Source organism: Vollenhovia emeryi, unplaced genomic scaffold (genome assembly GCF_000949405.1).
Source record: "Vollenhovia emeryi isolate VEMERY1.0 unplaced genomic scaffold, V.emery_V1.0 DF939184.1, whole genome shotgun sequence".
NCBI classification, from domain to species: Eukaryota; Metazoa; Arthropoda; class Insecta; order Hymenoptera; family Formicidae; genus Vollenhovia; species Vollenhovia emeryi.
In genome coordinates this window covers 208,643-279,577 of record NW_011967182.1, presented here as the reverse complement: position 1 = coordinate 279,577, position 70,935 = coordinate 208,643, and the positions used below count along the sequence as shown (strand labels likewise).

The 70,935-nt window shown below is 43.1% G+C and overlaps 5 protein-coding genes across 8 annotated transcripts; all 5 read right to left on the bottom strand.

Moving 5' to 3' along the window:
* Positions 1-27,233: 27,233 nt before the first annotated feature.
* LOC105562717 (sodium-coupled monocarboxylate transporter 1-like) lies at positions 27,234-34,986 on the bottom strand. The gene is made up of 9 exons (XM_012013765.1): positions 34,767-34,986; positions 34,019-34,249; positions 33,534-33,879; positions 31,725-31,879; positions 30,766-30,906; positions 30,355-30,463; positions 29,462-29,683; positions 28,704-29,218; positions 27,234-28,261 (listed from the first exon to the last, which is right to left on the bottom strand). Exons 2-9 carry the CDS (start codon positions 34,237-34,239, stop codon positions 28,168-28,170), a joined length of 1,803 nt encoding a protein of 600 aa, XP_011869155.1. The 5' UTR covers positions 34,240-34,249; positions 34,767-34,986; the 3' UTR covers positions 27,234-28,167.
* A 1,038-nt stretch (positions 34,987-36,024) lies between these two features.
* On the bottom strand, positions 36,025-39,228 carry LOC105562716 (integrin-alpha FG-GAP repeat-containing protein 2-like). The gene is made up of 8 exons (XM_012013764.1): positions 39,123-39,228; positions 38,770-38,988; positions 38,619-38,706; positions 38,118-38,343; positions 37,747-38,030; positions 36,729-37,483; positions 36,419-36,653; positions 36,025-36,328 (listed from the first exon to the last, which is right to left on the bottom strand). Exons 2-8 carry the CDS (start codon positions 38,826-38,828, stop codon positions 36,149-36,151), a joined length of 1,827 nt encoding a protein of 608 aa, XP_011869154.1. The 5' UTR covers positions 38,829-38,988; positions 39,123-39,228; the 3' UTR covers positions 36,025-36,148.
* Positions 38,898-39,347, bottom strand: LOC105562758 (mitochondrial inner membrane protease subunit 2). The gene is made up of 2 exons (XM_012013820.1): positions 39,112-39,347; positions 38,898-38,988 (listed from the first exon to the last, which is right to left on the bottom strand). The coding sequence occupies exons 1-2, from the start codon at positions 39,345-39,347 to the stop codon at positions 38,898-38,900; spliced, it is 327 nt and encodes a 108-aa protein (XP_011869210.1).
* Positions 39,348-40,549: 1,202 nt separating this feature from the next.
* LOC105562715 (eukaryotic translation initiation factor 5B-like) lies at positions 40,550-49,827 on the bottom strand. Of its 3 annotated transcripts, none has more exons than XM_012013761.1 (8): positions 49,482-49,814; positions 48,544-48,897; positions 47,701-47,963; positions 47,437-47,626; positions 46,980-47,119; positions 45,727-45,881; positions 45,451-45,637; positions 40,550-43,094 (listed from the first exon to the last, which is right to left on the bottom strand). In XM_012013761.1, the coding sequence occupies exons 1-8, from the start codon at positions 49,627-49,629 to the stop codon at positions 42,609-42,611; spliced, it is 1,923 nt and encodes a 640-aa protein (XP_011869151.1). In that variant the 5' UTR covers positions 49,630-49,814; the 3' UTR covers positions 40,550-42,608. The 3 variants fall into 3 exon arrangements, with proteins under 3 accessions (XP_011869151.1, XP_011869152.1, XP_011869153.1); XM_012013762.1 differs by lacking the exon at positions 46,980-47,119 and adding an exon at positions 46,580-46,632 and having other exon boundaries at positions 49,482-49,813; XM_012013763.1 differs by lacking the exon at positions 48,544-48,897 and having other exon boundaries at positions 49,482-49,827.
* Positions 49,828-50,518: 691 nt separating this feature from the next.
* Positions 50,519-51,502, bottom strand: LOC105562714 (28S ribosomal protein S36, mitochondrial). Of its 2 annotated transcripts, XM_012013759.1 has the most exons (5): positions 51,432-51,496; positions 51,289-51,324; positions 51,117-51,174; positions 50,850-51,022; positions 50,519-50,655 (listed from the first exon to the last, which is right to left on the bottom strand). In XM_012013759.1, the coding sequence occupies exons 2-5, from the start codon at positions 51,310-51,312 to the stop codon at positions 50,638-50,640; spliced, it is 273 nt and encodes a 90-aa protein (XP_011869149.1). In that variant the 5' UTR covers positions 51,313-51,324; positions 51,432-51,496; the 3' UTR covers positions 50,519-50,637. The 2 variants fall into 2 exon arrangements, with proteins under 2 accessions (XP_011869149.1, XP_011869148.1); XM_012013758.1 differs by having other exon boundaries at positions 51,289-51,502.
* Between the last annotated feature and the right edge of the window lie 19,433 nt (positions 51,503-70,935).

Genomic DNA, 70,935 nt, shown 5'->3' with positions numbered 1-70,935 from the left:
CTAAGATCGGTCTCCGCACGAACCGCTAATAGAATGCCGAGATTTTATCTGCGAATTGGGGTGGGAGAGTGAGATTCCCTTGACGCGCGATAATAATTTCGAAAAGCTTATGCAATTCGTTTTCTACTTTTCGAACGTCGATATTTGTATGGAATTGAAACTGGAACCGATACGCAATTTGGCAAACGCGATAGGAAAGTTTTTTTATTTCATCGGGATTCATTATGTTATTACAGGATATGCAGCTGAATATTTTAATTACACGGCTGAGCTTTTCCACACTTTTTCCGCCCTCTTAAAAATTTTACAGTATAAACTTTAAAAAACTTGGGTACCGAGACGTTATCCTTTAGATGGCAAAACGTTAACTTGCGTTATTTTCTTCGGACTGTATGGACACGATCGCGTTGTCCGCGTCATTATTGTTATGTTTTGTAGAATACGTAATATTTTATCGTCGAAGCAAGTGCGCGAAGGATTAAATAGATACGCGAGAAAAGTGCCCACACGTCCGGTTCTCACGAGGGAATCGTCGAACTGGACAATGAATCTGAGAACGTAGGATTTATAGTCCTGCTAGAACGAATGAATGGAGCCCTGAATGGATGCCCACCCTCTACTACGTCACGACTTTCGCCCCTCAAAACGGCCCGAATTAATTTATATTTCCTGCTCGAGGTGCCGGAGTGCCCTTCACGATCAGGTGATTCAACTGAGTCGCGCTAAGGGATTTCGTTAAAAGGCGTTATCGAGATGCGGGAGAATCTAAGTCACTTATCTCGGATCACTCGGTGGATTCGCTCGTAGTTCCAAATTTCATTCATAGCGTGACTCGCGACTAGCCCTAACAATAAGCGAGGTCCAGTTTAGACAGATCTGTGTATCGATTTAGAAAGATAGAGATTAATGTCTTCCCGGGTGATCTAATATACTAAAAATAAAACTGTTTCGAGTAACACGGCAAACGCAAATGCAGACTGTCTATTCAAGGTGTAATTCCATATATCTGCTAATGATATAAATATAAGACATTTCTCTCTTCAACGGTGTCTCCATATATTGTTAGAAATATAGGTGAAAAATATGCACGCTACAAAATTAATAAATTAAATAAGTTGTAGTTAATTAGTATCACTTTGTTTAAAATAGATTATTTATTAATTTTTTATATACATATAATTAAAAATTAGTAAAGCGATGCTAAATAATTTTAAGATAATCTAAAGACATACGTAAAAGGAAAAATATTGCGGCGATAATTTTCAGGGAAGTCATTTAACAGTATCTAAGTATATTGTTCGTATATTGTATATGTTCACATTTACTGTTAGTCCGTTTACTGTTGAAGTTTTCCTTATATTCTTCGGAACCTCTCATTAGATGCATCTTTCTTTCAAGAAAGCCGACATAAGCGGTATTTCTACGGGATTTGGCAGGTAACAATCCCTTGAATAAGCAATGATGTGGGTCGATGTCAAAGGCGTGGGACATTTTTGCAAAATTCTATGAAAAAACACCAGCCATTATGGGCTCCGAGCGAATTAAAATATTTATATTTTCCGATCAGATGTTTAAAAAAAATGAAGCGTTTTTCGTTTAAAAGTCGTACTTGAGAACGAAAATTCAACAACGCGAATGAAAGCGTCCGCTCGTGATGGCGACCGTTCGACGTCTGTCACATATTGGTGATAGTGTACCAGAAATTGTTACAGTAAACACGTGCATGTGCAATGATAGTCATTATCTAGCTCTTATTCAGATATTCAATTATCAACGGGCCTTGCTAAATCAGCCAGAACGATTCCTCGCGCCGACTTCTGAATCCAAGATCGCTCGAGCGGCCGGGGTTCGTTGCCGCTCAGATTTACGATGGAATAATTGAGCAGGCGTCTTACACGCGTCTTACGATGGCGAGCTCGAAATCAAACCGGTTTCCATCTGGACAACCGCGACGCCGTCATCGTCGTCGTCGTCGTCGTCGTCGTCGTCGTCGTCGCCGTCGTTGTCGTCGTTGTCAGCAACGGCGACGAATCGGCTCGCGATTTGCGATCGGCCATGAAGTGGTCGTCGATTTGCATGAATTTTAAAATATTTCCTTGTCACGTCGAAAACTGGTCGGAGTTAATGAAGAACGTTTAGTGATAAATAATGTGCAAAAACATTTGCAGCGATGTAAAATATAAATCTGCATCCGCTTTGCAATATCTTGTAGTATTAATAGTAGATACTTTGAATATAAATGCTTTCTTTATTAGTTAATGTTCAATAACAGACTGTATTAATAGACGTAGAAAGACTGCATCTGTATGAACGTTCAATAGAAGATTCGCTGTAATCTTAATCCCTGCAAACCTGTCGAACAAACTGTTGGAAATTAATTTTTAATAAGTTTCTCTTTGTTCAGAATTCTCGGAAACAAAGGAAGATATAATTTTGGGAACAATGTTTTAACGTTCGTTACGTGCGATTGGAAAATCAATCTTTTTTTTAAGTTTACCCTTTTGTGGGAACGTCTTCAACTGTTATGTTATATCAACGTGATATTTTTTAAAATTCTTTGAAATCCATGTGCTTAATCTTGAGTAAACATTGAATCCAATACTGGACGCTTAAACTCTTTCAAGCGCTGAATTTTTGAAATTTCCCTTCAATTTTCGTAAAGGCATAGAAACAGACATTAATTTTCTCATTATTAACAGTTTTCCACATTCATAATAATAGGATACCCGGCGTCTAGGGGAAGAAAAGGATATTTTCTTGGCTGGGCGGAGTCTGGAATCCAGCTGAGATTAGTGACATCTTTGTGGTTTCGTTTTGGAAAAACGATGTAAACTCCTCAAAGGCGATCCGATCTCTGGTACACTTACGACCCTTGACGACCGACGCCTGCGGTGCGAGGCAGCTACTTAACATGTCTCGTCCAAGTCCTCACGCCCTTTTGAAGGGCACGCTGTTCTAGCTCTCGTTTCCTGAATGAACCTTTTTGTGCCTTGCATCACTTAACGGTTCGCCGAGCGCTTTCATAGGTTCGTAGATACTTTCGGCGAAAATGTGGCGGTAGTAAAAAGGACGACTGGCAAAATAGGGCGTGTTGTAGGCAAGAGGTCGGAAGAGAGGGTGAATTTCGAACATCTTGTCGAGAATAAGGTCTTCAAGATACCCAAAATTTTGCGCTTGAACTCTGCTTTGTTACAAACCGAACCAAGGTTCAAAAGAAAAAAGATTTCATAGTGAACATAATTCGACAACAGGGATTTAAAAATTTTTAGCAGACGCACTTTATAACAATCGGTAACAATTGTAAACGAAAATATCGAAGACTCAACGTAAATTTTTAATTTGCGAGTTACTTCTTATCGTTAGATCCTTTCTAATTTAATATTCGCAGTTTTCTTCTCCCGAAACCCACTAGTTTTACGCACATGTGCACGGAACAAAACGACTTCGCGGTAGCGGTTAAATCTCAGTAGCTGAATCAAACTTAGCGATGGCACTAATGCAGTAGTTGATACAGCTAAGTTCTGGGTATTATAGGTGAAAAACGTTATTTGTAGTATAAAAATTTATTAGCTACAATTGAAGGATATATTAGCACAAGCATAAAAAAATGGCAGTTTCGCAATAACGCTAATCTGTTTAGTCTATATAGATAATATAGAATAATTTAATAGTAAAATTGTCAAAAAAGGAGTTAACGCAGACTCATAAAATGTATTAACCAAGAGCATCTCCAGAATCGCGGTTGAGGAACATACAATAACTTATAAAATTAAACGTCGTTGAAAGGTGTCTGTGTAAATGTTGAAATATCACGTTTTGCTTAGTAAGTACAGTGGTCCGAGTTAAATTCAGAATACATTGGCATGTAAAACGACTCTGTTATATACGGTAACACTGCAAGTCGGCCCGGGCACACGCCGCAATTTTTCACCGCGCCTCTTTCGTGCCGCAGCCAGCCAACCCTCTTCAAAATCGTCACCACGGGTGCGATCTTTGAACATTTCACGCCCGGGCGAGCCGAAAACCGACGAGCGTAATAAAGCCACCCCTTCGGTAAACCATCACTACGCGGCATATCCGCCCATCCATTCATCCGTCCGTCCGACAGCCATGGGTGGCGGCTTCGCGCGGTAATGGTCGGAGCGCGTCGCGCCTCGTTTCCTCTCGTCTCCTCTCCTCGCCCGCAGAGATCGCGTCGCGAGAACGAGAGGGGACGGGGGAAGGTGAGGACTTCTCGATTCTCCCTGGACACGCCTTGGCAAATTACTTTACAATGCTTCCGCACGCTACTTCCCCGAGCCCTTTCGTCTTCCCGGCCTCCTTCTTCGTTTCTTCGAATTCCGCTTTCACTTCTCTCCCCGAGGCCGCTTCGCGCGCGCGCTAATGCCTCTCGTATTTTCTCTCGTCCGAGCTACCCTCGCTTCACCCCCGCGTGCCTGCGCGTCGGAGGATGCTTTTAGGAGGCATTAGACGGGGCGCTCACGGTTCGTCGCCCGTAGTCGCTCCGCATTAAGGATCCACGTTCGGTGTGCTCGACACGATCCCCCTTCTCGCTCGATCCTCTCGCGCGAGTACCGACTGGCTGGCTGCTGCGTGGGCGATGGGTAAGCGATTCGCATGCTGATATAATTCGATGATTCGAGTCACGCGAGTAGACACTCGTTGACGGAGGAAACGTGCGACGTTGGGAGGAGACGCGTCCTAACCGGGCGCGTTATAATCCGCCCAGTTTATCTTCCACGTGCAAATGGTTAACATTATTTTATTAGAAAACCATGCACGAATGTCTCTCTTTTCCTCTCTGTCTTGCGCAACGACAATGTAATATCAAACAGATGTTGAAATGTCGTATTCTAAGTGGAAATGTTGCATTTGACTCACTAATATGAGGTTTCCAACAATTCTCTTATGCTTCAGTAACGATTTACAAGCGATCGTGTTCGCCAAGACAAACGGTCCTAGAGGCAACGTAAATGCAAGCTGTTATTGTCAAGTGAAGATTAGAATAGACTAGTCTTGCGTTTCGTCGTATACAGGTCGAAGGGAGGTCAAGGTTGTCGGCACCATCGCGGCGCGAGGAAGAGACTATCCACGTATCATAGGGGACGGCACATCGGTGGCACAATCCTTAATTAAGGGATGAGGCACCCGGTGGCTCGGGTCACAAACTACGCTCGTAAATTCTTCGGCAAACGCATGCAAAAGGTAAAAGTCCGAAGGAGCGCGGGGAAGAAGAGCAATCGAAATAGAAAGGAAGACGATGAAGATGGGGGGAGGACGAAGGTGCCGCTGCCGGCGATGACTCCGACAAACGTACAGTCTTCGTAGGAAATCGCGTCCGTTCCGCGGATCTCCCGAGGATCTCCGTCGTCCAGCCGTTAACGGATGTGTTTGCCAAACATTCGCGTTATCCTGTATTTAGAGGTGTACCGGTGTCCCTTGCGAGATCATACGGCGAGTCCGCCTGATGCGACATTCGACCCGAGCTCGATGAAACTTGGCAGTTTAAACGGAACGACTAACACGAGTCTTTCACTCGGTTCTAATTCCTGAGATACCGGAGTTTAATAACAGAAAGATGGATTAAATCGACGTCGCGTACTTTTAACTTTACAGCCCTTGGTGAATTACTTGTTGTGGGAGGAAAGTGAGAGACAACACAGAGTAAACACAGGCCCAGAAAGTAACTGTTGGAATTAACCTTGCCCAGTATACTCTGAACAGCGTGTCCGACTAGTCCTCTGATCCGTGCTGTTTCTCGGCTTACATAGTAATGCGATTACATAATCGTTCCCAGGCTGATTGGCTCCGGCATGCCGAAAATAAACACGCATATTCGAAACTGACGTATCGCCAACAGATCTTTAAGTGATAGCTATTTGCACCTAATTAATCCTGTATATTTATTGCGTCGCATTTATAATGAGTTATAGACTGCGTGCCAAACAGCGTCTCGCCGGAATACTCTATGAATTTTATTCATTTCACGTCTCCGGCGTCTCGTAGATCCATTACGTGTCGCAACGCAGAAAACTGATGCGGCTCCGGAATAATTCAAAACGAACTCGGCCTCCCCCGTGCGTTTATCGCGATCATACTTATCTTTACGCCATAAGGAAGGGATTACGTCGTCGAGAGTGAGAAATCTCAAGTTTACGTAAAACCTCTCGTGGTCGGAAATCAAGAGGTTCCACACCGTCGGTCCGATTGCCTCCGATTGCCTCCGATCGCGCGATACGACGCCCACGATCCCATCCCGAGCGAGGGAACGACGATATCTTGTATCGTAACCGAGGATTTTCCGATCGAGGCTGCGCGGGAAACTCTTTTCGACGCAAGCGTAAAGTGCCTCGCGGCCACGGCGACATCCTCGGGAGCCTTCCTTATGATACTGGCTGTACCCCGTACACGGCACCCCGCGTCTATATATAGATGTGGGACAAACGCGCACACCTATAAAGGATATCCAACGCGGAGCGTGGAACGAGCCTTAAGCATATCATGGTAGGAACGGAATATGGGATGGCACACCGGAGATGACACATGGTCCGGCCGCCGGCTTGCGCGTCCTGCGCCGGAGGACCCCGCGACGGAGATACCCGGGACAACGGCGGCGGGAACAGGACGGAGCACGGTCCGACGTGCCGAAGGAGAAAGAAGAAACGAGGAGGAGGAGAAGAAGAAGAAGGAGGAGGAGGAGGGAACAAGAGGAGGGAAAAGAGGGAGGTCGGTTAGCTCTCTGCCGCAAGCCGCCGCCGGCGCGAGAGCACAGTAGCGGCAAATACCCATAAATATAAAATATGTCCCTCCTTTTCACCCTTTTGCACGCACACCGACGCGCCCCTGCTGCCCCCTGCCCCCTCCCCTCCCGGCCCCCAGCTCCCTGTTCTCTCCCCCCGTAATATATCGATAACCGTACACACGCATCTCTTCGCCGATGAGGCGAGCTCCGAGACCCTTTCCCGCTCGCTCTCTTTCTCTCGCTCGTCCTATCGAAGGGAATCGCGTTCGTTTTCTCTCTCTCTCTCTCTTCTCTCCCGTACGCGCGGCCGTACCTTTTTTCCAGCGGCTTTTACTCGGACTCTCTCGCACTCTCGCTGCTATCCGGCCTCAACACCTTTGTGTACGACATTCCTTGCTCCTTCTTTCTTCTCACTCTCGCCTCCGTACCCTCGCCTCTCCCTCGTTTCTCCATTTTCTCACCATACTTCTTCCTTTTTCATTCTCTCTCTTTCACTGATTCCGCCGACTCCTTCTGATTCTCGTTATCTTCGTAGAAAAGAGGACGTATCTTTTCCCTTTTTCGCTGGCCGTTATTATTTGCGGTTCACGATCTATACCTGAGAAAGGTGCAAGAGAAAGAGGGAGAAATAAGAGGGAGTATAGCATAGCACCCCTCATCCCAGTCTCTCTCTCTCTCCCCCTCCCCCTTTCTCTCTTTTTCTCTCTCTCTCTCGGAAGTCTCTGTGCTTTTGCGAACGCTCACCGATTGTGGGAAGCTGCGTATGCCTCCGTATGTGCATGCGACGTCGCCTTCGACGTTGATTAATCGGGTAATTAATTGATGGGGAGCTCCTGAGAAGCCGCTGCTTCTCCCGAGAAGACGCAGATAAAAAGGAGAACTCTCCGAAACTGGTTCTCCACTCTATCGAGTGTCGCGCGTGCGACAAACTTAATGAGACGATCCATTATTTCGCATTTACGGCAAGTCCGCAGTTTTTCAAAACGCGACGCTACGATACAAACGTCTACGAAACGGTGATTTTTGCATTTCAGTTTCTCACCGATGTCGTACTGTCGGTGTATAGAAAAATACACGCGTGCACAATTGTTCTTTGATTGCGATCGCGTGCGCATAGACTGTTCAGATATAACGGCAGAATGTTTTCGAAACTAGTGACACGTCGATAACATGTCGCATTAATGAGATCGAGGCTCGGATAGACCTAAAACATTTGCTAAGGAGAGTACACTGATTGGACGTAGGAGTAATCCAACAAGTAATTTAAACTAGTTTAGAAAGGAATAGAAATGAAGGATATTTTCTTTAAAATCCACTTCTCTCGTTCGTCCTATCGGAGAGACTCGCCTCTCGTTCTCTCTCCCGTACCTTTTTCCAGCTACTTTTACTATGCACGGACGATAAGTATAATTGACGCGACGTCCGTTGTTTCGTTGTGCTGGCACAAAAGAAAGAGTAGGGTAAACTCCGCGGTAGACTTGAGAAACATGGTGTTTTTCACTCTCTCAGCATTACATCGAATCGCAGTAGATGAGCGCACGTAGGACGCGACATAGGATCCTGCGCTCGCAAGAAAATCTAATTGCACGAGGACTAATCTCGCGGGCCAATATTTCATTCGTCAGGCGAGGAGTCGGACGTGTCGATTGTCTATCGGGCGAGGAATTTCTAGAGAATTTTCCCGATACTTGAAAAATTTCCTATCTGACAGCTAATCGGCCTACCCGACAATCTCGCCGTGACAAATAAAGTATTAACTTCACAACTGTGCTGCACAGACGTATCGCGCTGTACGGACAGCTGTTTCTAATTAAAAGGAATTAACATGGAACACCCGACTTTCGGAAACTACGGAGTATAGTGCGCTTTTTGTTTTAGTAGACCGTGTTCTCTAACCGCATTTAATCCTCACACCTCTAGCACGTGCGCCACGAAACACACCTTCTTTTTAATCTTACAAACATATTTGTTGAATAAGCAATTGTCTGTACAGTGATGGACAAAACGGCAGCAACACTTCTTTTCAACGAGTTTAGGAATTATTTAGATTCAGGTTTGTGTTCCAAAATATTCTCTATGAAGAAAACTTGATTTGAGAAATAGAATCGGAGATGCTCTAAATGATTTCGGAATGGCCATCGAGTAAAATAATCCTCGGAGAAGATTTTGGAGAAAAACAAGTGTCGCAACCATCCTGTCCATCACTGTACGTGCAAACTCTCCCGTCCTTGCAGCTGTAAAGGGAGAGTGTATAGATATGTTGAAAACAGACGCACGGGAGTTCCGAAGACGTGGATCTTTGAGAGCCGAATAAAATGCGGTCGCGTCGAAAACATGGTCAAAGGCGCAGCGCGATCTCGGTGGAAGACGATTTTTCATTTTGCTCAAAGTGAGTGCCGAGTTGGTTTAAATCTCAATCTTCTTTTATCGACCTTTTATTTAATGGAGAAAGATTAAAGTATTAGAGAGAAACGAACGGTCGCCGCGCAGCGCGCGATCGGCCTGCATGCGCTCGGCGTTAATAAACGAAAAAGAAAGCGAGGAGGGAAATCGCCGCCACCGTCGGGAACCCGTCCGCGGAGAGAGATCTCGCGCCGCGGCTCTTACGTCCGACTCTCGCGATTACACGACTCGCGCGGGGCCAGGCGTTCGCGAGGATGCATTAGCAGGTGCGACGTCCACGCGGATGTTCAATAACCGGCGGCCGGATCGATCCGCGTCAGAGGAATCTCGCGAGGAGGCAGGGGGCAATTTAGTAGGGCGCAATGACACGCGTCCGGTTTTGTTGTTGTCACCGCCGACCGCGGCGGTGTACATACACGAGCGGGCGTCCGCGTCCGCGGGATCGCGCGGGCGAGGACGAGGGTAGAAGCGGGGGGGAGGGGGCGAGGAGCGGAGAGGAGCGAGTCGTCGCTGCGAGAGGAGAAATCCCGTGAGCGAAGCCGAAGGACGAGAAGCGCGGAGAAGCGGAACGACGACGAAACCCGTTCTCATTATTATATTCATATTCAGGCACGATGGAGCGGACCCTCCCCCTCGTTTCGCGTCCTCTGCGCGCTCCTCTCGCTTCCTCCCGGCCTTCTCCCGGGAGAGAGATTCTCTCTCTATCTCTCCCTCGCGCACAGCCGCGCGTAGAGAGACGGTATAGATATAGCGGTATAAAAATCTCTATAAAAAGTTGAAAAGTGCCGCCGCCGGAGTTGAGGGGCGACAATGGATGAAATATGCCGCTCCGTTCGACCCTACTGGAAGCCTTAAGGTGCCGGACACCTCCTTACACCTGCGCGCGCGCAAGAGAGAGAGAGAAAGAGACCTCGGCGTGTTATAGCGCCTTATTATAAACCGAGCCGGCGGCCTCAGCATCTCAGCTACGGATGGGACGCCTATCCACGAAATCGATGCGGCCTTCCACCTTGAATTATTCTCGCTGCCGCGCGAGACTGCGAGGCGGTCGCGGCGATTCCGTGAAATTCGGAGTTCTCCCGCGTCCTCTCCACCTTCCTCGAACAGCTCCCCTGTCTACCCTGTCTTTTTCTTTTCCCCGCGCGTGCGGGGGAATGAATAGACACTTCTTCGCGTTCCTGGTATGATATAGGGTAAATAGGTAGACGAGGACATTCCTGCGGTTGGGGGTCTTTGAGCGATAACGTCACGACTCCGCTGCGATTAGGCCACTGCATCGAATTATGCCGATTATGTAGATGGGTAAACACGTAATTATTGTTGCAGCAGAAATGCCTAGTTTTTTTATTTCTTTGCAACGGTATAATTTTTTCGAGCTGCGAATATCGCGCCTCGTCCTTTCACTATTTTGACACGTGTATCGTCGATTCGTCCCAAACACGCGAATAAATCGTCCGTGAATCCATTCTTGAGGTCACGACGATCTTTCGAGTTTTATCGCCGCGAAGTTGTCCGAGGGAGATTTATCTCATGAGAAAACGGTGCATTGATTAGACGTAATAGCGTCTACTTATTAAGGCGCGATCTAGGCTCACGGATTGATTTAGAACCCAAAATTTACATTTAAATGCGTTTGCATTTTACAGCCCGTAATTACGCGACGCGTCGCCAGTGACACCTTGGGACAAGTTTATCGACACCCAGCGTAAAATGTGCAACGGTAAGACACACGGCTACCGGAGTACAGTAACGACCATGGTGCGCCGTCCAAGTAATATTGTGATTCACGCGAATCACGGCGAGCGTGAACCGCAGGTCCGCCAGATCAAAGCAGCTTAATAAAGCTCCGCCGCTTGCGATATTTCACAAAACGTACAACGGCTGTCGCGCCATGGCAGTCGTTAATAATGATTTGTGCTCATCGTGTCCCCCAATCCGCAGAAACGTTGGCAGTCCCACTTTCGATTTGTCCAGGAATAGAATGGCCATTCCTTTTCTCCTTTCCGTTTCTGTTTTCGATATCTACCGCTCCTTCTATTCAGGCATCTACGGAAACACGAGGTATCAGTCCCGTCGTCGCTACTCGGATTAGTGCAAATAACTCTCAATCGTGTCCGATGCCTTTTTTTCTGCTGGATTCGCCAAGTGCACTTTAACCGCCGCGTTCTGCTAATTTTTCAATTCGATAGTTGCTCGGGTTCGGATTGTATAATTACACAATCTCTCTGTATCTCGTTATTGGAACACACTGGTTCTTGAATATCTTGACGTCATATTTCAATGAGCAAACAACTGTGCGGGGAAATAACTGGAAACTTTGACGTAGTTAACTTAACAGGGATTAGTATGCCAACTTAAGAGATCGCAATCGTGATTATGCATTTATAGTGAATATTGTTTCCCCTGTCACAAATGGCAAGCAGCTGTTATTTTCTATTTCGTGAGACGAAAATTGAAGCGCAAGCTTTGGTGTTGGAGAGAAACTGAAAAGAATGTGTGTGTGTAAATTTCAATTGAGATATTCGTTATCTGACAACTAGGCCCAGGCCACAATCTTGACAGGTCCCAGTTGGACAGCTTGCCTGAACTGTCAACACTGTTCCGGACCTGGAGAATAATTAATAACGTCTGAGGAATAGAAAAAGGGAAAAGTCACGTCGTAAAATCTGGAAAACCGAGAGTTGTTGACGGACCATTTATCGAAGAGTCTCCGGGTGAAATAATGGGCATTTTAAAGGGCAATAAGGTGAGTTATTGTTCGACCTGAGGGACCTCTGTTGTGATTGCAGAAAGGGAGTGCTAATGAATACGTAGTCCGGACTTGTACCATAAGTAGAGAATGTAGCCTAAGCCACACGCCAGATGTCAAAACCAAAAGTAATCGTTGTTTCGTCTTGCCTGCTGCGACGGTGCCTCTTCGTTTGCAAGCTATTTCCACGGTTTTAGACTAGTCGGCAGGTCAGATGCTCGCTTTTCGAAACAGGTTTAGTCGTATATTTCAACCGAAGGAGCCGAAACGAGCGTGGAAAATTCTGCACGATTTCATTTTTCTGCTAAACGATGATGTCACGCTTCTTAATCAGCATTCATCGACACGTGGATACACTTCTAGTTGTACATTCGCAAAGTTTGCATTATTAACGTCTTCATGCTTACACGGGATAATCACTGATCCAGGTAGTCAAAACTTTATTAAAGTTAATATTATATCAACTCGTATTAACTTATGATCGTGAAAATTAGGTTGCGGCGCAAAGACATTAAAATATTTTCAATAATAACGCTAAAAATTTTCGCTTTAATGCGATACGTGACAACAAGCCCGAGCCGCACTGATGATTGCGATGAATGATATATTTTATAAATCGGCACGCTTTTATCGCGAGGTGAATTATTACGATCGCAGGAAGTGAGCGTATATTCCATAAGCGCGCCACGGGCGTGCTTCACGGGTAGGTGCACGAGGTTCCGCTGGAAATGTCGAATAGGTAAACGAGTGCTGAATAAGTAACGCAGGTCTCGCGAGAAGCTTGTTCTTTTTTCTAAGCGAGGGTGTTGTAAAACTTTTTTTTTCACGAGCGGTTACGTCACACGGGAACGACAGGCGACGAACGCGAGTGATCTCGGCGTTTTCTGAACGTGTACGACGGGGGATGCGTCGTCGCTTGTAAATCACGGCACGTAGACGTGCGCCAATCGGCACGGGACTTAATTTACGAGCCGCATTACGAGCCAACGAAGCGCTGAAATGGCGCTTCGCCATTCATTGTCCGCCGCGCGAAGCTCGAGCTTAAATTGCGTAAGATTTATACCTAGCAACCCCCTCCCCGTCCCGTCCGCTGGCGTTAATCGTTGCGTCCCGTCGGGGCCGTCGTCGAATTTTCGAAAAAATTTGACAGGTCCCGCTTCATATTCCGAGGCAGACGGACGCCCCCGGAGTCGCTAACTGATAGTTAAACACGCGAGTGCGCGCTTTGTTCAATGAACATTCGTTACGGCCGATTATGAACGGCTCGACGTGCCTCGGAAAGCTTATGACAGATGTTACAAGTCGGCAGACAGTTCCCGTGAGCTTTATTATGCTCATTTAAATCATAATTATATTTAAATTGCCCGATTAAATATTTAAGGAACACGATGAAGTAATTTTCCTTTACATCTTGTGATTTTTAACCGTTGGCGATTAACACCGAAGTTTATGAGAGAGACGCAGTTCTCGTACCATCTTCGACAGTACACTTGGATATATTAATATTCTTTGCACTCACATTATTAAAAACCATCTGTCCTCTAGCTACATTCGTAGCAGCGCTCTCTATTTTTATCCTTGGAAAATTTAAATATATTGTTTCCTGCATTCCCAAGAAAATTATGTTATCGTAGTTTTTGAGCACTTAAGACCAAAGTGTTGAGAAGACCTATTGAGAAAATAATCTCTGTCTATCTATGCCATAAAAATGTGTGTTTTCCGAGACGTGCATTAACGTATGAACCCAACGATATCGTGGGATTCCTCGGAATTTCGTCCCGAAGAAGATGCTCCGAGACTGCTCGCGCCAACGCTGACTCACTCGGGAGAACGCGTTGTCGAGGCCAGCCCTCGGATGGTCAGATCAGGCCTGACCCCGTGTCCTGACCGTTACCGTTTCTGAGTGACGTCTTCATGTCTAGCTCTGCGGGGCATTCCTCGTTCTCATTGTACGTTGGTCCGTCAACTCGTTCGGCTCGGGCCCCGGAGCACGAGACGTACACGGCCGCCGCAACCCCCCGTCGTCGACCACTTCTCGCCGTGAAAACTGCGCGGCACCTACGGAGATGACTCGTGAAAAAAAGGGCACCACGGGGCCGACGATGAAGCTGGAACCTTGCGGATACGTGCGACGCGAGAATCGAGTGAAAGTGAAGCGCGGGCGACGATGCGCCCGTTGCCGCGACGCGTTGAGAGATGTAACAATCGAAATCGATTAGGTTCCAATTATCTCGATGCTCGAATCGAGGCCCGAGTCAAATGCAGGATTACCGTGAATAATTATATTATTAGCCGAATTTATGTTCCTTTAGTATCCTCGAACGAAAACTTGGAAAGAGCATTCGCGTTTCGGGCACAAGTGTGAAGGCGCCATTTCTACAGTGGTACGACTCCACTTTCTGTGTAATTGGAGTTGATTGCACTTTCAGAATCACATAAGAGTGTTCTTTTTATTTTGAAACTGGTACACCTCCACAACTTCCTCCCGCGGCCATCGCAATCTTAAATTGTCTTTCTTTGTTTAACTTTAAGGACCGATATCTTGTAATTAATGAAAATTAGTTGACGGAGAGAATTTTCTTTGAAAATTGATTCTGAAAATTGTGTTATTGTGGGACAACGGCATTTCCAAGAATTTTAGGAGAGTTTCTTAAAACTTTAAGAGAAAATTCTCTCCGTGTAGGGACCGAGGAACCCACGTTCCAAATCCCACGTGAATCAATCGAGTTTATAAAATTCACAACTGTCTTTTTTTTTGCACAATCAAATAGAACCCAGCATTTCTTGTAAATTCACAGATGTTCTATAAATTTTAATGCCGTATCGATTAAAATATCGCGTTGGTGGGGCCCCTTTTATTTTGGTAAATTCATATTACTTTTTTCATTAAAAAAATATCACTTAATGCATTATTGATCAAGTGCATTGATATGCTAGGTTAAATATGCACATTTAAAAACATATTTAAAAATATGTGATGTTGTCAAGTCTTAAAGAGCTGTCAAATTTCCTCGAAACATTATATTTTAACTTTACTTATAAGTATTCGCTTGCAGAGGTCGGTGACCTGACATATTCAATAGCGCATTTTAATCCTTATAAAATTTCGACTGATCTCTTCCGCAAGATCGTATCTCGATTTTACGCAATTTTCTAGTCCAGAATGAGTATTTAAGCACAAAAACCAGAAATTGCGTAAAATCGAGATACAACCTCGCGAAAGAGATCAGTCGATTTATGTTCATCTCGTTTCTTCTTAAGATCTACTTTTTCTCTAAAATAATATTAATCCTCAAAGTGCTTCTGCGAGTGAAACGGCCCATAACCCCTATCCCAGTGAACACCAAGTAGTAGTTACATAACATCAATATTATAATTGTCTACTTAAAAATATAAATGTAATATAACATCCCATATTATGTAACTATTACTTGGTATTTACTGAGATGTTAAAAAGTACTTTAATATTATTTCGCGTACTGATAGATAAAACTTACAACCACAACTTACTTAACTTTCAATTTTTTTAATACTTTTGGTCGGTTTATGCAGGAACTACATTAAGTAACAATTCAACATTCCTGCGTGTGCACCTTTGATCCTCACGTCTATTTTTAAGAAATGAAGCTACCTGGTTAAAACAGAAACGACACGATGCTTTATAGATCGCGCTATAAACGGAGAAACAGGTTGAGCAATTGGACATCTCACAGATCGTCTATGGCTGCGATTAGCCTAACAGTTGGAGCAGTGATTACAACCCATTAGACATCATCTAATATATCAAAGCCTATTAGCTTCTAATTGATATTTATCGTTTCGTTTAATTTCGATAAAAGTATAACATTTCATTAGCAAAACGTCATAAATCTCGACATTAGAATATCTAGTGCGACCGATAAACTTTCTATCGTAGAAAATTTTTAGTCTCGAGTACATCAGCAATTAAGATTACGTATAACCTTGCTCAATAAAAGAAAGAAAATAAATAAGTCAAAACGCACGTGTCGAGTAAAAACAAATGAAAGGGCCAACGGCCAAAACTTGAAAACGAGCTGAGCAGGCGTTAATAAGCAAAAATCTTTTAATTAATTCGGAGCATTGCGACCGAGTTTATTGAAAATTCTTTTAGCAAGCATCGCTTCTCGCCGAAAGGACGATAATTTGACTCGCAAAGACCGATTGTGAGAATAAGCCAGCGAGTGCCGAGGAAATCCGAGCCGCCGCTCTTTCGCCTAGGCGCTTCTCTCGCCGAACGAAGAACGCGAATGTACCTCGCTAACGAGCGGCGATTTCGGTGCCGGAAACCCCGGCGCGATAGGTAACTAAACTCGTATTACCGATTCCAGCGCGGCTAGGACGGCCGGTCGGCCGGTCAGCCAAAGAAATCGGTACAAAGATTGATGCTCGCGCGGCGCGTTTCACTCTCGCGCGGCCGGTAGCGGTCTTTATCGAGAGGACGTCGTATAAACGCGGCGTACTTTTCGTGACGATTAGCGGGGATGACGTGGCGTTATGCCGACAAAAGCGGAACGATGGTTTACCGCTGCTCGCCGGGGTGTACGAGCCGGCGGAGAGTAAAGGCGGCGGCGATCCTGAATAGAGCCGATAAGGAGGTGGCTGGCGCGCGGGCAAGGTGAGACGCCGCGCCGACGAGAGGTGTACCTCGTTAATTGGCGACAATTAACAGGACGAGCATGCGACTGGCTACCGGAGCCACTCACGCGCGTGATACGCGCGCGAAAAGGCGCCGGTCTTTATTCGCGCGGTCTTACGCAAGGAGCCGCTCGCCGTCGCCGCGGCTTTCTTTCAGCGCGGCCGCGATTTCCGCGACTTCATTTATCAGAGACCCGCGCGGCGGCTCGATCGGGACGAGAGGATTCACGAGCGCGCGACGCACGCGGAAAGGATTCGCGCTCGCGTCCACGACCGTTATTACGCCAATTTCAGCCGCGCGAGTAACGATCGCGAGACCATTCGGTCTGCGCTTTCCTCCGCGCGGCTTGACGAGCCGATTTATTTGTCCGCACGCGGCCGTTCGTCCGACATTATCGCCGAGATTATTTCATCCTCGTTAATCTCAGCAGATTTCTCTGCCTCCTTTGTATCAATTTTGCACGCACTGATGCCTACCATCAACGTAAATCAATAACATAAATAGTAATAGATATGTAAATGTACGTGCTATATTTTATATATACGTGATATCAGAAAATGTTGCACTCTCCTCCTCTCGGCAGCTACGGACATTTGTTTTTCCATGATGCGAATCGCACACGATTGAATAAAAGATGTGACTCTATGATGTACAAAGATCTGTGATTCGCATTCGTGGAAAGATGAACGTTCGTAACCGCCGAGAGAACAAGAACACGATTTTCGACTTTTGTAGAGAAGATAGAAATATGCCCGGTGGTCGAATTGGGTGAGACGCCCGCCTAGTGAGAGGGAGGTCCAGGTTCAAACCCTGAGGTAATATTTTTCGCAATCAATTTTTAATATGAAATATTTTGACACTAACACCCTGTCACGGCTCCTAGTCCTTTGTTCCTTCAAATTTCTCTTTATCACTATTGAGTATGAATTTTATTAATTTGAAGATAGCAATGTTCTTTTTGTGACAAAATATTTTCAAATAATTAAATCATACAGTTATCGTTGGAATGACGCTTACACTTGACCTTTTCTTTCGCCTTTTTTTTCAAAAAAGCTAAGTTTTTATAACAACGCGACGTAACACGGGAAGCTACGAGCTGTCACGAGTATCTACGTGGCGATGACCTTCCGGGGCAAGATAAGTAGCCTCTAGATAATCGGGAATCAGGATTTTCGTCTCGCTTCGACGAAGGTGGAAACCGTGGGGCTTCTCCGCAACTCCAACGACCGCAGGGGCGTGTCGGGATAATCGTCATCGCGCTTCGGCCAAAATCCGATTCGAGAGCAGCCCATCTAATTTTCACAGCGGCTTTTCCAGCTATTCTCTAGCGCGGCGATCATTTCCGTGCCCTCATCCGCTGCAGACACGCCTCAATTTAAGGCGTCGTTAACGGACGATGCAATTATCGCGGGACGCTTAGTGTCACCGTATTATTGGAGGCGTCGTTGTTGCGAGCAGTTTATGGCAAGGTATATTAATCGAAAGCACATCTTAGAGAGTAGGGAGCCGATCCTTCAATTCATTCGCGTGATAAACGTGTGCGAAAATTCTGCTCTTACGGAAAAGTTTGCTAGTCGATTGGCTGAAAGCCATGAAATACTGTGATATCACGCTACCGAAGGTAAAATCCCTCGCCAGACTGCAAATTTACTTTTATAGAAGCGAAATTTAAGCACGTTTTCCTAGTACTCCTGTATTTTCAATTAAACCAAAAGAAAACATGGAAATTTGAAGTAAAAATCTATAAAAATTCAGATAAACTTACCAAGAAATAAGTAAATTTTCTTTGTAAATTTGCACTGATTTTTATCAGTGTAGGACAACACCGGTCTACGAAAAGTCTCGGCAATTCGGAGGCTTTGCTCCTGGTAATTGAATCAGTGGCGAATCGTGCGACAAGCGGACGATGTGTGGCCAGTTTCCCGAATATGCGTGTAATACTCGGGAGATTTGGCCATCCGAGCAAAACACGAACCGCTCGATGCGAACGGAGAGTACGCTAGAAGACACGGCACACGACTGTGCGATCGATATCGATAATCGCTGCATAATCACCGGTGCATTAAGGAGAGACGTCGCAGCTTCCGAGAGAGCGTTGCGGGAATTTGCAACGTAGGAATCGAAAACCTATCGAAACGCGACGCGGCCCTTTTTCTATTAAAACAGAAGCCGACCCCTTCGGCTTTCGCTATTTGTAGTCTGGATGTTTACGAGAGTTCCCGTCATTATATGCCAGTGTAGAGTCGCTAAAATTATATCTAGTCGTAAAATTAGATTTAATATAATATGCGTGAGAACTATCCAAAGACTGCATGATTTTTCTTAGACGGATTGCCAAGATTATAGTTTATGAAATTTCATTAAAATTTACACTTGTAATATGTACGTACAGTGCGTATCGCAGTTTCGATTTAGGTCTACGATTTATGTTGGAATTTACATACCTTGCCACCTCGATAACTCGACAGAATTGATGTTCTCGTAACATTTCTACCCTAACTGTAAAATACAACAATAGTCGCAGTCAATGTCGTGGATTCGCGCTAAAAGAGAGCCGTCGCAAGTATTTAGCAATGACCGTGGCTACAACTAAAGTGACAACACTCTCGCGGCAACGAACAAATGATGAAAATAACGCGTCGACGCTCGACTCGTTCGAGTGAACCTTCAGAGTAGCGCGATGTAAGGTCATTGTCCCTATTTTTACTCATTTAAGACATTTAAGACAAATCGTACTGAAAAACAAAGGTTTAAATTATTCTTTTATGTAACAATTAGTGAAAATATTGATCACTTCTCGTGTTATGAATCGTATTACGTAAGAAATCTCTTTAGAGTTTTTTAATCCATAATGCATAAAATGTACGTATTTCTACTCAGCAGAAATTGCGGTGTCCGTATATCTACTCACTACGTGTTCCTATTTCTGCTCATAAACCTGTAACTCATTACTAATTTGACACTGTCAAGAAGCATGTCTTTAGTTAATGGAAAGCCTTTACTGCCAGCGAAAAGTATCCATTCAATTAATTTTTGTTCCTCTTCAATAGTCAACATAGTGTTCGGGCCACTTCTTTTTCCAACAGTACATAGATGCCTTTAACTTAACATCTTATGGTAGAGAAAGGCAAATTTCTTACTCGCAATTCTCATAGATAATCTTGAAATTTCTTACTCGCAATTCTCATAGATAATCCGATATCTGACGTACGACGCCCTATATTTAATATGACTGGTTCTTATCTTCAGTTCCTCGCTGGATCTAAGAGTATCAACTAATCAGGATATCGAACGTCGTACGTCGGATATCGGATATCCAGTGTGAATTCTGTATAAGGGCCTGAGCAGAATGGCTGGCTTGTACTCTTAAGACAATGTTTTAAATCTTTGTCTTAAAGTAACGCACAATAACTGTCTTGTATTCTTAAGTCACAAGACAGTTATTGTGCGTTGCTTTAAGGCCCGGTTTACAATAAGTTGTTGGTCCTTAGTCAGAAGTCAGAACTACATGTCGGTCCTTCTTCCACCCCGAAGGGAAAAGGATCAACATATAGTTGCGACTTCTGACTAACGACTCATTGTAGACTAGGCGAAAGATTTAAAACATAAAACATGGTCTCAAGAGTACGAGACATTCTGCTCAAGCGCTAAGACGCAAGTAAGTCAGTGTCGGAAGTGAACGCACAGAGAATCGTCGTATGTCGCCTCGCGATGCAACGGACAATTGTTTGCGCGTTGATCTTTGACACCGACGGAATCGTAAACGGTTACAATTTTTCTGCTCCAGCCCTAACAGAGTACTCCTGCGCGAGGATCAATCTCCGTCGCGTGTTTCGCGTACCACGGAGCTAAGGTCGTGTATCGACAGCGACCGCCCTCTCAATCGCGCGCGATCGAAAGAGAGAAAAAAGAGAGAGAGAGAGAGGAGACCCCAGCCGGTCGGAAGATTCGCAGCCCTTTCGCCATGGGGTGGCGACCCCCCTCCCCGCATGTTTACATAACATCTCTCGCTTACCTTTTCCAATGTGCTTTCGGCGCGCTCTCGGCTGCCTCTCCGCGCCGACCGAGGACGGTATCCTTGGGGGTCGAGAATGTTTCTCGGGAACCGGGCTACTCTCACGCACGTGACTCCAGGCTCGCTCCTCTCCGTGAATCGTCCTCACTCGCGAATCCCGTTCATCCCGGGAGAATGCTCGTCACACCGGAAACGTCAGAAGGTACTACCCTCGCGATCTCGCGCCTCGTCCGACGCGGATGAATCGGAAGACCCAGAACGCTATCGGCGCGGCGACTACTCACTCCGCGTTAGAGGGGGAGCCCTGGCCTTTTCTCCTTTCGGCGCGTAGACGACGGAGAGTTAACGCGCGCGGCGCTCGCCGTCCTCAAGCGCGGGTTCCGTTTACTCACTTGGCGTATTGTCGCGGGCGAGCGTTACCTGCCGGGTGTCGTTCCCTCAACGCTGGTAGCAGGGCGACGACGAGCCCGCGCGCGCGCGCGCGCGCGCGCGTTCGCGCACGTTTCGTGGTACCGCCGTTTGGCGGTGCTGAAAACGCGCGCCCCGAATCGCGCGGCGACGACGGCGACGGCGACGGCGACGGCGACGGCGACGACGGCGGCCCCCCCTCCCCTCTAGCTGCCCCGTTTCACCACGTTCCCCGCTGTCATCCGCGAGCCTCCGAACTGACCTGCGTCTCCCCGTGGAACCCGCACGTTCCGCTCCGGGGACGGCTGCCGTGGCGCGTCTGGCCCTGTGTCCGTGTGGTGCCGGAGAGATACACGGTTTCCGAGTCCGACCGAAGAGTGAGCGAGGAGAGAGAGGGCGGCGGGGCGACGTAGGGAAGGGAGAGAGAGAGAGAGAGGACGGGCCCCGGAGTTGATACACTCGTACGCGCGAGAATAACGTAGGAAGGGAAGGGCTACACACGCGTACAGTCGCGGCTGCCTCACGCTTCTGGGACACGCACGCGCGACGAGCTCCGGTTTGCGCGTTCTCTCTCTCCTTCTCCGGAGCGCGCGCGCGCCCGCGCGCGCTTACGTGTGTTGGCCGCGGGTCGTCCCTGCCCTCGGTGCCCTCCCTCCGTCGTTACGAACGGCCCGCCACCGCCACCATTCGCGCGGCGCGATACGCGGAGGACGGGCTCGTGTGTGCACGAGGCTGGTGGGGGGAGGGGGGTGTTCACCAACACCGCGCTCTCGGGGTAGACGGGGGAATTTTCGTGGTCCGCGCGAGTGTACGTGAGGGAACGAGCGCGCGGAGATCCAGGCTCGTCCTGCCTCTCCGATCGTCGCTCTTCGATTACCAAGCCAACCACCTCTCTGGAAGAACGCCCCTTCCCTCCGTTACCGCCGCGGCCGCCACCACTGTGTTCGCCAGAACGCGCGAGTGCGTGGCGGGAGGACGAGCAGAGGGTTCGCGCGACGGTGGTTCGGGTGCGTTTCTTCCCCCCCCCCCCTCTTTCTCTCTCTCTCTGCCTCCGCTATCGTTATAAACGAGCTCCGGACCCGATGATAACACACGAGAGAGAGGAGAGCGCGCGGGACTGCGCAATCTCCCCCGATTCACCCTCTCGTTCTCCCACTCCCCTCCGCCCCCTGGGCTCTCTGTCTCGGCAGGGCACATCCGTATCCTCGCGCGAACAATATCCTCCGTACGCGAGCGAAGGAACCGCGTTCGACGTATACGAGGGAAAAGAGGAGACGATTTGACGGAGGCGGACGGTGAGAGAGCGCGCGGGCTCTTAACTCAGCTCTCTCTCTCTCTTTCTCCCAGTCAGCTCCGATCGTTGCCAGAGATTTAACGCCGTTCGTTGTGACGCGTTACGCGGCTCACGCGACGGAGACGAAAGAGAGATAGAGAGAGGGCAGTTTGTTTGTACTTTTTCATGTTCACCGTGAGAAGGAGATCGATGAGGACGTCATTTCGCTGCTGTTTTTTTATTTGGGCGCAAACTCTCCCTCTCTCTCTCTCCTTCTCGCAATTGCAAAACCGCGATCGCGACTTCGACAACGATCGGGTGACTCTCGCCCGCTCCGGTTTCTTGAAAACCGTACGAAACGTCAGCGGTGCGGCTGTCGTCCGCGAACGAAGGATGCGGCGGCTCCCGTTCGCTAATGGAAATACTCTGCCTCGATGAACGAGCGCGCGCGACGCACGCACACTCGCGCGCATTTATACGTAAACACACACTTACTCGACTGACAAGCGCACACATTCACGGGGCTACACCTTCCGCGGTACGCCGCAAGGATGGAGAGGGGAGAAGGTGCACGTGCGCGGCGCGCAGCATCCGTGTGGACCAAAATGGCTGGCGGCGCGCGTGCCGATTGGCCGAGCGGTGACGGCGGGGGCGTGGAGTACGCGCGCTCGGCGGCCGTTAATCGGTCGACGATCAAAATAAAGATCTCTCGTTGTAGGCGAACGGTCGGCGAGAGAGAGAGAGAGAGAGAGAGAGGGGAGGGGGACGCACATTGCGCTCGTATGCGCTTTTAGTAGGGCGAGATCGCGATAGGGGGATCCCAACCGCGATCGGTGGGGGCGAAGGACTTTTTTATGGATCTCACGTTGTCTCCGTCTCGCGCGCGCGTGTGTACGCGCGTATATCGGCGAGACGAGTGTCACGCGAGCGCGCGTGCACGCTCGACGATCGTCATTAAGGGAGATGCTAATTGGTGGCAAAGCGAGGTCAGGCCAAAAGCCCGCGCACCGTGTCCAGGGACTTTGCGTGTTTTTGTTCCGCTTTCTCTCTCTCTCTCTCTGGCGATGTGTGCGCGCGCGCACGACTATGTTTGGCGGAAGTCCCGGAAATTCCAGATCTCGCGAACGCTTGATTTTGCGCATCCGCTATTGACATCGACGTTTGAGAGGTAGAACAGTCGGAGCTCGTGGCGCGAGAGAGAATACGTGCGACTTTGTTGGGGATGTTCCGCGGAGACGGCGATGTATTAGGGTAAATAAGTCACGAGAATGAGCGAGTGAATTATCAAACTTAACTTACTTCTTCCCTTTCGGGTCAGGATTATTTTTTTAAACTTCAGATGGCTAGGCATTAATGACGCCGTGTGTACAGGATGTTGCAGTTGATGCAAAATTTGCTTCCATCCCCGCGTACAAATTACTGATAAAAATACGGGATAATATTGCGCGAGAAATTTAAAAATAATCAATCTTTTTGCAATTACTCGGCTTGCGACCATAAACGCCTGGGAACATTAACATTCTGTAAGTTGCTCTTTCGTTAAAATTTATTCAAGAGATCGATCGAACCGTAATATCTGGTTCCCTATTTCCCTCAAAAATTCAATTTTCTATGCCGTGAGAAGACAACCGACATTGAAGGAGACTATTCTTCTTAGCTTGTCCTCTAATAGCTGTACGCGGAAAAGTACATCATGTTTTCGAGACAGTCTATGCAGGCACGTTTTACACGAGAATAAACGTGACCCTTTCTGTGCGACGCGACGGTCTGGAGCCAAGCAGTATACATATATCGTAACTTTCTTTGCACAATCTCGCTACTGGAGTACACGTATTCCTTCTCTTTCGCCGAATATATGTATGGCTCTACGTCGACAGAATATCGTATATATTTGCACGCGATATGTTAGAGAAACGGGCAAGCTCACTTCTCATCTAGTTCGATATTATGTTTCGCTCGTTCTCAACCGGCTAATTAGAAGCTGCTGGAAAGTGGCCAATGAATGAAAATGTGTAAAGAGAAAATTTTAACGTTAAATTATTTAAAATTGAATTTATTAAAAAAAAAACAAATTGGAAACGCTCGAAATTGTTTCGGAATGGCCAGTAGATAAGACTTTTAATTTATAATGAAACATATTTTCCTTGTGAATTGGGAACGATCGGCAAGTGATAATACAAGAAAAGAGAACGTACTAAATGTAAGCTTTTGAGGAAACGAATGGAGGTTTGATCTATAAATAAACTGAAAATGCAGCGGAGGATAGTCTAAAATTCTCCAAGAGTTTCTCGCAACTAAACTTGAAAATGCATGGCACTTCAGTTGAAGATTATTGGTTATTAATCGAAATCTTGTAAAATAATAACGTTTGTCTGTCCTACTATAAAACTGAATGCATTTTGTTTGGGAAAAATAATACGATAAGATTTTCGAGGCTGGATCTTGGAGATAGCAAAAGGTTGACTTTTCGACACAAATTTTCAAACATGAACCCGAAAGGATCACGTTGAAACTGCCGGTTGTGATCGTCCATTATGAGAAGGTTTATATACAATGTACCTTCTCTTCACCCATCGGTCTCGTAGGCAGAAACGGAGGCCAATTGTTGTTTGTTTGTATTTACTACGAGAGAGAGAGCACTCCGGCTGCGCCTAGAAGAGCTGCATCGTCGCTATGAAAAGGGGGAGGCTGGGGATGCACGGGCATATCGTATTCTCCATTCTGTAGCGTATACAGTGCGTGCGGTTGGGGGCACGAGACGTTACCAGCCTGGAAATTGAATGTCACTCTGGAAAGAAACGTCACAATATTCCGCGTGTCGGCTGACGGGAGCTGTTTTGTAGCTTCTCCTCTCGCATCTCGTCCCGCTATTGTGCGCGCTTCGTCGCGCGACAGTTTTTACAACGAAAACAGTAATAGCGATCGAAGACGGAAAGTTTGAGAGTCTTTCGAGTAAGCCGATTGAATTTTTCAATTTTATTTTGCGCACTCATGATCGCGTATATCGTGACGTGCTTTATCGCGCCTCGCGATAAAGCACGTCGACAATTGCGCCTGTTAACATTTAAATTTATATGAAAAATATATTTGAATCTATAAAAAAAACATTTGATCTACATATAAAAAGAACGAATTAACGTATCTGCCCAAATAATAAATTTAAATTAAAATAATTTTAAATAATTAATACAAGTATTTATGTTCAACAGAAATGTATGGAGCCATTTGTGGCGTCGTCTCAATTACTTCTTTCTATCTATCCTGTATTTTAATTGAATTTTATATAAAACATTTAAATTGGTATAAAAAAATATTTGATTTGCATAAAAGGAACCAAGTAACTTATCTGCCCAAAGAATAAATTTAAATTAAAATCATTTTAAATAATTAACACAAGTATTTATGTTTAATAAAGATGTAGAGCTTTTTGTGGCGTTGTTGCACTTGAATTACTTCTATCCCGTATTTTAATTGAATTTCACAATTATGTCATGCACATCTAGTAATTGCTATTATTTTAAACTCGAAAATATTATTAGAAATTATACATCGAATTGACTGTTTAAAAACCGAACATCCCGTGACCTGTGGCGGCCTTGTCTAATAATATCGGCGACGGGGCGGATCGGCGTGCATCTCATTGACCGAGAAATCCTTTCGGCATCTGCCAAAGAGAATCGCGATTGGCGTGTCCCTCCGAAAAACGTCCCCGCGCAAATCCGACGGCCGAATGTTTGACAGAATAATTTTCACGTTAGCGGGATGCATTATGCGTCTTTATGCTAGCGCCTGACCGTGGCGCATTGTCGCCGAAATAAGCCGTATCCCATACGACAGCTCCCTGGTCTTTTATGCCCGTTTCGCATATATACAACGACTGCCCGGAAACCTTGACCGTATAGTAGCTGCGATCCAAAGCTGGAAATTTGTCTTCGACCTGCGTGCAGGCCCGCAGCGAGAGCCCGGGCGGTGCGGGCCAGGGGCGCACAATTCCGGGATGGGAGGCTCTTTAAAGCCATAAAAATATAAAAGAGATGTAAAATAAAAAGTCATAATAATATTTTCAGAAGCTGTACACAAATCGTAACCGATTCTTTTTATGTGACAGCTAAAACACACATATCTACAGCGCATACCAGAGAAAGCTGAAGAATCGTCTACAATAGATGACGTAAGTCTGGCGTAAGAAGTAAGAGTAGGAGTGAAGAAATGAATCATTTCCATTTCTTACTCCCACTTGAGCTCCGACGCGTACTCTTGGCGAATTAGAGCGCGGTTCGACCAGTGCTGCAAATATTTTAAAAAATTATGCCTGTACTTTAGCTTTCACACTGAAAGGTAAAGTTTATGGGTTGCTTACTTCCAATGTAGACGGTCCTTAAGAGAAAAGAGAAAATCAAAATGAATTTTGCAATCGTGGTCAGAAAGGTTGTTTGACGTTTTTGATAAATTTCGGAAATACAGTCAATCATGTGAGAGATTATAGCTTTTGCTCACGGATATGTGCAGTAACGCATTATTGGAGCAAAGGAATGGTACGTGCGAATATTTATGCAACGATACATACGAATATTCTGAACTAGTTCTGGATTCGATACATTATCTTTTGCTTTCGGTATAGGCTTGTTTTTCTCTTCCGATACATTCCTCCGGTCGCTCGATCTCAATAAATATAAAAATAATAATTGATACGAAGGATTACCGGAGGCGGGGCATAACCAAGCGCCGCTTTCGAGAGATACTTGGCGTAAAAGGGGGGCGATGCGACAACGTCAACCACCGGGAGGCTGCGCGATCGGGCCTCTCAGGTCTGTCACTCGACACCAAATCAGACAGAATCTGTCAAAAATCTGTCACCCGGCCGACAATGGCGAGCCGGGTCCTCAGGTCGGGATTTTACCCAACGTTGAAATCAGACCGGATAGAAAGGGGAACGGCGAGGGAGGGGGCGGGCGGAGGGTTCCCCGAAACTCGCGCATCGGTATGTAAGTAGATGGGCCTCTGGCCGCCTATATTTGACACCTTTCAGTCCAATAAAATAAAACCGCTCCGCAGTGGAATGTGGTCGCCGCCTCGAGACAGAAGCGTCGCTTCTCCTCGCTGGGGAACGGTGGAATGTTCCCGCGGAATCGGTCGATCGGGATTTCCTTCGTCCGCGAGTCGGCGATCGCCGCTGATAAGCGATCCTCCCTATCGCCGTCCCGAATTCGACAAGTCCGCCCCGCGAGTCACGTCTTGAGAAACGGGAAAAGTCTCCTTGTCCAACGTGCGACTCTGGCACGCTCTGGTATCCCCGATCAATCCATCGCGGATTTTAAAGAGAGACTCGACGAATGACTCGACAAAAACCCCCGCAGCATTTACATTCTCTAATCCGATAGGCATCGTTCCTCCAGATGTTTCAGATGCCTGGGACTTGTTTGTATTGAGATGCGTGGGGCAGATATATAATCTAGTCAATTTGACACCCTCATCGACGTTCTAATGGGTGCTTTCAACTCCGGACCGGCCAGTTGGATGCAGTTATCTCCCGGCAAATGCGTCCGCTTGTCTGTCGATCGCTGTCCCCGGACAATTTATGTCGTTAAGGATTTATTGATTGAAGCTTTCTTCCTTGGACGGTTTACGGAAATCTCTCTCGAAACATCTTTGTATCAATGTTAATATATTGACAGCTTGGAGTGGCCTATAAATTCACTCGATGGAAGCTTCATATCTCGATAGAATATTGTTCTTTTTAACTACTAATGTACTCGATATGTAGTATTATTATAGAGATCATAGAGCTGGTAATGAAGCGATTTTCCGAACGTTTATGCGCATCCACATTGTGTCCGCGCGTGCGGGCGTGTGTTTTAATAAAAAGTCTTGTGAGGTCACGGAGGACAAATAAGGGTGGGATAAAATATACACGTTTCATTCAAGATTTCAGTTCTTCTTTCTCTGGATTAGTTACCAAAGCTGTCGGCACCGTATGCAACGATACTTCCATGTATTTTTTGGGTGGCATAAATCTGAAAATGACGAAAATATGAATAAGAATACAGCAACGCACATAAGATAAATGCGTAAATAATAACGCGATAAAAATACTCGAAGTTGATTCCAAAGGTCAAACTTATGTGACGTCTACGATTTGTTCAGGGCACAAAATCATCAAATGCCCACTACAAATTTGGAAGACAGAAAGACTACAGATTGCATACTGCAGGAACTGATATATTCGATATGTTGTGTCAGCATGCCAGCAGAAATACAACAACATCCTGCTTGGTTTCTGCCGACGATCTGTTGACAGCGTATGTTTTACAGGCACTGTTGCCAAAACAAAAGCCAGATACGGACACAGATGGCTATGGTTTTTTACCAATCTGCTAACATTTTGCTGACTGGGTTTGATTAAGAAATTTCAAAACAGTCTTAATGAAATTGTACACTTCGTAACGAAATACATACCTGGTTATGAACGGTGGGAAGTGATCTCGGTCAATGTCGCTTATATCAGGAGCGCCGCAGATGAAGCTGACTATCGTGCCGATGACCATCACGATCAGGGCCCCTACTAGAGTATAATACATGAAGGATATCCTGTATATGAAGAAAGGCTCGTCCACAGGCTCGATTTGCGTCGGATTCTGCGTGGTCGTCGTCACGGTCGTGCGATTGAACGGACCGGGCACGTTCAGGCAACCCTCCGTCGTGGAGGGCAGCGGCTCGTAATAGAGACTGCGATTGGCCATGTGCCATTGCGCGCCGACGATGATCCAAATCATCGTCACCATCGAGACCAGCCCGCCGACCACCGCCCCCTTGGTCGTCGCCCACGGCACCAGCATCCCCAGCGAGAACAGGCCCAGCATGGCACCGGCGGTGATACCGGTCACGGTCAGGGACAGCTGGAAGATGTCGCCGAGACGGTCCACGAGGAACACCATGCCCACGCACAGGATGCCTAGGAGTACCACCGTCACCTGGGGACACAAATCGTTTCTGGAACCACCGGGCGTGCTTCAAATTTCGGAACTCAACTGCAAGGGTTCCATAAACGTCGCGGAAGAAGAGAATCAATTAACCTTCGGTTGGCAGTTAACCGAATTGTTTCTATTCTTATTTGTTTGGCGAATCTCTCGCTTAACGACGCTTCGAGAATGGAGGAGCAAGGAGCCTCTTATTTTCCTCGCGGTTTCGGACCGCGATATATTACGCCTTTGTACCTTCATGATGTTGGCGGCTTTAGTCTCTTTGTCATCGCTCTCTGGCATCCAGCGATCGATGAAATCCTCGTAAATCGTGCCGGTGACTGTATTCAACCCGGCGCTCATCGTCGAGAGACCGGCGCTCACCAGACCGGCGAGAAAGAGGCCAGGAAGTCCCGGAACGTTCGCGGCTACGTCCAGCACGTAATACGGCAATATCTTGTCGCTCCTTGCTACCACCTAAAAACAAGCTAATTCTCTTCACTGAAACCTTGAGGAAAGGCGACTCGTTTAATCCTCGTGATGGCTGAACTTTTTAATCTTACTTTAATTACAGGATTTATTGCATTTTTATGATGTGAGTATCGTTGAAGGAGACAAGATATAAGGAACCTCTAAAGAAAAGGAGTTTAATGATACGATAAATCTAATTAAGAAAGTTTACTTTTAAATAAGTGCGGAACAAGTTCCACCACAGTTTTAATCACTCGCGCGCTGTTCCAGAGTTGAAAAAGACATCGATGACATTAACATCTTGGGAAGAATAATTTTGAAAAAATATATTGTCAACTACAGCGGACTGTTCTTTCGAAATGAAAACACAATTCCTTCCTTAAACTCTTTATATTATCAAAAGTAGCGAAGGTACTTGTGATGCTCGAACTTTTATAAACCGTCTCTAACTAAACTTGCAGTAAAATTGCACGTGCAATCTTTCGGCGACTCGATTCTAGTACAGTCATCTGCTTATATGTATATATATATATTTCTTTTTAACTGGAGTAATATTATACTTATACCTTCGCCATATACCTTTCAAAACTTCGTTTGATGTCCCTACAAGTCTTACTTACTTAGCGTGCTTGGAAGTACAATAAAGGCTAATAATAAACAACGAAGCCAAAACTTACGTGCGCAGTTATGGGATCGCATTTGTGATATCTAGCGTACATCGTGAGGCCGGTGAAAACGGAAATCAGTTTTATAAACACTAAGCCCACAGCCAGAAACCATATTGACCTGCGAGGTACGTGTGAAACGCTGTTTATTCTTATTCTCTTTTTATTTCGACTTTCTCTCTTCAACATAGGCAATATTGCAATTTATTGATTTATTTAACTCTTTGGGATTAGCCCTTGACTCACTTTTATCACACGGTGGAATACTTTGTTTCAAATTTCTATATATTATTCCACACCAGGAGACTTTTCTTGTTTCTCGTTTGATAAGTAAATTATTTTATTACTAACAGCAAGTTGTCTAACATTTAAATGACTGTCACTTATACGAGCGATTTCAAAGAGCACATATTTTGCACTTACTTCTGTGCTTCCTTAATATTAGGCACTGCCAGAAATCTTTGCATAGAAACCTGGCTGATGCCCAACCCTGCCATCCATGTCATTACCATTCCAACTGACATGCCCCAAAACGAATTCCTGGCGAAAGGACTGGGATCCATACTGGTATGAAAGAGAATCGAGAATATTAGTCAATTTATTATAAGAAATATTCATAAAATATTAATAATTGCAGAATATTTATTTATATAGTTAGATTGTAATTAAACTGAAATCAAAGTTGTGAGCACAATCGTGATTTTTAATTTTACTGCAGTGAATAACGTATTACTGACAATACGCCGCTGTAAAAATTTTAACGGAGGAGCATACGATGGCAACACGAAAAGAATTAACGCGCGTTAAATACAACACTCGTGCGAGCAATATTTGATATCTAAAAGGTTGAAATACAGTGCAATTTAATATCTACAAAAGCGGAAACGCATGCGTCCTCTCGAGATCGGTTTGCAATCGATGCACCTCGATTAAATAATTCTTGATAAAAACACTGCTGTAGAGATTCGCGTAAATTCGCGATATTTCTTGGTTTGTTTATTTTTAACATATTCACGTCCAAGCGTATGTTAGGTGATTTTTCATTTACGCTGGATTAAATAATTTTGTATTAAGGAGAATAATACAATATTCAATTTTAAGTGTTGAATTTATAGTATTGAGTGGTGCAAAGATATGATATTTATTTCACTTGACAGTCACAGTTGATTGACAAAACGTAAATAACAAACCAGTGAACTCTATATTATACTGGAATACCATGTTAATAAAATGACCAGAGACAGACAAATTACTATATATCATTTCTGTCTCTTTCTTATTATTAGTAATTTTGACGAACCCTCTCCCTCCCCATATCTCATTAATAAATTATATAACTAATTTGTAAATAAGTTGTAAAAAAATACACCTGTTACTCTTACTTCCAAAACACTATTCTACCACCCTTCTCGGCTATCCTCCAGGTCTCACCGACGCCGCCCACAGCGATCGTTCCCAGTATCAAAACGGCAATGAGACTTCCGACAGTCACCGTCATCTGAACCGTATCCGCCCATACGACAGCCTTCAGACCCCCCTATATAAGATGTATATTTTTTTCAAAGAGAGATTACTCGCACAATAAAGGTATCAGTGTCAGTCACGACGCGACGTGCACAGAATCAAACGGTCGGGGAGCCGGTGAAACGTAAACCCGGGGGGAGAGATCGCGGCACAATTGCATAATGATGTTACAATGCAGCAGTGCGATGTGTGTATTTTATAAATCGTTATCGATACAAATTTTATTCGTACATCAAGAGACCAAGTCGCGTAATGTTACTATTTTCACAATATTGATTTTACCGCTCGGTACCCGATAAAAAATTTTCTTACATTGTGTGTATGTATATAAGTCTTTAGAATTCTATGTAATCCATTGGGAAAATTTACTTTAAATGAAATTAAAGTTTGTAAAAGTACTCGTTCAAATCTAAGAGTTTACTTAAAGAAGTTAAAAATTTACTTAAGAAATTTTAGAGTGATTTTGGACACTTAAAGTAATTTTTAGATAGCCAAGTCTGTCGAAGTTCCCGCTAGAAGGCCGCGCGGCATAGTATTTTCTCTGAGGGGCATATTTTATATATAATTTTATATAATTCTATATATGTATATATTAATACATGCTTATGCATGAAAAATTGTTTATCGGGTATCTGTAAATTGCATAAATGACAATCAATCGCACAGCTGTTCGAGTTATCCAAGTTCTCTGTAATTCTCTGGAAAAAAGTGATGGTCGGCAAATGTTAGTGTTGCGTATATAACTAACATGTATAACAAGCGTACCAGAAGCGTTTGCTCTAGGTTCTTTATCACCAATCCCCGGGAATATCGGAGTTATCTCCAGAGCGAGGTGATGCATGACCTAAGCACATTGCACACAGACATTACTATCTAGCGTACTCTTATTCAAACAGGCCTCAAGACGAGGACAAATAATGATCATTTTCGTCATCGTTTTTGTGTATTTTATTCGAGTGGCGTGGCGATGCAGTTACTTTGTTGGCGCGATACCGCGTCGTAAATAATCCAGCAAAACCGCGAGACTGATAGGACTGATAAGACGCAGTCGGCAGTTCTGTAAATTCCTCTCTAAATAATCGTTTATTTTATTCAGTAACCGTCACTGTACGACGTTTCATCTGACTAAACTGATGTGAGTGACATTACTCGATAACGTCATGGCCTCAAGATGATGCGTGCAAACACGCGTCGGTTCCATCTCGGCCTCGCGGTACCTTTTGACTATCTAGACGTGATTCTAGGATTTTTACGATCTCGGGAAATCCACTGTTTCAATACGCGGCACGTGCGAATGTTAATAAACGATAACGCCAGTGCTCTCCGTTTGAACGGCGAATCGCGGAGCGATTTTAACATACATTGAATGTAAGAAAAAAATATCAATTCTCTAGTTGACCCACATGGGAACTTGTAATTAAGAATTGTATTTGGATTGACACGCACTAATAACCGCGTTTGACTCTCGCGGCCTAAATCCTTTTTATTTCAAGAATTCAGTCATTTGTTAATTTTATATTAAAAAAAAGTAATCTTGCAAAAATATGGAACGCTTCCTTTCTCAAAGAGTTGAAAGAGCAATGCAGCTTTTACGATCAACGCTCATTGTGAAAATTGGAGACTTATAAAGATAATTATAATCGAACCGTCTGTGTATCAAGACTTACGATGGTCGTGTAGAAGATGCACACCATGCATATTACTGGCGCGACATAATGCAGATTCATCCCAGTCGCTTGCGAGAAGGCCAACGCCGGCACGTAGATTATCAGCGGTACGTAGATGACCAGCGCGAGGGTGTAGAGGAAGGACGCTAATTGCCGGACCGGCCTGGCGAATCTAATTTCCAGATACTCGAAAGTGCTCGTCAGCTGCAGCTTGTAAAACACTGGCAGGTACACGCATACGATTATGAAGCAGCTGATGAAAGATGTAAAAATGCACGCTGCGTATTGAGTTCCATACTGGTACACCTCGGAGGGGACGCCGAGCAAAGACACCCCCGAGATGTGACTGAAATCAATTTGGTCTCCGTTAGAAATGGGCTTTTTCCTTGATATTATTAACCTTTAAACTGCCGGTGTTTTTTCATTTGTTAAGAGAGGTAAAAGATTGCGCATTGAAAAAAGTGAAGAAATGACTGCCAAGTCACCTCGCTATCAGGCTCATGCTAATCGGAAGAAAGGACATGGTCTTGCCGCCGAGCAAGTATTCGGTGGTGTTGTCCTGCTTCGTGCTGAAGAAACCGAAGTAGATGCCGATGAGAACGCTGACGCCCAGCAGACCGCCGAATAGGGTGTAATCGGTCCATCCGAAAGTGAGCTCTTTCAGCTCGTGGCCGGCGAAAAACGGCTCCGTGCCATTGACGATCATCCTGTATTCACTAGTGTGAAAAGATTCGCGTTAAGGGACCATTTCAGGGAATATCCGCGATGCGTTTCGGGGATATTCTCAGTTACACGCGTAAACGGCATAGCTGCTAGATTATCTCGCGTTTAAAGTTCTACGTGGAAAACTCGTTGCAAAGGTATAAGGGGTGAAGCTAAGCGTTATTAATCTTCCACGTGAATGCAAATTAAACTGAGTTATTAGACTAGGAAATACTCAGCTTAAATAGCGCTACTCGTAATTACTTAACTTGAAAAATTTCTCTTTCACTTATCTTCCGTTTATTCAACTAAATTATATTTCGCGCAGCTTACTGAGAAAGTATAGCAAGTTGACACAGAATTATCAGGCTACAAAGACCCGAAAATGGTATCTGCTCCAATTATTTGAAATCAATTGTTTCTGTATTTTGTATTCGAATGGAAGTACGAACTTGGTGTTAGATGATCCCATCCTAAATTCTGTGCGAGTCAAAATTTTGTTGCGAATGCTATTGTCAAAATTATACATACGTATTTCGGTTACTTTCCTCTTGTTGCTCAGCGATCTGAGTTCCGCATTAGTGGTGTCTGGAGTAACGCACTGTGCCGACAATAAAGCGACTGAATTTCGGAAAAGTGTCGTTTACGCGTCCACGATCTAATCATGTATGTGTCTAATAATAAAGCAGCCTCGCTGGAATTTGGAAAAGTACCGAACGAAATCAGCATACCCACTGGCAATGATGACGTGCAATGTGATGCTATATGTTAGGCCGACATTCAGCGTGGTGTCAGCCTGATTTACGACATCGCAGATAAAACTCTGCGATTCGTAAATAGACGAGAATCCTTAAATAGGCGTCTTTACGCTGCACTCTGAGCCAAAATTAATTTCCTCGCCGATATCGTTGGTTGCTTGTTTGCTAAAAATTTTCACGGACTCTCGGTCGTATATCCTTCGCGATAACACACTGATGTGTCCCATAGAACGCTTGCACATACGATTTCTGTCGAATATGAGAGATACCGTGGAAAGAAACATATTTTATTATCACGATTGGACATTCTCATTGAAAATAATATCGGTTTGAGTTAGTTTGATTAGTATATTCATCAACAAAATAATATTACTTTACTCAAGAAAATCATTCGTTAGGTGGTTCCTAATAGCTTATTAAATTAAATTAAAAGCGTACATTTCTCCAAGTATTTATTCAATATTAAAGAGTAGATAATTTTAAACTAGCAAATTTTTATTTTTCAAAGTAATCATAGAAGGGGCTCAGAGCATTATTTTTATTTTTATTTCCTATAAAATATTTACTAACGTGTCATTTTCACAGCGAAGAAAATTGGATTTCTTATTTAACAAAAACAATTTACTTCACTTAATAAAAGTATCTCATAAAATCTTTATTTAAATGTAGAAAATGTAATGATCTAAACTAATTTACTTAATATAATACATAGATTTACTTGAAATTTGATATTTTAATTTAAAGGTGGGCTGGTCAATTATATAAACGCAATCCATCGTGCTTTCGACTGCAGTGTATCTCAACGGTACTTGGTTTGGTATCGGAGGGTTGTATAGCGACTAAAGCTAAATAAGATTTGAACAATTAAAAAAATAAATAGTAAATGAGGTATGTATTATCGGGAAGATAAGAAAGTAAACCTATTTAGTTAAAAAAATTCCTTGTTAATGCAGCTACAACATTTTATATCGATTAACTTTTATAAAAATATAAAGATTTAAGAAAAGCAAGAATAATGATTTAACACGTATACTAGAATATACATGTTTTATTATTATATATTTTTGCCTATACAAGGCGATTCTTAAAACAGATATAATGTTACGTAAGAATCACGCTCTGTATAGAATTGTAACAACGTTTATTTGCCATATGCTAATGTACGCCATACAGCAACCATTCAGTTAACTGTTGCAACTTTTGCTGTTTCTCATTTATATTACACTCGCCTAATAATGTTTCTAAAACTTGCATTTCATCAGACTCAAAGTCCTTCATGGGATTCAAAGGAGTGATCGTCATGCTTGGTAGCGTAACGTCATAGTAAAGAAAAATCTAGAAGATGGAAAATGTATGTAATAATTGTCCATGTCGCAATCGTTAACGACATAAATCAATTCACTTGTACATGTATAGAATAGAAACCTTGTTGTTGAAGGTATTGTACACCAGGCTAGGACTCAAAGTCCCCGGAATCACGTTGTAATTTCCTGTGCAGAAAGCCCTGACCGGTTCCTCAAATTGGAAGCGCACGCTATGCCGTTGCTGATCCAAAATGTAGGTCTGACCATCCCAGGCACAGGCGATTATCTCGTCGGAATTGTCGCCTGTGACGTCCAGTCGACACAGAGCGAAGATCTGGTGATCTACTTGCATAGCCCTGAAAAAAAAGAGAACAATGTGATATATTGGCGAACGTAGATGTATTTAAACATTGCTACGCGTGATTGCTCACCATAAAATAATCTCATCCTGTACTAGCATAATGGTTCCATCAAGCGTTGCCAAGGCATAAGGTTTTCCCTTTGGAACACTTTCACTTTCACGGACTTTATTTAAATCCGTATCGACCTTTGCGATTCCCTCCTGTTGATTCGATTTATTGTTATTGCTGTTGTTGCTACTATTGCTATTATTCTCACTATTATTATTGTAGGAAAAATTTGTGAAAGATGACAACAATGTATCTTTCATTGTTTTACTATCGTATTGCCCGAGAATAACATTGCCACCGACGAAATTGCCGTCTATGTCATCAGTGCTCGAAGACTCGACGGGACTATAAAATCTCACTGGTCCTGAATTTTCCGCTGTAAAATCTCTACCGTATTGGCCGGCCATATCCAAACTATTTTTTCGAAACGCCGGTTGCGAGTAGTTGCGTTTAAACTCGAGCGATGCAGGTTTGAAGGTTTTCATATCCAGTTGGCTGTCATCTGTGAAACCTTGCTTCGACAACTTATCTTTGGGCACGTAACTAGATATTTTAGGTTCAATCGTCGAAATAAACGGCGTTATTCCCGGCTCTAAATCTCCGATAATTTCCGTTGAAATATTTTGATTACGCATCCTCGATATCCCTAAAGTCTGATAATCTACAGCCTCGCAGGAACTGCTCTTTGATTGACAATCTTCAGGGTTGCACTTAATTCGCATGAACGTACCACCGGGCTGTGCAACCAGTAGAGTTGGCGTACCATCGCCGGTATGCTAAACAAAAATTTGTGTTGTGTCAATGGCTATGTTCGGTAGAAAAAGCTGCTTTGCAACTGTTGTGAGAATTGTGAATTTTTTTGACTCTAAGAGCATACACCAATCAGATTCACAAATTTTACAATAGTCGCAAACCAACTGCCTTTGCTGAACGCAGTATTGTCTATAATGTCTACTTGTGTAACTGTTATATATTTTCACATGCATAATCGCGTCTATATACATAGACGCCATTCTTAATGGATTTCAATTTGACATACTTGCAACGTAACCGTGCCTATTTGATTAGTGCACTCCCATTTATTTAGGCCAACTAATTGTCCCGTCTCCAAGTCAGCGTTACTTGACCATCTGTAAGATCTCACAACACGATCTGTCAGACCAAGTATCATCTCATTAGCACCATCTTTATCGACATCAGCTATCAGGACTGTCTTTGTATTAGTTGGGATTCTTTGTACATGCACGCACTCCATTTTCCCAGAGAGTTCATTATTTTCATTAGTATTTTCAACATGTTCCATGCTTTGGGAATTTCCCGTATCTGCAATATTACACAAACATTGTACATCTCATGACAATTGTCCGAGTCTTTCGTTATTTCATCAAGTGTCTTCTTTCTTAGATCTACCGGCACTTGTTTTGAAGTTGTCTTGCTCGTTTGTATCCTTTCCAACATGTTGGCCCGCGGGCGCATTAGGATTGTTGGGATTGACAGATCTGGGACTGTAAAATATATGGGTCCATCCGTCGCCGCAGATGACCACAAGCGCGTTACGTCCGTAATTAAAGATATCTCCAATTGCTACGCTAGTTACGAGACCGAGGCCAGTGATTTTCTGCCATAATTCTGTACCCTGTTACACAAGCACACACGTTGTCTACGGCAGAGCTTGGTATCTTTTTTTAAGATATAGATATAGTTACAGATATCTTTCTCTAGAAAAATAATTCAGTGCATCTTGTGTATATAAAGCGAAGAAATTGAAGAAATGTAATTGTATCTGTATCTCTTCTTTGAATTCATTGAAAATGTATCTTTATCTTTGATTTAAAAAAAGCCAAACAAGATACCAAGCTCTAATTTACAATTTCAAACGGCATAACTTTAAGCGGTCACTAACGTATTTACCTTGAAGATGTAAAGTTCTCCCTCAGCGGTGCCAACAACTAATTCATTATCACCATCGTTATCGACATCTCCCACAGTTAAACCGTGCCTGCGCGCAGTAATTTTTATTTTAAACGATTTATACACTCCAAGCTGAAACGCTTAAACCTACCTGCATACAGTGCCAGGTAATTCCCATTGCAATCTCTTTACAAAGCTAACAGCTCTCATGATGAGGCTTTGTAGGATGTAACTGTTGCCATCGACTCGGCGGCCAAACTATATGAGTAGCTTTCGCTGTCACCAAACCCAGAGATATCGGCCCGAAGGTATTGGAGTCCAGAGAACGTCCAATGTGGTCCCCTTCCAGCCAGCAGTGTCCCTCCGGCACCTGCAATCGTAAGATTGAAAGTAACTAATAGATCTTCAGCTTCTTCAGCCTTAAGGAATAACAATACCGAGTCGATATAGTAGTCTGTTATAGCTCTGAGCACTATTATGTACTGTTATGTACCCAATAATTACTTCTACATATTGTATCCATACTTGAAGAGCACTGATCTTGTAGCCGTGCGTGCCCACGATATCCCCGGCGAGCCCAATGACTCTCTTGATCAGCTTCTGACTCGGCTCCTTGGGAGATATAACGCACACTATGTCGCCGCGCCGTACGTTCTGCCTCCGGACGGCCCAGCGATTCAGGAAGACGTAATCGGAACAGCGTAGATCTGGATTCAGCGTGGGCTGCATAGAGATCCCGTCCACCCTCGCGACATACCCGACCGTGTTGTAGAAAGTGATGACGACCGGACCGCTTATTAAGAAGCCATGTAAAAAACGTGAGAGTCCCATTTATCAGATCCTCGCGAGGCGGAGCATGCGAGGTGCTCTCCCTTCGATGCGCTCGGTCCAACGGCGTGAAGGGTCGAGCATCACTCTCGCGTTACCTACGACTTCACTTTAGCTATTTCGCGTGTCACCACAAGCGTGACATAACATTTGGTACGATGGCAACGGTGAGATGATCATCATCATCGATGACGACTTCTCTGACGTATAGTTCCTTTTTGCTCGTGTCTTTAACGTGCCATCGACCGAACTTTTATCTTCCACCCCTTTCGAGACTGGAATTGTTTATTCCCTGATGGTTTATCACTTCAATGATTATATAATCCGCCCAATTTCTTTATTCAAGTTCCAGAGCTTCTGTGATGTACCAAGAACCTTTCGTATAGGTATAGGTTACGTGTGCGAGATGCCGTATATTGCAGAGTCGAGCCTGTTTTTTGTCGAAAGAACGTTCAAAATTTTAAATCAAAATATCTACGTGCGTGGGGACGATTCTTTCTATTGTTCTGAGAGCAATATGAGAAGAAGGAAAAGTAAGATGAGACATGTGAGGTGTTTAAATGTGTACATGTTGTTTTACCCAGTTTTATCTGTATGAGCAGCGAAGCAAGACTAACGGAATCAAATCAAGTATACTTAAAAGACATTTACATTTGACATAATAAAGGAAAATTCTTCGTTAATTTACGAGCAAATGCGATTTAAAAAATAAAAATACTCGTATAATTATAAAATTAAAGCGTGGTAAAATTTCTACATTTATTCTTCAAGTAAAAGAAACACTTATTTTTAATATTCTACTTTTTTAAGTAATACTAAAAATTAGCTGTATATATTTTTAAAACACATTAATGAGAATTTAAAACATAATATGTTCTATGAGAATAGAAATATTTTTTAAATCTCGTTTTATCATATATTTTCTTTTAAATTTTCATGTCTTTACATGTTCTCTTTCGTATTCTCAGCAGTTTTGTATGAGAGAATTTTATTGCTTATGCTTATGTGATAAACACAATAGCGTCTTGCATGCAAGTAGCAATAATACGGATTTGGAAATATATATTAAGATTATTCATTCTTTCAAATAACAATATAACATATCATTTGCACTCAAAACACTTTATCTCTCGTACAGATTGCTTTGTCTCTAGAACTTATCTACGTAGCGTGTTTTCTAATAATAAATATAAATACTATGTATATATATTGAGTGTTTCATCATCTTCCATAAATACTTCCACTTATAAGCTTATTTGGGTATAAGCCAAAGGGGTCTAACTAAGATTAAATAGATGTTTCGGAATAATGTTGAAATAACAAAAATGCGACAGGTTTACATATTAAAAACCGAACGACATTAAATCCTGTCTCTTTAGTAACGTTCTAACATTGCTCATGCTTTTAACATGTGATAGTATTACGAAAACAGTAACATTTTCATGCAATATAAAATATAGTTATATCAAGAACGTTACTCATATCTGTGTAATATCTACTTAATATAGATCAACTATACCTTTACATGATTTATAACAAATTCCCGCAATTTTTATTCAATCCTTTGTGTTTTGTTTCTTTCACTGCTTTACCGTATTGACTCTTATGTAAAAGTAATTAAAATTACAAACTTATTTGATGAAACTATATATATATTCTAATATAAAACGAGTATGTATCCCGTTCTAAATTGTTGCTTAGAAACTATTAATAATCATATATAATAAAATAGTGTTAATGAAATCTATTGTGATAAAATAAATTTCTATATATATATATTTTTTAAATAAATATATTTTAATTTACATTTACAAACTGAGGCCAGAATTATAGAAATTGTAAAGCATTTATGGAGAGCATTCTGTCTCACAATAAATACACAAGTTGGAAAGGACGTATTACAGAATTTAATATGAAAATTAAAAATATAAAACACAAAAATGCTGTAATATGATATAAAATTAAACATTTAACAGAATAATGATTAGTACACAGTGTTGCCAGTGATGGTACAATTGTACCAGATTTGGTACTTTCTTATGACATTGTGTGTAATACGTTGATGCCACAATACCTAATTTGGTACTAATAGCGTCAACGTGGGTACATTTGATACTTCTTACTTTGATATTATGATTCTTAAGTCTTGCGTCCACAATGCTAAAAATTGGCCCGAGATCTGGATCCGAGAAATATGAAGCCAATCAACTTGTAGCTTTTACGGAAAAGCTGCAAGTTTATATATGTATAACGTATACTCGGCGATGTTTTCTGTCGTTTGTTTTCACGTATTTTACATTTTTTCTAACTGCAACTGTGAATATATAAATACAGGTGTCTGATAATCTGTACATACGATATATGTATACGTATGTACGTTTTGTAAAATTGAGCACGAAAGTTTCATCCAACAATAATAAATGTTTAAATTATTAATTTAAAAAATAATTATATACAAAATTAGCAAGTAAAATTAGCATGTGGTAATATTTGGTACATTTTTACCGAATCTGGTACAATTTTAGCATTTAGTTGGTACAGAAATTATTTTTGTCTTAGCAACACTGTTAGTACACGAAGTAAAAGTTTACGAAAGTAAACCCTATTTGTACAGAAAAATTTTTGCTTTCGTGAAAATTGTATCAGTGCTTGCCAATCACCGAATTCAACATGCGTGTCATATCATACTACGATTTGACATATTCATAACTCTTTCTATTATTTTTATCTACCGGGCATTCCTAAAACACATTTCATAAATTTCTAACTACGAGTAGTAACGTATTGTAGCTCGACATATCTATGCCATCATGGCATTGTAACGTGGCACAGACAGCACTGCCTCTTTCTTTTGGCCCCTGTGATTAATAAATTGATAATCTATAAAATGTGAAATATAATGATTAAAAATAAAAATGTAATGCATAAATTTTAGGTATCTGGCAGTGCTTAACCAACAAGTTTATGTATCTTCATATTGTGAGAGTATTATACCAGCTTTCTTACATCTTATGATAATCATAGTTATTTTCATTATAATAAAAGGACTTATTAAAGATTGGTAAACACTGATCCAGCTGAAGAAACAGAATTACTTTTAAGTCTTTTCACTCTTAACTGGCTTCTTTTATTTTTATTTTTTTCTATGTCTTTTCTAAGTTTTTAAGTCACTTTCTTGTCATCATCATCATCATCATCTTCTTCTTCGTCTTCTTCTTCCTCCTCCTCCTCCTCTTCGTCTCCTTCTTCTTCCTCCTCTTCGTCATCTTCTTCTTCCTCTTCTTCTTCTTCTTCTTCTTCTTCTTCTTCTTCTCCAAGAACTTTTTTTGTGTTGACTCCTTCATAGTCATTGTATCCTTTCAGTTCTTCTCTTTTTCCAAGTTCTCCGTCTTTTTTATTGTATCCATACAATTCTTCCTCTTCACCTTCCTCCACCTCCTCCTCTTCCTCCTCCTCTTCTTCTTGCTCTTTTTTTCCTTCTTCCTCATCCTCCTCTTCTTCACTTTCCTCTTCCTCTACTTCACTATTTTCCTTATCTTCCTCATTCTTTTGAAATATTTCGTTTTTTTTATCTTTTACATCCCTAATTTCCGCTTGGATGTCCAGAATCTCTTTTCCCTTTCTATCTAGATCTTCAGCCTCCGAATCCTACATGTTAAATATGATTGTTTACAGAATTGTTTTTTAAATTATAAAGCAAAATAATTCCACATGAGAAATAGATTACTTATTAAATAAAATAAAGGATGAGTCATAGTTTTTTATCGAATTGAATCTATTTTAAACTTGACAATAACAAAACAATCGAACATTTTAATTATTTAATCTTTGGGTACAAAAAAGTTTTTCAGTTGCAGTGTGAAAATACTTTTTTAATAAAATAAATAAAAATAAACTACTTCGCAAAATATTTCTTTCCTGACGGTTTTATCCTTAAATACTGAGAATAATTTGTAAATTATAATAAACTTGTAATCATATATTTAATAAATGTATTGTATTTTATTATATATACATGTTTTAAATGTCGCATCAGTAGAAAAATGTCATGAAACGTCAGGCACACACATTATTAAATTAACATTTTCCTTTAATCTTTTCTGCTGTCAATTGCAAAGAAATGATTCGATTAAATTCTGTGACTCATTTTATATAATCGCCAAATTCTTAACGTCAATATTAAGTGGCATAAAATAACGGTATGTAATACTTTAAATATAATAAAATATATCACTGTTTGTATAGTTGTAGTGATTAATATGTTAATGTGAATGTAGGTATAATTAATGCTATAGTGTTGTTTCTTGCAAACGGCAATTTGCATAACATATCATCTAATTAGCATTATGTATAAGAATTCATAAACTTGTCAAAAGTTACAAAATAAAATTAAAAACAAATTCACTCTGTTTAGTCATATAAATTTGTGTACACGTTAAACAATATTACATAAATGTATATGTTCATTTAAACAAAATATAAATTGTCTCTGAAATACATTGTCAAGCTGCAAAGCACACACTATTCAAGTTTGGCAATCTATTTCAGAAGCACTTGGTATTCTTGACAGAACTGAAATTGGTATTAACAAGCCTGTGTATTTTATATTAAAATTAAGATATTAGCAAAACATAAAAAGTATTGAGTTGTTCGAAAAGTTCATGAGGTTCTTTGGGATGGCGTTAAAACGTATATCTATGTTGTGCGATCTATGCTATATTTAACCTATCCATACTCTGAAAAAAAAACATTCTGAAAGGCGTCATTTTAGCGCGTCGTTAAAAAAAGCATTTGCAAACGCTTGACTATGTGAATCGCTACGATACTTGGATGCCTCACGATTTGACCGAAGAATGAATCGTATTCCCATCTGCGATTCGTTTCTCAAATAAACCATTTTTTAAACGAATGATTACGGGCGATGAAAACTGGATCGTATAGAACAAAGTAGAGAAACAAGTAAAAGGTTACGCAAACAAGATGAAGCATCATTTTAACCATTCCGAAAGTTGGTTTGCATTCGAAGAAAGTCATGCTGTGCATCTGATGGGACTGGAGAAACGTCATTTATTTTGAGCTCCTTCCACAAGACGAAAGACTTAACTTGGACAAATACTGTGTCCAATTAGACCGTCCGAAGGCAGCAATCGACGAGAAGCGTCCCGAATTGATCAGTCGGAAAGATGTCATCTTCCACCAGGATTATGCCAGACCTCAGGTCTCTTTACAGACATACTCTTTAAGCTGGTATTACATTTATCGTACGACAAATTTTTTAAGCATGTTGATTGGCTGCAAGATAGAACATTTCTAGATACTCAAGAACTCTTTTATTCCGCAACAAATCAATACGTTTGAAAATTTTGTCGTACGACAAATGTAATACAGCTTTACTCGTAAAAAATTATTGCAGCTTGGATGGAATGTTCTATCCGCCGTATTCATCCAACCTAGCACTATCCAATTTTGAAGTCTATAAAATTCTTTGAAGGATAAGAAATGTACATCATTGGAAAGCTACAAAAACCAGCAGTTTCTGCAGTATATCGCTCAGAAAATTAGTGACATTTGGAAAAATGGAATCGGGAAGCTTCCTCAAAAGATGGCAAATCGTAGTGAAGTAAAACAGTATATAGTTGATTAAATATAGGTACATACGAATAAGTAATGTCTTCAAATTTTACTTAAAAATTTAACCGTACAAACTTTTCGAACAACCCATACAAGGCACTAGTTATTAATATTTCGAACAAATCACAGAGAATAATGGGAATAGAAATAATAAACAGTGAAATCAGCGCAGCATTCATACCCATACATGTAATAGCCAAGAAACCATTCTTTGCACTTAGTTCTGCATTTAGTTCCTGTGATTTGTGATCTCTATATTAAGTAACCTATACAGAAGTTATAGGCAAACAATTAAATGAATGAAAGAATCACCAAATAAAACAAGGCTCCGCAGATTCATTTGATTCTGTTGGTAATTCTAATATTTCCTTACAGCTGGAATCTGGTCGAGGCTGATGAGAGAGAGAGTCATTTTGCCTGAGAGAACAACTGGAGCGTCGTCGTCGTCTTCTGACTTTTCAGCTTGAGTTTCCGAATCGGTTACGAGCAATTCACATTGCGGCGGAAGTGCACCTTCTAAATATATAGGTGTTGGCGGAGTTTTTTCCCTTTCGACATTACTGAAAAAAAATTCAATAAAATACTTAGAAAATACTAGTAATATGAAATGAAAAAAATTGGAAAAAATAAAAGAAAGAAAATCAAGTACCTTGGTGTAGGAATAATGGGAGTGGTGGGTCTGCTACATTTCTGTCCACTTTCACAACTAGCTGTCATTTCCATACCCATGACTTTAACTGTTGGCGACTGTTCTGCTAACTCTTCACCTTCCCTACTATGTAATTCCTGGTCTGCAGTGTCCTCCTATAAATTTAATTCTTAATATGCTACTGATTCTATACTTTTACTTCTTATATGCTGATTTTTTACGTGTCTTTTAAACAAAAAATATACCGTAATAATATCAAAGCTATTTTGCGGATTAAGTCGACAAGAGCTATTCTATATGTACAATTTTTAATATGACAAAAAACAAAACCATTTAGAATTAAAAAAATATGTTAACAATCCTACTTCTATTTAAAAAAAAACTTAATATAATTATATATACAAGTCACAAAAGAGGTCATACAAATCCATATATATATATATATATATATGTGTGTATTTATGTAAATTTCTGACATAGTACACATTTTCTGATATACTACATCAACAAGATATAAGATAAGCGGATATCATGCAAGGCACACAATTAGCACTTGTAATTGAGAAGCTATAGGAGGAGCAATTATCGCTTCGCTAACTTATATTTCAACAATATTTAGCATCGAGAGAAGTCATGTATGTCTTCACTTATGTGAAAGATAAATTGATAATAGCATTCTGCAAAATATTGTTACTGTAGACTCATGTCACAATGATACTATCGTATATAAGCCTAAGGAAACATTGACTGTGATAAATTCATCACTGGTGAAACTAGTGCACTAAAAATAGAAGGTGTTCCACAAACTCTTGGTTACTCTTGTTAGAAATATTTTCTGAGGCAAGGGATGTACCTTAGAACCGCGATCGACCCCTGCCAGACCGTTGGACTTTGGAGACCCATCTACTACTCAAAATGTAAAATATACAACGTGAATTCTGTTGCTGAATGCATTTCTCTGACTTAAATGTGTCGTACCGAATATTGCACTCGACTAGTACATCAGTATGAATCTCATATAAATTATAAACGTTTAAACCAACAATTTGTAATGTCGCAACAGTTATCCGCAAGCATTCGACATTTGAAGAAGCCAAATATTGAAGATAAGTTCTTACACTAAATGTACAATATGTTTTTAATGTACATTGGATGGGTCAAGCTTGTAACGCAATCAGAACACAGCGACGTGCACATTTCTAACGACTAGTAAACTGAAACTGGTGAATGGCATCAAAATCAATTTGATAAACCTTGATTTCTGGCTGTGAGCTCGAGTTATGCATTACTGAACGTGATATGTTGCCCATCTGGACAACGATTCTTTCCATGGCTGCTTCCGTCTCGACCAAACGCTGTCTCAGTTGATCTATCTCTATGTCTCCTGCCGCTTCTTGTGTTCCAGCATGTAGAACATTACCAAACGTGTTCAGAATATAAGTACGAAATACTTGCACACTTTTATTCAGAATCTTGCAATGTATATATCCGCGTGTATAAGTACGTGTGTGTTCTAATTGTGCAAACCTTGCATCATGCAACACCACTTTAAAGAGTCTCTGTTCTCAGATACTCTAGGAAACATATATCTTAATTCCAAATATCTTTCCGAAAGAAATAGCTCCTCAGAAAAAAAGAACCATTGCGTTGATGATAACGTAAATGAAATGTGGTCTGTAAAACTAGGAATATATCCGGAGAGGCACTTACGATCGTTTAATTCCTCGATACTTGGGGCGGTCCGGTGCGGGGAGTCCTTTTCTCTCGGATAATGCAGGGTACCTCCAGTCATTGCAGTAGCGAGAGCTTCTGGACTGAATACCATTTTCCGAAATTCCTTTTCGGCAGCCGCTCCCGGATATTCCGAGATAATCTCGCTGTCGGAATTTTTCTTCAAGACCTGTTGAGCATAAATCATCGGGACTCGATTGCGTTCTTTGCGACACGAGTTGTACTACAGACTCGTGCGCATACCTTAATGATGGTGTACACGAAAAACAAGACTATTCCTATCGTATACAGTGGCATGATGACCCCCATTGTACCGTTTCCTTTGGGTGCTGGAACAACGTGGCCAGCACCGCCGAGAGGTGGCCTCATCTTTGGTATAACGTGGTCAGACCTGTCCACGATCTTCGGTACCATATGAGAGGTCGGTATGGCTCTTCCTCTCTCCCTCAGCGCAGGATGCATCCCGCCCGCGTGAGGGGGAGGACGACGCTCCTGTGGTAAAGCATCTGCATACAGAGAAGACTCGAGTCACGAAAATGCATTTACATCCACCGTCTTGGGAATTAGTAGAGGATCTCGCTCGTTAATTTCTCTATTCTGTAAATAATATTTTATTCAGAAATCAGGAGTAACGCTGTTACAAACGTATTGAGCTGGGCTTAATGAGATTCGGGGATAGAACCTTGGTTGAAAATCAGAATAAGGGGAACATAACGGGTCGTTAGTACGGACGTGTTTGAAGCTGACTGCTGGCCAGCCCTCCTGTCTGCCAAACATCACGCTTACTTTTCTGGCGTTCGGCCAAAGCAACATGGACAACTCGAATCTGCTTTCCATCCATATATACTTGATGATGCGATGCATTAAAGAGACACAATTCTTTCTTTATCTTATTATATAAGCGATTTACAAGCCATGTGGTCACCGCGTGCGGTCAAAGTGTATTAATATGGAATCGACTAATCTAAATGATAAAGCGTCACATCAAACCGTTGTGAAAACTGTCTCTCGGGGACACATTAGGTAAGCAAATTAGAGAGAGTTAATCTGAGCGGCGTGCTAGAACTTGATTGACTCATATCTTACTGTGCGGCATAAGGATATGATATCGGATAAGATGCGGTGTCCCTAACTGCGACAGCGGCACGCCGAAATTCACTTTGAGACAAAGGGAGCTATTGAACGACCTAATTTCCTCCAACACTTGCTTGTAGGTCTCGCCCAAGCGCTCTCGCTCAGCAAGGAAGGACGACAGGTCTATGCCGCATCTAGCTAGGACCTCCTCCCCACACAGGCTCGCGGTCTGCGGGGTCAGCTTGCTAAGCTTCAGCGCGTCTCTCACGCGCGGGTCAACCGGATGATGCCTCAATATGTTTTGACACATCTCCTGCATGATGTCCACCGCGGTGACATCGCTCTCAAATATCACATCGCAGCACACTGCGCAAATACGAACGGTCAGGCTCAGTCTACAACGAATCGTTGGTCGGAACTGTCGGAAGTCGGAGCTGTGTGTCAGTCCTTTGTCTTTCACCCAGAAAGAAAAATTATCGACGTGCAGTCCCGGCTTCTGACTAAGGCACTCCCTCGCATCAAATGTTTCCAAGTATTCTTCTTCCTCTTTCTTTCAGAAAAGATAGAAGCAGAAGAGAAAGGAAGCATTTGTAGCCGCCGCTTCACCACAACCCTTGTCACTCGTGTCCATCGCACTCAACAAAATGATGTTGCAACTGCGGCAACAATTTTCTAGGAACAACTGAGATATATGAATAACAGTGCTGTGACATCGCACATGTTTTAGAAATCTACCTGCGCCAGTACGATATCTTTTGAGTGCGACGAGAGCAACGATCTTACAAAGTAAAGCTATCCCTCTTCCCCCCCAGGTATTTTACTCAAATAATTTATTCTCGCCACTAATTCTATGGCTCCGGAATGCAAGTTGTTTATGTGTAAGAAGCACAATATTCTTTCCCCGACGCTGTCAACGGCCTTGGGGCGCGCAGAGCCTCTGGAAGCCTTACCCGAGCCGTCCGATGCGGAGTGATGTGGAGTGACAAATCCTATGAACATAGGGTGCAGAATTTTCGGCCACAGCACCGTGAAGCAGCCGAACACGATCGCGAGTATAAAAAAGGTCTTCCTCGGCCCGAAGTCCGTTATCTCGGCCATTTTCGCAGTGCGGTCCGTCGTTCGTAAAAATTTCGCGCTTCGAGAAAAGTTGGAGGTAAAACTAGGGAGAAGCGGATCGCCTCGTCCGCTCTCTCGCGTATGCACAGACGCCGCGAGGAAGCGGGGACAGCGGCGGCCACCGTCGCGGCGCAGTGTCGTCTGCTATTTTCGTCGCGTCGCCGCAGGACCGTGCCGAGAAGCGCCGTCAAGTTTTCTCGGGTCACAAAAAGGAAAAATTGGCGCAACGAGAGAGAGAAATCGAACGCAGAGTTCCTCAAGAGACATCGCGCTCTTCGCGTCTAGAAACATTCTATTTTGTAGCCATTAAAGTGCTGGTTGATTATCGTCGACAAATTTTTTCAGCGTCATTCGTTTGCGTAAAATAGAATATGTCTGTACGCAACGAGCATATTGTAGATCAGACTTTATTATCGATGGCAAGTCAACTTTTTTAAAAGGTCTTTGAAAAGATTCAGATATATTCAGAGAGCATTTACAAAAGTCCTTGATCCTTTTAGTATCGCGTCCAAGATTCGCCGCGCTCGAAAATGCACGCTCCTGTCGCGTCAAGAGCGCAATGAATCAAAGACAATGCTGATTTATTTTCGATCCGCGGTGCTTATTTATATCTCGGTGGATCGCGAAATTGCTGGGAATCGAGTGATAATCTCTTCTCGTCCGAGAGACGCAAGTAGGCAGAGCATACGAGTATTTCTTTTCAAATTTCGTTATGTACAATTAGAGCGTAGTCCCAGGATTAACAGGCAACGGTTGTTATTGGAATGAGCTGAAAGCTGTGCCAGAAATAGCATAGCCCTGGCAATGTCACAAGAGACCTTGCCCGATAGGTGGCTGGTGTAAATATGAAATTATATTTGCAGCGTGCGGGTTCTCTTTCTCTCTCTATCTCACACACGTCCCATTTATTTTAACAACACATTGGACCGAGTCGGTCAATAACAAAGTGAATTAAATACGGAGTTTCCTAAATGCACTCGAGCTGCAATTTCACTCTGGCCCGCCACGCTGAAACACACAAACAAGCAAGTATGTACATACACAAGATATCGAAGATGGAGTGATATATTACATAGATATTAATATTACATAAATATTAACACAAGAGAAGTTGGAAAATATAAAATGACCTAGTTAGCCCAATATTATGTTTGTCGTACGAGAAATGTAACACCAGCCATACATGAGGGAGAAACGCTTACGTTGATGTACTCCATTTCCTTCTGATCTATCGGTCGTCTCTGATATCGCAGCGGCAAGTGGATGTCCTCTATCGTCGGCAGCACGATCACCCGGGGGCCCGTTGCGCCGCCCGCGCTCTGCTGCATCTGCGCCGGCCCTGATCGCGCAGATGGCGCGGCCGTCATGCCCGTAACTATCAACCAACAATGGCGGATCAGGGATCTAGCGGCGAGGGACTACCGTCGCGGTTTCTTCGCGGGAAAAACGCTCGATCTCATTTACGTTACCTGCGCGATCGATGCCACCTGCGCGGAACTTGATCATCGGCACGTGCGGCTGGACCACCTGCGAAAACATGTTGTCAGTCTAACGCCAAACGGGGCAGAGTCCCGCGCCGCCGCGGGAACACGCTCGGCCGCGTAAATGACTCGGTTCCAGCGAGGATTCCGCAGTACTGACCTTCCAAGCCTTGCTTGCCATCATAGTTGATTTTTCCTGTAAGTAACGGCGCGATACAATACACCACGACGACTAATTTCGTCCGAAACGGAAAGCTTCTCCTCGACGCATCGCAACAGCGTGCAGATGGCGTTTTGGCCTACCTCTGCTGGCGAATACTTTTTTTCGTGTCGGCAGCCTCAACAGCATCGACATACGTATAGAATGGACAGCTGATCGCATTGGTGGGGGTGCCCGCACCGCGCACGAGCGGCACGAGTAGGGTGAATATAACCTTACCTTTTGTATAGATAAAGCGATACGATCGGCGCTCGCATTTAGGTATAGTTGGAGCCGACTATGGAAGCCGTTTTCTTCCTCATCTCTCTGGTCGAAATGACCAGGCTGTACGGCCAGGAGCAGCAAAAAGTATGTTCAATCTGGCCCAACGAAGGAAGACTGGATACGACGAGATAAGTGGGTAATATTTGCCACTCGTACAAAATAATGACATTTCTTTAATTTGTCCAAATTCGGGTGGGTTTTTCTTCCCCAAATCGAACGCGTTTTATAAATCGCCTCGCGGTTTTAATAAAAGACTTTTAGGTCTATTAAGTTGAAATATGGATAGGTAGGAAAATTGATAGGACTATGGGCAGGGAGGGACAGGGGGACATAACTCTTACACCGAAATTTTATCAACTTTTCGTGTCATTTTCTTATTTAGTTTATGCATTGTACCAATAGTTAAATCTCTCCTTGATTGAGCTACAGAGATAATAAATTTATTAACAATCTTTTTGGTCGCAATTGCATACATAGAATGAAATAAAACTTGAGAAATATTATTCGGATAATTATTTAAAAATTTGTGATAAATAGTTCTGCGTTATCAGCCCAAACGTCGACATTGGCTACGTAGTTCATGATCACGTTTTCAATGTCCACAGAGGGCGGTGTCGTGTTCAGGGATCACGTAAAACCGGGCCGTGGCAGCTCTCGGGTTTCTCTCGGCTAAACGTTAGCGTTTTCGGATCTTATTCGATGAGTATGATTTTATTTGCATTATCAATTTTATTTTAACTGAATTTAAAAGCTCTTTGTAGCTCCTAAACTATTGCTTTTAGGCGGTTGTGCCCATTGACACTCTTTATCAGAAAGGTGTGGGCAAAAACATATTTAAATTTCAACGAAATCCAACTGAAAGCCATTTTCCATATAAAATGTGCGGGGCCCTTTCAGATTTATTCTATTTACAATTGGGAAAGGGGTCTCCGTCCCCTTCGAAATAGTCCCCCTAACAATAAGACTTTGTGTAGCGATCCCAGCTATGCTTCAGCACGTATAGTACGGGGGGGGGGGGCTTTCAGCCATACTCTAAACGGTCTCTGGATTTCTTTTCTTGTATCAGACAGTGACCTGCTATACGACCTCGATCCATACTGTCTCGAAACCGAAATCCCTTTGTGAAACTTGGCACATCGGCCACCGAGATTTTCCAATTTCTTCGTCAGGGTTGAAACTATACAGTATTTCGAAAGGCATTTACGTTTAAAAGAGGGTTACCGCGCGGTACAAATCCCCGAAATGTTGAAACAATATGCACAAATCGTTGGCGAGGACGAAATGAAATTTCATGCGATCTTTACTAACGATTTCAACACCAGTTCGTTCCCCAGCTTCCAGATATCTTCCCCTGAAAATGCAATCGGCAGCCGGTTGTCCCGAACTCTCTCGCCAGATTTAGCCCCTCGTGACTTCTTTTGTTGCTGAACATGAAAATAGGGGCGAGATTTCAAGACGGTAGGAAAAATCGGGGCCGATTCGCAGGCGATGATGTTTGACACGTTACAAACCTATGCAGCACACAAATGTTGAATCAGCATTGCAACTTTCTGTGCTGTATGGGAATGGAGATCAATTTTAAATGAAATGAATCGGAAATTTTCAATACCGTCCTATATTGCTTTTTCTATATTATGACCTAATTAATAAAAAATAATTGTGGTCTACAAGAAGTGGAAAACTCGGCGGAGATATACAAGTATTTATGCCTTTTCGAGCGGAGGATAATGCCTCATGTTATCGATCAATATTGATGAGTAAAAAAATAAGATAGGAACTTTCTTGTGAGTGAAATTTTATGCACCGTAATATGCTGCCCTCTGTGGTTGGTACATAATATTCGAAACTTGCTGATGCAGCAGAAGAGGCAGAGAATACACATGTATATATACATATAATGATATGCAAATGATTATTCTTTGACGCAAAATTGTTGTGTTCTTATAAATGTTTATTCACTGCATATTCAGGATGTTATGCAACCATGATATATTTTGGGAATTTGACCCCGAAAACTTTTTCAAAGTGATTTGAAAATGAAGAAAATCTCCGAATAAATTAAACAAAGATAGCTGTTTAGCTGTTAATATTGATCTTTGCCGTAATTTATTATTTTTTTTTACGTAGAAATTTCTCTGTAAAATTTAAATTCCATTTCAAGAAGGAAAAGATAAACGAACACTTATATATATTTTATTTGATTAAACGCACAGAATTAATACATAAAAGACCTTTCTGCGAATAATTATCAGCGTAATGTGTATGTAAAAATAAGCATGATAAGGGAGGGAGAGAGAGAGAGAGAAGGGGGGGAGAGAAAAAATTCGATTGTCGTTTTTAAGCATTCTGTATTTCACGAAGAATCAAAAGGTTTTCACGGTTACAATTTCAATTGTTTCAATTTCTATGTACTTAGAATTTTAAAAAGCCAGTAGTTTTTCCTGCAATATCACGCCGGACGTGTTCGTTCCTGTGGTCGCATATACATATGTATAATTGGTAAACATATCCTGGCTTCTTTATTGTGGGAACCATCGTCGTCACGCACCGTGTCGGCACACACTTAAAATGTAACGTTTCATAGGCACAGCGTGTGTTTAATGAAACAACTCGTTCCTTTCTCGAGTCGTGCCTTCGTTACGTTAATGTTCTGTACACGAATCTTTGCACTTGTGCAAAAAGTCGAGCGGCATTGTAATAAATGGTCGGCTGTCTATCATGAGTTTGCCACGAAATGAAATCTCGCTCACATATAGTAATAATGATACAGTAAGCAGCAGAAATAACATTAGTATTGGTATATTCGCAGTGAATGTAATATTATAGGAAAGATGCCTCTGAAGCTAACAAAATATGATTTGGAAAAGAAAACGCCGCTGAAACCCAATGAAATGATTTCGAAAACAAAACCCGACTCCCGCGGTAAAAGCGTCCGAAAATTACAGGCTTTGCGCGGACCACGCCGTTCGCCGTTGAATTTTAATCGCGGGTCGTTCGGCGAATTTAAAATCGTTCCCCTCCAGCGAGGGTCTCGCGCGACGGCGGCCATCGGATTCGCTTCGAGTCTCGAAAGACCCGAAATTGGGACACGCCGTCCTCACGTTCGCGACGGTTTCGACGCGATACCGCCGGGACTTTCTCCCCGGAGCGCGGCAGCCGCATCATAGCCGCAGAAATTGTCTTCGGCCGCGTGATGACCGCGTGATGCAGGTGCGAAATAACGCGCGTCTCTCCGCGGAGTCTTCCCCCGTCTCTCCACCGCCTTTCGACAGGCCGGTCACGAGCGACCGGCACTAACAACAATTACAAATGCCCGGCTCGTAGTTGCCGCGAGAGCGCGAGGGGAATGCGAGAGAGCGCGACAGCTAGACGACACTCGTATTCGCGCGTCGCGATTGCGGGACCAGGGTGTCGCTTACCTCTTTATGGATCCGTGTTTGCCCGGGCTTGTCCTCGCGGTACGAGAGAACACTCGGCCCATTGTGGAGGGCCGCCGACGTGGCTGTAAATCGCCCGACAATATCGCCCCGGCGGTCCTTTCCTAGTCGAGAAGAACGTGGGAGAGGAAATGATTTCGGGGATGTAACGCTGCTTTATTCGCCGCGGGACGATTGTCTCAACGTACAAATTACCATTGCAGAAAAATCGCCGCTCAAGATGTTAACGTTTATCGCAAGCTGAAATCTCTCTTTCCACCCCGGCCGCGCCTTTGTCACTCCGACGGGTCGCTGCGTCCGCGACGACGTCCAGGACGACGTCTCGAGCGTAACAGTATTTAGGGCTCTCGGCGCTTTAATTTCGCTCAAGCGTAGAAACGCACGAGGGGAAGATAGCTGGAGTTGATATGGCGAGGAGCTTAACTCCGGTAACCTAGCTTTATGATGTCGAATAAAACTCATACAGCTAGATAACCAAAGAGAATGTCCTCTTCAAAGCAGGGACGAGATCTTCGATCGCGACCACTTGACCCTTTCATCAGCGGGATACCGCAGCGAGATCTGATCGCCGATACACCTTCAGGCTTGAGACATTGCGCCGAGTTCCCTCGCATTCCTACCAGATGCTCCAAACGTTGATTCTTCATCATTTTCCGAGCACATTGTAAACTAGAGGAAGATAAATAGAGGAGAGTTCCCTATTACGAGATAAGCTCCTGATACGAGACTGCGGGCTTTCTGTTAAATTAATACCATCGTCTGTTGGTTCGACCATGAATTTATTACCCTTGGAGTGAAATCTGTTTAGTGGAAAATTCATTGTTAGATCGTGTAGTCGTCGCGAAGAAAGATTTGTGCTTGAAAATCCGCTATCTCAGATTAGAAATCTATCTCATAACAGGGGACACTCCTCTATAATTTTCAGTCTACATAACAAGTACACGGAGATCGTTTTCTTTTAACATTTACCCTGAAAATCACGTAAATTTCCAACTCGAAATGCCACGTTGTCCCACAATTGCGTAATTCTCAGGGTAAATTTTAAGTGAAAATTCTCTCCTCCTTACAGTCGTGGATAGAAAGATAGCAACACTGTTTAATTAAAAAATGAGTTCTGCGAGAGAACTACTACCTTGTGCTACTACTATCTTTCAACTCCACTATACTACACTACTCATTGTACGTGGAAGTTGGATGATATCATAACTGTCCATTGTGCATAGGCGAAGGTAGTGGTTCTCATTCCGAATCTACATGTGCCTTCCTAAACTCGTTAAAAACCAGTATCGTGACTATTCTGTCCGACTGTACAGCGCAAAAATCGTCCCTTTCTCTGGTAATTTTTGAATAATATCGCACGATAAGGATATCAATGTGAATCGCACGCCGGCTCCGAGTTTCTCCTTTCCCAGTCGATGGGGGGATCGCGGTGGTCCCTCCGCTCTCCACGCACGCGGCCACGGCGTGTCCGCCACCTGAAACAGATACAGAGAGAAATCGTAAATCGCTTTACGCCACAATCGTCCCTTTGTTGTGCGTAATCAGATTGATCGACAGTTGCTCGGTGGGGAGGAAGCTGAAAAGTGAAACAGCCGCGGTTGACATTTCGGAGTGAAAGTCGCGTAACTCGGGCCCGCGCGGCTACATACATAATGGCTCAATGACTAAACACATATACACCTGAAAAACTCTTGTAAGAGGCACGCGGCGCCGCGAGAACCGGCCTTTTCTCAGCGCGAGACGCCTGATAAAAGAAAAAGAAGAAAGGAAAAGAACACGCTACGCGCAATGAAAGCGACTTGCTGAAGCTCGATTCGATATCCGCCCGGTGGGAGCCTGTCGCGTACGATTATCGCCGGTTTCCAATTCTTTTCAGACAATCCTGAGGCCGAACAAACAGTATTTAGCGCATTATTCATTTAATAAAACGTTGGATTTAATTGACAAGCATTTCGAGCGACAACGATATCGTCGCGGAATGCTCTGTGCTTCTACGGAACGTCTTAACGATATCACGATACGCTGGCAATATCTTACGCTTTGCGGTATCCCTCAAACATTCTCCAAATCTGCTGTTGGGAATAAGTTGACATCGGTTTTCGATGTCGCATTTTTCGTACAAATGCTTCAGTGCAACGAGGAGCGCTCTGTACTCGGCGTCGTTCTTTTACCTTTATTCCAAAAGATAATTTCGCACATTCATTTAACATGATCGAGGATGTCGTTTGTTGCGCCATGTGCTAGGCCGCGGTTACGCGCTCGGTTACGTCACGACCGCTCACGCGGCTGCCGACACGTCACTGAGGCCCCGCGGGTCCCGCGGTTTAATGAGGAGCTCTCATATTCTTACCGGCGATCGATTCGTGGAACACGTGTGAGTAAGCCCCGCGCGTGTTTTTCCGCGTTTTATATGGCCACGGGGGATCGCGTCTCTATACAAAGATCAAGGATCGTGCGGCGCGCCGATTCGAACCGCGCGCGCTCCCCAACGAACATGCGCTTTAACTCGGGTACGATCTGCGAGCACGTGGCTGCGTGGCGCAATTGCGAATAGCGGCGCGATTTGCGCGCGATATCACACGCGCGCGCGCGTAACGTCCGCTCGCGAACTATCGCAATGTATCGGCTCTTTATATTCTCTCTCTCTCCCCACAGAGATATTATCCGCATACCCTTTCCGTTACGCACGTTGCCGATATTAAAGGCTCGCGCACTTTTCATCCGCGGACCGAGCCGGCGAACGTGTGCAGACCGGTACGAAGTTTCGTAAGAACCTCGGAGAACCGTTCGGAGAAAGTTATGATCTTACTATATCGCCCGCGTGTCTGGATTCGATTTTAATTCCAAACGCTCCCGCTCCCTCGCTTCAACCCCTCCTCTCTTCTCCTCGATCTTTATCTCGTTCCCCGGCCTGGACGGCAGAACTTTCTGCTCTTAAAATAAATCTCTGCTTTCAAAAAGAAACCGGAGCCGGTCGCCGGCTTTATCACCAAGTCGTCCGTGGCGCTTTTTTTTTTATTATTATATAAATTATACGTCGCGCCGTAAGACGAGACGGGCCCCGGTTATCGTTCCACGTGAACGAACGTGCTTATCACAACGCGCGATATTACGCGCAATCGCGTGACAAAAATGGGTGAGAAAGCGTGATGCAGCGACCCGTGCGCGGGGGGGTATGGGCCTACGTTCGATTACAATTGCAACGTAACTCGATGCGATGTAACGAGGGAAGGCGAGTCTCGAGAAAGTCACCGGGAGAGAAATTACAGGTGACATCGTAAACCGTGTCGCCCGCGGTAACGTCGCGGAACTTGTACGCGTGTCGGCTCGGGTTCAGTGACACCCCCCCGGGTGCCCGCCAAGTATCCGACAAGATCCGCCCGACCCGCCGTTCGGCGGCTGCGGTGGCACTTTGCACTCGGTTGAGAACAGCTTAATTTCATTATCACGCAATCACACAACGCGCAAAATGTCAAGGGCGATCCCGACAGTCGTGCAGCAAATCCGACGCCCCCCCCCCCTCTTTCTCTCTCTCTCTCCCCCTTTCGTTCTCGCCGCCGTTCGGATCTCGAACGCGAATAAATTCAACGATTTTGGCAGTCTTCCCTCCTTTTGCGGCGAAATTCGATTCTGTGTCTCGGATCTCTCTTATCCGAGTCTCCGTGAAATCGCGGACGCACAGCAAGCTAAGCATACGGCAAGCAACGTATCTTCGTGTGATAAGCCGATTGCGGAACCGACACCGGCCTTCAATTTTTCGCGCTCGTCCGCCCACCGCGTTGCCTCGAGACTCGCCTATTCGTCCACCTATTATCGCACCTTCTCAGGGTATTTTTGCGACGATAATAACCGGCGGCTGCACACGCGCCGGAACGGAGACACGCGCGTCGCTGATAAGCCCCGGCGAAGTTGTTTGCGAGATCAATGAACGGCCGAGGGGACCCGCCGCTAATTCGATATGCGGTCGATGCGTGTCGATCCGAGTAATTCAAGGATAAGTTTCTCAATATCGGTAATGAAGACCTCAGAATTTCCCCCCGGCGAGCGATTCCACCGCGACGTGGAACTCTTTCGTTCGACTGGACGCTTTAATCTCCGACATCGATGATATCGCGGCCGAATTAGATAACAGGAAAAAAATTCACGGTACATCCGTGAACAGCGACGTCGGAATTATATCGGAGGCGACGCTTCTCCGAGACGATGGGAACAGGAAAGTTTGAGGCGCGTTAAATGCCAAATTGAACTTTTTTTTTTTTCAATTGAATTATTCATGCAACGGGATTGCCATATATGTTAATAACGTCAAAAGGAGCAAACACAATCGTAAATGATAGATCGATTGTTAAAGCTCCACAAAATACTTGTGAGTCACTTTTATGGGTACCTATTTACACACCTCGTGTGAATTATATACAAGCTCACGTCGGGATTCAAGTTGCAAATATAACCCTCTCTCCACCTGAACGCGCGACTTTAAAGTCATCCAATCTCGACAAAATGAAAAAACATCACTAAATACTGCGAATCGAAGTTCTAATGCTTCGGTTTCATCTCGTTACGTGATTTTCCCGCATGAATTCAATCCTCGAAATGACTTTTCGACTCGAGAGTCCTCGAGGTGGCTTCGAACCCTCGCACACGGACAGAAATTTCTTTTATTTACCCTGAAAATCATGTAATCGTGGGACATAACAGTTTGAACAACTTTATGAGAGCTTTTTGAAATTTTACCATACATATACTAATTGTAAGTATAATTACTAGTGTAATATATGGTAAAATTGGAAAAACTCATAAAATTCAAAATGCCACGTTGCCTCACAATTACGTGATTTTCAGGATAAATTTTAAGAGAAAAGTCTCTCCGTGCAGTGACGTCGCTTTGCCGATCTAATTAACGGCTTCGCCGTTCGGTTCAGCGGTTACAAAGTCTCCAGGCGATACGGCCTGTTGACCGTACCTGTTATCTCGTTGAATTCGCGTAAGCGTTTCGTAATAACCGAGCCGTTTCGCGGGACGCGAGTATATCGGAAAAAATCGCACGTCTCCTCGACCGAGGGTCTGGCGATCGGCAACCTCGGTCCTTCGTGACGGCCCGATAAATTTCGATTCTAATGAGCACCGGATTTTCAGTCGTTTACGCAAACAGCTGCGCGAATACTCGAGATAGGTACGTAGGGACTATCATTGGCTGCATTCAGCGGAAAAAGCTGCTTTACAACAGTTTTAAAATTCATAAATTTGTTTTAAGTATGCTCCTAGATTCTGCCATTATTAAGAGCATACGCCAATTAGATTCAGGTTTTTTACAACAGTTGCAAGGCAGCTTTTTCTGCTGAATCCGGCCACGCTTATCGCTTATCGCATTCTCGATTTAATTTTCCCACCCGCGCGCATGCGTCGTAAAATACAAGAAGGAAAAGCGTCCGAATGTGAGACAGATAATTATCTCTACCTTCTCTGGAAATTTTGAAAGATAACTTTAAATATGTCGAGTAATTATAAAGCTAACAAGATATACAAATTAAAAATACAAGATTCTTCTAAAAAAAATTTAATTTTTTACTCCAAACCGCGTTCACTAATAGCTAGCAGTTTGTGTAAAACGTAATTAAAAATGGAACGTGTTCTAAACAGATTTGTATTCTTGTTTTCTTATCTACGATCCGCGAAGAGTCGAAACTGATTAAAAAATAATCTTTCGATGCGTAAATATTTACACGTCATCGATCGAGCCGAGACGCGAATATTAGCGATAAATTGTTCGTAATTCTTGCTATGTTTTTGCAAAGAGATAATGAGAACCGACAAGACGTCTGGATTATCGCTGGATGCTGCGATATTTTTATCTTCCGAATTGCACGAAATAATACCGTCCTAAAGAGATGTAGCGTGTACCAATTAAATGACAGTAGATGTTTAAACAAGACCGTTGCGACAATTTGCAACATCCAAGTGAATAAATATCGCATTAAATAAATATTTGACCCAAACGGACTGGAAGAATATTCTCTTAAAAATTGGCCGATTTTCTTTTTGAAAATTTCTCGAATCAACGTTGCCGAAACCCCGCGAATTTTGTTGTAGACATTCTTGAAATAATTTTGCGCTAATTGGTCGAGGTCCGATTCACCGTTTCCGGCGCACGCGTCGATCTTTGAACGAAAATTTGCGGAACGCGCGCATAGGTACGTATGCAGAACGGGCAGATGCGGCGTGTTTGCATTTTGCTTCTCGGACGCTCGCTCTACCGTGCCGATCTCGACGTGTTCGCCGACGCAATGAAGATCGCACGCGATATAGGCTTCCGCGCGGCAATAATACCTGTTGCGGTGTCGGCAAATGTGCACGGGCGCGCAGAAACGACTTCTCGCCGGTGTCGAACTGGCTGTCGCTAGCCAGGAGAGTCCGAATGACCGATTTTAGAAATGGAAAGATGCGAGACAATTAAATTATACATAACAAGGAGAAAGTGTGTCTTTTTTTTCCAAGACAAAAGCCTGATCTACAATGATCTCTTTGCGTCTAGAAACATTCTACTTTACAGTCAATAAATGCATTTAAAAAATTGGTGCATTATACATTGCACAATCGTGCATTGTCGATAAATTTTTTTAAGCGTATTGATTCGCTTGTATAGAATAGAATGTTTCCGATTGCAACAATCACCTTGTAGATTAGGCTTATCAAAGGGTTAACCCTTTGAAGCACGGTGTAATGGTATACTCCCGAAATTTACAAAACCAACACTTTTCACCCCGATGTCTCTATTTTTTCATATCTAGAAGGTTTTTGATTTGATAAATCCAAGGTGGCGGATCCAATATAAGGAGCCAAAATTGCAAAAAATTACCTGGGTACTCGCAAGTTTTTCAGGTTGCTGATTACATGTATGAGGTCAGATTTACGAAATTCATAATGGCGAATGAAAACCCGCATTTGAATTTTGTATTCTGATACCAGAACCGTAATCAGCGACCCAAAAAAACCTTAAGCGTTAAGTTTCAGAAAAATGGGCTGAAAAGAAACGTGTATTCTTCAAAGGATTAAGTGATCCAAGAGAAGGAAATGTGACGGTGCCTTCTCGCCGACACCGCGGAGAGCGGTCCGTCGTTGATGTTGCGTGCAAATTTGTGTATAATACGCACGTGTGCCTCAACACGGACCGGCGGTGCGTGCTACACGGTGTAAACGGATAATCAATGATGCTGAAGTTTCTTCTAACGTGAGATACGACGCTGTGAATTATCGTCACTCCTACGGTTGTGTCTTATCGATGTGAGCAAACGTGTTGTACTTACTTTCAGATAGTACGCAAGGTTCATAAGATATTTAAAACTGCTGCACGTAAAGAATTTGTAAAAGAGACGAGATTTATCTTCAGGGAGCAGTGCAGAACTTTCTTCGTTCGTTCATACCTCGTGTCACAAATACAAGTTCTGCATACTCTTATTTCTAAACATATCACTGAATCGGAGATTATAACGTTTAGTTTTTTCGAAAACTTTCGTGCTCGGATGACTATACGTGAGAGGAATATGGTAGATGAAATGCCCCTAATATGAGATAGGATCCTAATATAAGAAAGCGGAATTTCTGTTAAATTAATGGACATCATCAATTCATTCCACCATGAATTTATTACCTTTGCAGCGAAATCTGTTTAGTGGAAAATTCACTGTTAAGTTTTGTGATTGAATTTGAGTGTTGAAAACCTGCTATCTCATATTAGAATAGGAGATTTCATTGGGCACATTAATTAAATTATAAATAGCAAAACGTACGAGATATGTAATATACGTGTAAGTATAGATGACTATCGCGAGAAGAGAGAGGTACTTATTATTAGATTGAAATAAGCAATTTTTTTCTTTCTGATCTTGTTTGCGAGCGACTTGTACAGATCCAGACAAGATACTAAGGTCAAGCCGAGCGAAACATTGATTCGTGGCAAATAAAAGCGAAATAATACGAGAAATTTATTTGGTCGCCGATTCCTCGAAATACATATTTAAATAATTAACATGACGTAATTATTTTTGACACAAAGAGCCGCTTATCAAGAAGAACGACATTTTGGTCTCTGTGCCAGCTATCGGTCCACACTTGGAGATAATCGGGCAAGGATCTTGTTACGAGTCGAAAAGTTGTTGTAAATTCCGAATTTGCATATCAATTGCAATTTTCTCATACACTCTGCGTGGAAGAGAAGCCGCTTGAGCGAAATCTCAACGATCTCGTGCGGAATAGCTAAACTCGATTACGAGCCACGAGACAGACGAAAATAATGTGACGGAGATTGTCGAGCGACAAGGAGGCGACTTGCTTGAGTTACACCGCCGACGAGAACGCTCGCGCGGCTCCGCTTTTCCACGGCAGGTGTGTGTGCGTAACTTGTTGCTAAGAGGCCCGCGGAAATTCGCACGCGAAACGGTGCGAATCGCCGACGATGAGGATGTGCGCACGGGCGATGCGAACGCGGAACCAGCGATCAAGTCTTTGAAAAGATAAAACGAGACGCGAAAATTCAGGAGATCGCGAAGGATGCGTCGCCAGGGAAAAATTTGCAACAGCTCGGATTAAGTAATGTTGAAGCGTTACGTCAACGATCGTTAACGGTAGATAATAAAAAGGTCCGACTCTTGAGATAATGCGAGCGGATTTATCGCAATGCCGACTTCTCATTAATAACGCGAGAACGTAACTTGATTAATAAAGTTTCCTTGACTTTCGCATGGTCGATTACGTCATTAGAAACTAATGGTTTCGATATTACGCACTCGACTTCGCGTTAGCCTCTATCTTCGGAAAAGATTTCTTCAACGTTTCTCTGCTAAAACAATACATAAAATTATTTCACTCACCGCGTTAAGCTCGGATGCCTGTCGTTTCTTTTACGGATTCCTTTTGTAAGCCGAAACTATTTCTCTTTCGCGATTTATCCTAAATATTAATTTATTAAGCGATAATTTGCTTTAAAGTGTACGAATGCGAAGGAACAACGTAGAGAAAAATGAAAATTGAAACGACTCTCTTGAATAATTGAATAGGACTCTTGAATAAAATGTAAAGATCAGAAAAAGAAATTTAGTCACTCTTGTTCAAAGTCAAGAAGAATTTCCACGATCTTGCCACACACACACGTAATGAATCATCTATTCAAATTCAACGAGGTAATTAAACGACCGAAGTGTCCGACGATTCTGATGTATCAACCTTGAAGATGTTCTCTAATATCTTGCCGCATCGAGGTACGCGAACTTATATCCTCGTGCTTTCTCATTTCTTATCTCGTTTCCGTTCGATTATATCCGTTGCGTCATTATTTGACGCATCCTCTTTAAACAAGCATGCTAATTTTTAATGCGACTATCGTAGAAATTTCATTATCTCGCAACAACGTACAAGCCGACAATTTCAAGTTCAGTGTAGTCTATAAATAATTGTTAATAAATCGAATGTACTCGTTCGTGAAAGAATGCTACGCGGAGAGAATTTTCTCTTGAAATTTATCTTGAAAATCATGCGATCGTGGGACAACTTGGCATTTTAAACTTACGAGAGTTTTCGAAATTTGCCACACATACATTTACTAGTAAAATGTAAAAGTATAATTACTAGTGAAATGCACGGTAAAATTTCCAAAAAAACTCATAAAATTCGTCGAAATGCCACGTTGTCCCACAATTAGATAATTTTCATGATAAATTTTAAAAGGAAATTCTCTCCGTGTAGTAATGTGGCAGGAAATTTTGGAGAATATTTTCGAAACGATAACTTTATATAAAGATACCGGTAACACAAGGTACATAAATGAAAGAAATAATATAGTGTGAATTTTAATTAAAAATTGGGCACATAATTTACGAATATATGAATGTATGATCTTCGTATTAATGCTGATTAATTGCTTGCAAAATCTCAACATTTGACGAGAAGAAAGCAAATGTGTTGCGCTCACGACATCGATTGTAAAAAGTGTAGAAATTTCGAGATTCGTTTCAAAATATTAAGACACGTTATGAATTGGTGATTTGAAGAAGACTAGTCCTGATCTTATTATTGCGTCCTCTGTTGTGCTTAGAATACGGTATTTGATATTTCGTCGATTGTTTCGGCTAAATCGTAAATGAAAATAAAGTTCTTGGTAAAAGGTCAGCTGTTAGGCACGAAATCAAGGCATTCCACGCTTCGGTACTCTCAAAACTGTTTATTTCAACTAATGTATCTTGTGTCGACCGGTACGAGAGCCGCTTACATCGAGAATGATGTAAATCCAGTTCTGAAACACCACGAATCTCCATAAAACGATGCGGGTAGAAAAATGTATGTGTTTATATCAATTCTCAAACGAAGATATTAGCTTTATATCGTTTCTAAGATAAGCGGCTCGTGCAAAAATGGCTAAATATTGGTAAGACTAATCTACTGTTTCGTAACCTTGAAAAAAGATTTCTTGATCTACTATCAGGCTACTGATTATTTTAGGTCAATAACTAATCAGAGAATTCTTATCTACGGGCGAATGTATCAGCAGCGCTTCAAATTGCATTCCCAAAATGTGCTTGGTTACATACTGACCGTATCATCGACGGAAAGTTATCGCATTCGGAGTAACTCGACATTGTGCAGCTCGTTTCTAATTTCCCTATTCTCTCGTTCATTATTTTTTTCTTCGATGCTAGATTACCGCCATTTCTGACGCAACGTTTGATTCTTGTATTTATAGTAGATATGAATTTATCATAATCACAATAATTACGATCGGAAAATTTGTTAATATTAGAGAATTTATTAGAGGAAAGTTCCCTATTATGAGACAGAATCCCCCATAGAATATGGGATAGCGGTATTTCTGTTAAATTAATAGGCATCGTTAGTTGTGTAATCGTTGTGAAAAAAGATTTGTAATTGAATTTGGACGTTGAAAACACATTAGAATCCTACCTCATAATAGAGAACTTTCCTCTACTACCTGATTTTTCTACAGGAAGTATAGAATAATAGAATGTTAGAACAGCTGCCTGCCGAACAGGAGATCCGGGTTCGATTTTCGGACTTGCCATCTCGTATGTACGACACTAAGGATTTTGGGTGCGAAACTATTACATTCTGGCACGAACAAAGCATATGGGACGTTATGGTCCCAAGATGACTAGGATTAAGCAAGTTATGACACTGTGCGATAATCAAATCGTCCTTTGAAGAAGAGAAATCTATAAACAGTCATGATAAATCATTTCAAAAAGCTCGGTCCTCCAAAATAGATATCGATCATCGGTTTCAAACTTGCGAACCGTTCACTCAAAATTGCAAAATAAAAATTTTGCAACAATTCGTCATGCATGATAACAGTTTAATCGCTCATGTTACACATATTGCATATTTTGTTTCTTATTTTTATCTAACTCGTCTGATATGATATGGTAGGTAAGTACTATTCGCACATAGTCATCCGAGCACGAAATTTTTTAAACAAACTACTCCCGATCCAGTAATCTGCGTACTTTTACGAATAGCGTAAGATATCATGAACAAAAACTGCTTCTCTAAATGTCTTAATTTTCTCTCAATACCGGTGCAGCCATTAATTATTGTATTAATTGCCCTGTGAGTAAATTCTTTGTCTATTCATTTAATATTGAATATTTCTCTTTTATATTCTGCAATTTTAAAAGCTTCTAGAATCATGTACAATATTTTCGTTCGCATATCGAAGTGACTTTGCGTTTTCGCTATGTAGGACGTTCCCTCGATCTTGAAAATGCTAATTGCTTCGCAGTCTCTAGACGTTGAGCATTCTTTTTCTCTTGGCGGAAACAAAAGACGGAAAAGCAGATTGATAATTGAAATTCAGTAGTGGAGAAACTGATGGATAATTTGTAATTGAAATTAAAATTGATTTTGACCAACACTCCTCCCGTTCGATTCGCGCAGACTGTGCTTCAGTACGAAATAAAATGGTATGCTTTTCGGAGCGCTGGCTTTCGAGCGGTTCGCCACCGCGTGTTCTTCAAACTGCGCATTATCACGGGCGTGCTAGTCTCGCGTTAAGAATACCTGTCCCGAGAAGAGTTCACCTGATTGCTCGAGAGTGGAGAATTTCCCAAAGTTTAGTCCTTCACTGTCTCCGTCGTACCAAGGACACACAGAGACCGGGAAAGAAAGAGGGAACACCTGGTACGATACCAGATGAGACAACTACCGCACTCACTGTACAACTGGCGGTGGACTGTCCGCATCTTAGCCGACGCACCTTTCGCGCCCCACCATCAATTTGATCCCCCTACATCGATGTGTTCCTCAGCTCCGCGATTCCCCCAACATATGTGTAACTGGTGAACAAGACCGCGAGTGCCGATTGGCCCGTTCAAATCCATATTGTGACGTCAGGGAGCCAAACCGTCGCAACGTTACGCCGAGACGAACAAGAGAGCGAGAGGGAGACCGAGAGAGCGGAGTGGAGAGAGCAGAGAGGTGGGCAGGAGGGAGAGGGAGAGAGAAAGAGAGTGAGAGGACCGGTTCGCCATCTTCATTTCCCTTGGTTAACCACGTCTCGTACCCTGTCCTTCTACCTACATTTTCTACCGGTTATCCGTCCGTTCGCCGTTCATCGGTCCGTCTCGGTTCCATTCGGATCTGCCTTGGGATCCTATTGCGAGTTTCCCTTCCTTCACCCGGTAGATCCGTTCTTAAACGAAGCGTCGGAAGTCTCTCCTTCCTTGCTCTCCGTTTTCTCTCTCTCCCTTCCTCCCCTCTCTCTCTCTCTCTCTCTCTCTCTCCCTCCCTCCTCGTCCCTCTTTTCGTCCGTTGCCTCTGTCGATCTCTCGCTCTCGCATTTACAACTTCTCGCCGGTTCCGCGCCGGTCTCCCTGTCCCGCTCTTCGGCGTCCTTCGCTTTATTCTTGCGTCGCTCTTTGAGGATAATCGGTCCGATCTTCCTTTCTTTTCTCCTTTTAATTGAACCGCGAGTCGCAAGTTCATCCGCGGCGAGTGCCGATAGACGGCGACGTCGACGAACGTCCCCGCGGTCGGGTCGAGCGCCTCCGCAAAGCCTTCTTGTTCTCGAGCTTGTTCTTTGCGGTGTCCTATGTGTGTACACGAGAACTGAATTTTACAATTAGTTAACACAAATTCTCTTTTTCACCTTTGGAATATAGTTCAGAATTTTGGCTATTTATGACTGTTTCTTATTTTTAATTACTTTTTCATTTTTCATCGGTTATACTAATTTTACTTAAACTAATTGTTATTGAAAGTTCACATCGAGATCAGTAAAGATCTTTTATTAACTTTTTAAACTTTTCAAGAGGCTCGGTATGATATTATTTTTAAGGAGCATTCCGTTTCACTATTTACAACTATTTAGAAGGGTCTGTGTTGAATTGATCACTGGCGACGTGAACAATCAGATGCTGATTCTATTCTTTGCCTCTTTTTTTAAATATGTTTCTTAAATATTTAAAAATTCACGCATAACTTTAAGAACAATTAAAACTTTTCTCTTTATCCTCTAGGTTTTCGTAGACCATAATGTTATTTTTTTCTATACGGTTACCTTTCAAAACAGCTCTTTCATTCTTAAGATGAATTCTTTTAATACGTGACGTTCTGTGCACGTCTGCTTTAACCTTTGAAACGCAGGTGCGATTTCCTTGCTTACAGAAATAGTTGGCATTTCTTTCATTTTTTATTTCCAAATATCCATTAAATTTCAGCGATCATTCTGAACCGACACATTCAAATCGGAACACGACTTCTAGACGGGAAACAAAGCCTGATTCGAAGCGTCTGGCTTTATTTACGTTAACTGTGTACAATAGATAGTCGATTACTCTATTTTCAAACTGTTCAAGTCGCGCGCGCTCTTCTATTACACTTATTCCTACAAGAGAATCCGCCAAGAATCTTTCTTGTGGTATTACTCTCATTGTCAGTATTTATACTTTATCCGAACTTAGGAACATGGTAAGAAGACTCATTTTCTTTAAAACTTATCTTGTATTAATTTCTCTCCATTTTTTAAAACTTGTTTAATACTTTTTGTTACTTCCACTGTACTTTCAGTTGTATAAAGTACACAAGAAGCATTTAAAAGAGCAAAAATCTGATAAATCAAATTTCTATGTGTCTAAACTTTTTATTTTTTTCTTGTATTTTATATCGTTCGTTTGTGAAATTGTTACACAAATGTAACAACGCATTCCGGGAGTACCTGAAAATGCATGCTGTATATATTTTTTATCTATCGTAGCTAATTGTAAGAGTAGCTAAAAATTAACATAGTTTATAAATGCAAGAAGCTGGAAGTGATGAATTTTTCATGTCGCTTCTATATGAATATGTTATTTTGTTCTTTTTGCTGAAATTAAACTTTCGTTCTACAACTTTAGAATCGTCAGTAGCGCGTATTCCTCTTATCCGTCCGTTTTTCCTCTTCACTGCGTTATCCACAAGACCTTGATGCTTCATCGCGCGCACCTTCCTCTTCCTCGGCTCGAACTTTCACAATTTTTTCACGTTAACCGACTCTCCTCTCCCCGATCTATCGCTCGCCCGTCGATGATCATCGATTTACCTCCCGATCGCCTTTTTTATCTCGCAGTCCCATTATTTCTCCTTCTGCCGGCTGTCCCGCCTGGTTCTCCCGACTCCTCGACCGCTTACACCCTCGCCACCCCGTTAGCCCAATCTCTCCCCGTACTCTTTTCTCCTCTTCACGGCGATCGATCCGAGTTTTTCTCTCCTTCCAACACGTCGTCCGTGTCCATTCTTTCCTCCTCGTTTGCTTACACAGTTGTTCCTCCTCGCTCCTTCTCGCTCTCGTTCTCTTTCTCCTCGGATCGAACTTGATCCTCCTTCGGTTGCCGGTTGCCGGTTGCCGGCCAGGATTGCCCACAAGAGGTCCACCGCCGCCGCCGCCGCCGCTGCCGCTATACGGAGGGAGAGCGGTTCGCCAGGTATACGAGGGAGACACAAAAAGGAAAAAAGAACGCATTCCAACGGCTATAGCTGGTCCATAACGATTCCCATACGTTGAGCGTGCAACGAACAACCAATGACCCCTCTTACCGATCTCTCGCGCCTCGCTCTCTCCCTCGTTTCACTCTCCTTTCTCCTCTCGCCGTGCTCTCGCTCTCCTCCGAATCTTTCGCTCGCTCTTACGCGTCTCGCCCGGTGTATCCACACAGCCTCTCGAATCTGCCTTCTCTCGCCCGCTCGTTCGGGGGGGGGGGATCTCTCTCTCTCTCTCTCTTCCTCGCGCTCCTCCTTCCCTTCTCCTCGCTCTCGCACACGAGTCTCGCATGTATATACTGGGTGATCGAGGTGAAGACTCGACCTCGTATGTACCTAGATAGACACGACTCTCGCGAGGATCTCTCGACGAAGATCTACCGACGTCACGATCCCGTCGGCGGACCATCCCATTCTCTCTCTTTCTCTCTCGAGCGCCTTCGAGACGCGTCGATACCTCGAGATGGATCTCCCGACAGGGAATCCCGGGGTGAATGAATTTTCGACACGGCTTTCGCGTCGCGATCGAAGGTACGAGAGAAGCATGCGCGCGTATCAAGAGATGCAAATTTCTCCTCGTTGAATGATCCAGACGCGCGCGTACGCGCACCATCGCAGCTCCGGTTCCTCGAGCAGAGGACACGCTCGTGGCGGAGGAAAAGGGTCGGATATGCCTCGCGCGTCCCCTCTGTATCTCCGCGCGACCCTCTTGCCGAATGCGCCGAGCCGTTCAACCCGTCCCCTCGAAGCTCGCGGTGCGCTCTGCGTGGGAATTTCTGGCGGGTATTCAACGGCCGGGGGGGACTTTTACCTTCTCGGCGAGCGAATTCCGCGCGATTGTATCGCGGCGCCCGAGAGAGCATTGATT

Bases quoted from the DNA above. Each gene is read 5' to 3' on its own strand.
- LOC105562716 (XM_012013764.1), bottom strand. From the start codon at position 38,828: ATGAGAGCTGTTAGCTTTGTAAAGAGATTGCAATGGGAATTACCTGGC. The intron at 38,031-38,117 runs GTAGATCTAAGA...GTAATATTGCAG, and splicing joins CAACTTCAAAACAAGTGCCG to ATACGGGAAATTCCCAAAGC. The intron at 36,329-36,418 runs GTTTCTATTCTA...TCCATCTTCTAG, and splicing joins ACAATACCTTCAACAACAAG to ATTTTTCTTTACTATGACGT.
- LOC105562715 (XM_012013761.1), bottom strand. From the start codon at position 49,629: ATGGCCGAGATAACGGACTTCGGGCCGAGGAAGACCTTTTTTATACTC. The intron at 48,898-49,481 runs GTAAGGCTTCCA...GTATTTGCGCAG, and splicing joins CTCCGCATCGGACGGCTCGG to TGTGCTGCGATGTGATATTT. The intron at 47,627-47,700 runs GTATGCGCACGA...TATGCTCAACAG, and splicing joins TCGTGTACACCATCATTAAG to GTCTTGAAGAAAAATTCCGA.
- LOC105562758 (XM_012013820.1), bottom strand. From the start codon at position 39,347: ATGCAGCCCACGCTGAATCCAGATCTACGCTGTTCCGATTACGTCTTC. The intron at 38,989-39,111 runs GTACATAACAGT...TTACGATTGCAG, and splicing joins TATGTAGAAGTAATTATTGG to GTGCCGGAGGGACACTGCTG.
- LOC105562717 (XM_012013765.1), bottom strand. From the start codon at position 34,239: ATGATCGTCAATGGCACGGAGCCGTTTTTCGCCGGCCACGAGCTGAAA. The intron at 30,907-31,724 runs GTAAGAGTAACA...CTTTCATACCAG, and splicing joins GGTAGAATAGTGTTTTGGAA to TATGGATCCCAGTCCTTTCG. The intron at 30,464-30,765 runs GTAAGTGCAAAA...CGTACCTCGCAG, and splicing joins AATATTAAGGAAGCACAGAA to GTCAATATGGTTTCTGGCTG.
- LOC105562714 (XM_012013758.1), bottom strand. From the start codon at position 51,312: ATGATGGCAAGCAAGGCTTGGAAG. The intron at 51,175-51,288 runs GTCAGTACTGCG...ATGTTTTCGCAG, and splicing joins TGGCAAGCAAGGCTTGGAAG to GTGGTCCAGCCGCACGTGCC. The intron at 51,023-51,116 runs GTAACGTAAATG...GTTGGTTGATAG, and splicing joins AGGTGGCATCGATCGCGCAG to TTACGGGCATGACGGCCGCG.